Raw genomic sequence first — 72089 nt, forward strand, 5'->3', positions numbered from 1 at the left:
CAGATCTTTAATTTGGGAGATCATATCTCGTTTTTTAAATTTATTTCAGATGTTTGTGGTCATTGAGATTTACATGATTAGCTGATGTTTTTATAAGTCATTTGATGTCAAAGTATTATTTTAATTCACTTAATATACGTGTTTTTTAAGTTTTCTCCTAAAAACAGGAAGTCAAATGTTGATGAAAAAAATCAAAATAAGTCTGTCTCATTTTAGTTAAATGTTATAGCACCCTATTCACTAAGTCCTGTTTTGTCAACGTTTGTAATTAACTTTTACAGAAACATCTATGTCACAATGAATTCTTGGCAAATCACAATATAAAATTCTGAATAAAATGTAATATAGTGATTCAAATGAACAAGGATAGATTGATTGATTGATATAGATATTTTTTAATTGACTGGTCATTTTGTATTTCAAGAGTAAGATCCCTTGCTTCATTATCAATACAATTTCTTCAACTACCTCCATTCAGGCTGTTTAGGCAAACAAAGTATCTTATTTCATTTTCATTGAAAATTACATTAAATTACTAAATACCTCATAATACATATCTGGGATAAATTACTAATTTTTTACTCTGATCATTTTCCCTGTAAAGACATTAGCAGGATTTGTTGCAAATTGATGCAGTTATTATTTGTTTAAACAGAAAGTCAGTTAGGGCCTTGCTACTCAAAATGTAGTTCAGTGACCAGAATCTTGACATTGGATGTTCAGAAATGTACAGAAAGAATATAGCATGTCCCCTATACCCAGCACTAAGAATTAACAAATGCTTATATTTGTTTCAAATAATATCTTAAAGAAATTAAGCATTACAAATATAGATGAAGTCTTTTTGAAACCCATGGTCCATTTAACCTCTGTCCTCTATATCCCATAGTGAAGTCTTTAATCACAATTCATTTTTTAAATTACATATATATATTTTTTTTCAACATGTAGTTCCATTTCTATATTTTAAATGTTTTACATATGATGTGATGCTGTATTTACAATTCTATGACTTTTTGTTTCATTCAACATTAGTTTTGAAAATAACCATTTCCATGTTTCTATATTATAAGCAATTTTTTCTTCTATGAATTATAAAGTTTTGCTCTTTAAATTTATGATTTAGTCCATCTAGATTTTTTTTATTTATTTAAAAACTTTTTTTAACATTTTTATTTATTATTGAGAGACAGAGAGAGACAGAGCATGAGCATGGGAGGGGCAGAGAGAGGGGGAGACACAGAATCTGATGCAGGTTCCAGGCTCTGAGCTGTCAGTACAGAGCCTGATGTGCACTCAAACCCACAAACTGTGAGATCATGACTTGAGCTGAAATCGGATGCTTAACCAACTGAGCCACTCAGGCACCCCTAGATTTTATTTATATAATGTGATATAGGAAAAAATGTGGTTTTAACCAGACATTATATTATTTTTAAAAATCTTGTCTTAGTCTTTGAAATTTTCGTGGCTATCACCTTATTTTTTTTCTGTTTTGAAGACTTAAATCATACAGAAAGTTTATAAAGACTCATGAAAACTCCCTTCATTGAAATTAATTTTGATATGTAGATTGGAATAAAACTAATATGCCATCAATCTTATTCATGAACATAGTGCATCTCTTAAAGTATTTTTTTAATGCTCCTTAGAAAAAGTTTGTATTTTTGTCCATTATATTTCTTGTACAACTTTTGTAGATATAATCTTAGATAACTTTTATGAATAAGTTAATTTACCTTATTACATTTTGTAAGGGTTTATGAAAAATAATACGTTTGTATATATATATATATATATATATATATACATAAACCTGTGTACATGTGTGCAGAGACACTTTGTGTGGGTGTGTGCATTCATGTCTGTGCCCAGAAAACTTACTAAAGTCTCTTCATTGTGTATGTATGTACAATTTTGTCCTCTGCAAGTAATAAACAGCTCCTCTGGTCTTTTCCCATTCTTATGCTTTTTTTTTTTTTAATATTATTGAATTGAGTAGGGCCTCCAGTGGTTAAGTAACAGCAGATCACCTTGTATTTTAACAATGTCAGTGAGGATAAAAGGCTCATACATTAACATGCTCTGTATTTTTTTTAAATAGGACATATTTTTACTTGTAAGACATACCTACTTCTTGTAAAACATATTTCTCTACTATCTTTAGTTTGCTGAAGGTTATTTTTTAAAGGTATAAATAGTTGTTGAATTCTGTGTTTTTCCTATATGTTCTAAGTTCATATTTTTTCCATCTAATTTGTTATTTGGGTAAGAATATCAATTGGTGTACTTATACTAAAATATCATATTCTTGAGATAAACTTTTTTTTTTAATTTTGAGAGAGAGAGAGAGCATGTGAACAAGCTGGAGAGGAGCAGAGAGAGAGGGAGAGAGAGAGAGAATCTCAAGAAGATTCCACACTGTCAGCACAGAGCCTGATGTACCCAATCCCATGAACTGTAAGATCATGACCTGAGCTGAAATTAACAGTCAGATACTTTTTTTTAAGTTCATTTATTTATTTTGAGAGAGACATGCAAGTGCGGAAGAGGCAGAAAAAGAGGGAGAGAGAGAATTCTAAGTTGGCTCCATGCTGCCAAGACAGAACCCCACAGAGGGCTTGAACTCATCAAACAATGAGATCATGACCTGAGGGGAACTAAGAATTGGATGCTTTCCCTACTGATTCACTGAGGTGCCCAAGACAAACTCTTTATTTTGATGCACTTGTTGAAATCATTGGATTTATTATGATGCATTTTGTCAGCGTTAACGGAGGAGGCTGCTTTTATTTAGATGTTAATCATATGATGCAACAATGTAATTGACCTATAATTTTTATCTCATTTTATTGTTCTTATTTAGTTTTGGTATTGATAATATAGTAGCTTCATAAAACAAACATGGTAGTTTTCCCTACTTTTTCCATTTTTAACATAGTCTGTATATGGATCATAAGATTTATACGGTGAGATATAACTCACTTAAAACAATATCTGAACCCTACATAAAAGATTTTATTTTGAATGTGACTAGTGGGCAGTGGACAACATATTCCATGCTGAAGTGAATTCTGCAATCTATGGAAAAGGAAAAAAAAACCAACAACATTAAGCCTGGGAAGGACCACCATCAAGATCAAAGCTAATACAAATCTATACTCAAATTTCCAGAAATGACCCATTCACAATGTGTTTTTAGTATATTTATTAAATGAATGTTTCTGTGTCTATTTTTGAAAACATTCATATTCATATTTACATAGTATGAACACCCATAAATTTGGGAGGTATAGGTTTAAAAAAACTGATAAAATGATGCCTGTGAATGGCACGGCACAGATGTAAGCAGAAGAGGCATGATTTCAATACATTTTGAGAAATAACCGGAGCCTTCCGTTGAGCACGTATGTAGTGATCACTTCATCACTTTACAATGTAGTCTTCACTTAGCACACATAAAGAAAAATTGATTTGTGTCTTTAAATACATTTATCTCTTGAAGGAGAAAAATACTCAAAATTGGAAAATCTGGGGTATAGCATAGATGAATACTTCAAAACTGTTTGATTGTGTTTGTCCATGTCCAAACTTATAAAATAGGATCTGATTAGGCATTTGATTTCCCTAAGACTTGACATTTGGGAAGGTTTGCCTGGGGTAACAACTATTTCCTACACTGTGGAAAAATACCTACATGGCAATGAATAAGTTATTCTCTCATGAAAAAAGTAATCTGTTGTGGGTTTAGATCATGGTAAATGCTGACCAATGCTGCGTCACTAATTGAGCTAAAAAAAAAAAACCTGTAGTTTCAATTAGGTTATCAATTCTGATTTATTGGTAATGGCTGCCTGTGTTGATGAGTATTTTGAGGTCAGGCTCATCACAGGAGTGCAATGATTTATTAGCAATGTAAGAGCAACATGGGAAAGACGGATTGGCAGTACTAACATCACAGATCTGCCCTTCTTACTGCACTCATTTTTTAACCACTGAGGCAGAGTATAAAAGCAGCCTAATTCAAAATAGTTATATTTGCTTGTCTTTCTCTAATGATAATTATACTATAGCTGTCTATTAATCAAGTGCAGTTGAACAAGAGTGAATTTCTAGGTACACCATGAACAAAGATACTACGGTAATATAGAATCCGTTGTCTCCCCACTGCAGAAAATCCATGGATAGTCACAAATGTAGTGGTAGTCGCCGGTAGGGAAAATAAACTAAGGCTAACACTGTGATAACTAGCTTAACTTAGATAGTTTAGCGGAACTACCCTGTCTTAACTCTCTATTTTGAACAACGTATTTTGTGTATGTAATTTTTTTCTTTTTTAAAACTACTCTTCAAAAACAATAGTATTTTACCCCCTTTCATTCAAGGAAACTGAGGTTCAGAAATATTCACTAATTTGTCAAATGTCTAAAATATGAAGATTGTTTAACTTAAACTGATGTGTTACAATGTTTACCTAAGTCACAGAACTAGTAGACATTACAGTCATAATTTAAACCCTCTCAAAATGCTTCCATAGTCCTCTCATTCCAGAATAATATAATCTCATCACATAGTTTTCTAGAAACCCCTCTGCTTTCTTTGTTAACATTCTAATATGTAAGATAATGTAATGATTTTATTCACATATTTATTATAAAGATCGTATATTCACAGAGATCATTAATACAGAGAGATCACTAAAAGGACCATTTTCTTTTCTTTTAAAATTTTTTTTAACATTTATTTGTTTTTGCGAGACAGATCATGAGCAGAGGAGGGGCAGAGAGAGAAGGACACACAGAATCAGAAGCAGGTTCCAGGCTCTGAGCTGCCAGCACAGACCCCGACACGGGGCTTGAACCCATGAGCTGTGATATCATGACCTGAGCTGAAGTCGGACGCTCAACCGACTGAGCCACCCAGGCGTCCCTAAAAGGACCATTTTCTTACCATGGAGTTTTCAAGGAGAAAATGTATGCATTTGTGTGTGTGTGTGTATTAAAATGTATATTATATAATGTTAATATATAAATAATGTTATATGAATTCATTTAATTATCTATTAGGAGGGGCGCCTGGGTGGCTCAGCGGTTAAGCGTCTGACTTCGGCTCAGGTCATGATCTCCCAGTTTGTGAGTTAAGCCCGGGAGCAGGCTCTGTGCTGACAGCTCAGAGCCTGGAACCTGCTTCTGATTCTGTCTCATCTCTCTCTGCCCTTTGCCTGCTCACTCTCTGTCTCCCAAAAATAAATAAACATTAAAAAATTTAATTATCTATTTGGAGATTTGGGGTCATCTAAAATGGCAAAGTAAGAGATTAGAAAATGTAATCGCTCCACTTTTCTTCAGATCACTTGTAAACTGAAAGCAACTCAGGAATAGGTACTAATTCATCATTTTACCCAGTGTTTAGAAGGCATTATGCACTCAGAAAACATTTTTGATGAATAAATGAAGAATACCAAGGGTTATCAATAAATTAGTGGTGATGGGACTTAATCTCCAAGGGTACTGAAAATGCTAAATGAGTGATTGTAAAACACCTACATCGTGCCTGGAATATGCGTCTATTTTCAGGACCAACTCCTACTTGAATAAAAGAAGGTGCAGTTTAAACAAGCTAACAGGTGGTCTAGATGGATGGATGCAGAGCACAGACAGTATTCTAGACAATGTGGTTCTAGAAAGCATTGTTAACTAGACTGAATTGTTTATTTACAGTTTCAGGGATTGACACTTGGGATAATGATTTTATTTATTTTATTTTATTTTAAGTTTATTTATTTTGAGAGAGTGCACAGGATGGGGGGGAGAGAGAGAGAGAGAGAGAGAGAGAGAGAGAGAGAGAGAGAGACAGAGAGACAGAGACAGAGACAGAGAGAGAATCCCGGGCAATCTCTTCACTATTAGCATGGAGCCCAATGTGGGGCTTGAACTCACAAACTGAAAGATCATGACCTGAGCCGAAACCAAGATTCAGACTATTAACCAGCGGAGCCACCCAGGCACCCCAGCATAATAACTTTAAAAGCAACAATGTTTAGAAATTTAAAAAGCATAATATTTAAAAAGCATATTGCAGTGTGTGTTCTTAAGCAGATAAGAACCCCATGGAGCTAGACGAAGAGCTACTGAATTATTCCTGTTGATCTGCGGCCATCTGGTAATGAGGATTCAGAACTAGTCTTCTCTCCATTAAATAGTAGTGCGTTACCGTTACGTTCATCTTCCTTTCCTCCACACCACCCACTCATGATAGAATAATCCCTTTTCTCTCAGCTAGAATACACAAAATGTTTTTTTCGGAACGATGATTTAGAAAAGTTTTAAGAAGGGGCTTGTCCTCTTCTCAGATCTACCATTTCCACCTAAAATAATAGTTTGTCAAGTTGCAGGATATGTGAGCCTCGTGCAGAGTGTAATCTGAAGCTGAGCATCACACTCTCAGGTCAATAATTCTTTTCCTTGACAGAGCTCCAGACGCTGCGCAGTTTGCTTTTCAAATGTTCAAATCGCCTTTCCAATGAAGATTTCTAAGTGCCCTCTGAGTATGAGCAAGTGGGCACATAAGGAAGGAAAGAAGAGTGAGAAAATAGGGGGAAAGGAAAAGAAATTATATAGAGAAAGAAAGCAAGTATTCCAAGTGACCGAAGCATGATGAAGAGCCTAATGATTTTGTTTTTAGAGTCGTGAGTGCTTCTGAAAGCAGAGCCGAAAGTACTGAGGCAGCTGGTGACCCTTTTCAGACGCAGACTTCATACTCAGCTGTGCTGTCTTCCTCCACACCGCTCTGGTGGTCTCCCCTCCAGCTTCTTCCCAGTTGTTACAATATCAAATTTCCCACATCTGGACACAAGCTAGGAATCTATGTTTGCAAAGCCTTTTGTTCAGGGGAACGTTTCCAGCGAAACAGAAAATAAATAGATGTATCTGTTTCTGTATGTGGTACAAACCTGACAATTGAAGAGTGCAATTTCTGTGCAGCAGTTTAAAAGTGGGCTTTTCATGTAAACCCAAGTCACTCCCTTCATTATTTGAGGTCAGTTCAATCTTACAAACTCCGCTTTACTTTAGGAATCGCAGGTATTGGTGAGGTTTATACAAATTAACTCTGATGAGATTGGAAAAACACTACTGGTTTTTGTATAACCATTTTTTGCTATAACTTTCACCCTCTGACTTAAAACATATGCTCCTTCTGAAAATATTCATTAACCTTTCACATGATGTATAACTAGCTTTATCACAGTGGATTAAAAAAAAAACCCACTTAGAGTTTTGAAAGAGAGACCCAGTGGGAAATACACAAATGGTAAACTCTACCGAAGGACACAAAAAGGCCCATAAAACATCAGAAGGGTTATAGAGGTCTATGGATTTTAATTGCTGTGTGCCATTGGGCCTTTACAAAGCAATCAAGCAGGCAATCTCCAAAGACAGTCCTGCCATAATACATTTAACAATAGAGTTCTCACCCCATCGGCAGACTAGGGTTTATGAAGGTCCCAATAGCAATTAATGACCTTGTATGCTGAGAGGAAGGGGGGGGAAGGGAAAGAGAGAGAGTTAAATTGACTCTTTTTGATATATAAGTATAGAAATGATAATTTTAAGAGAAGGGAAGTTAAAAGTAAAAGTTAGAGTTAAGGAATGTAATGACATTCATAAGTGTACTTTACTTTCTTTCTTTTACCTAATTTCCCCAAAGGTAAAGAGAATTAGTGAAAAGAAGGATGGTCACCAAAATGACTTATTACTTAAACTGCACTTTAATTGTGTTCATTTTCTGGTGAGGGAGAGGGAAATTGATGGATTTATTTGTTGTTGATCATAATACAATCAATCAATTATTTGAATATGGTATGATGATAATCATAACCATTTAAGACACTCTGAATATTCAATTTTTATTGATGTCACCTAATATCAATATTTATGCTTCATTCTATATCTGCTCTGCATCACTCACTACACCTTATTTTATTTAACCCTATGATTAAATATTACTCTCTTTAACTGATACAGTTACACAGGTATAGAGATGGCTCAAGATGAGACTTCTAAGTGACCACATTGGGGTTTAATCCTAGGTATTTTGAAACCACGACTCAGCATCTTTCTACCATATCTAGAACAGTCTTTCATGTGCCTCTGGAGCCAGTAATGCACAGCTGTGTTACAGGAAGTCTGCTTTGCAACAAGGTTCTTCAACTCTGGCCTACGCTTCTAGATTAGAGTGTTTGGATGTGATTAGATATCCTCTTCCTGTCTGCCTTGAAATGCCTACTAAGCAAGACTTGGGAACCACACAAATTGGCAGAGACTGTAAGCACTATAAAATACTTCTGCCTAGGAGGAGGGCACTTGTGGGGAAGAGCACTGGGTGTTATATGGAAACCAATTTGACAACAAACTATTTAAAAAACATAAATAAAATAAAATACTTCTGCCTAATATCCAGTGCCTTGTCCTGACTAGATCTACTGGCCTCCAGGGAACAAAGTGGCCTTCTCATTTAATCCCCATTATCTGCAGCCTTTTTTTCACACTGGCGTGTTGGCACAGTCCCCCAGGTCAAATTTCTGTTGGCTGCCTCACCCAATGGGAGCTGGGAGAGAGCAGGTCTGGAATATAGAAGTTTGAAACAAAAACGAAGAAAACAAAAATTTCTTGTGAATTGCATTCATAGCTTCTTAGAATGTTCCCCTCTCCTGTGCTTTTGTAGATTATCTCTGTACACATCTAATGTTGAATTTGGAGTTCAGTCTTTCATCTCTCACCACAGATCCTGGCTTAATGGGAAATAATATCTATCTCATTTTGTCCCAGACACTTTTCTTAGTAGATATCATTTAAATCTCGCTGTGCCTTTCAACATACCTTATAGCAGCTGAAGGACAGCAGTCTATGATAGGTATTATGCCAGGACAAACTTCCCCTAAAACTTACCAAGAGAAACATGTTTCTTAAAGGAAATTGTCATCACATAAAACATTGTTCACCTTATTTTATATGTGTGTAATTGATATGTTAGTACCACAGGATGGCTCTCACACCAAGAAGAAGAAACTCTGATGATAGCAATAATTATAGCTCTCTTTATTTTAAGCTGCCGAGGAATGAAGCTCTTTGCAAAGTGTTTTACATATTTATTTTTACTTAACCAATGTTTAATTAGAACTTTACAGTCTCCAAAGATAATTTCACAAAAACAATCAATCTCATAACTTGGATTTTTAATGTAAATGGCTTTATCCACCCAATTTTAATTTATGCCTGAAATTGAACCAACAATGTATGGTATAGTTTGATATAAATAAAACAATGTCTCTTTGATTCCTTTATCTGGAAACTTGAACATTTTCCAAAAGGTTATCTCATTTTGAGTAAAAGTTAGTCCTTAAAATAACCCCAGAGAAGGTACAGGGTCTGTGTCAGTTGTCTCTCGGGTCTCTTCTCCTGTGAACCTCTAGCTTCCACCCCAGCCACACAGGCTTCCGTTTATCCTAGAACAGGCAATGATTTCACTAACTCGAAGCCTGTGATTTCCTACTGCCTTCTTTCTGGATGATTCTTCTCTCTGATACCTTTCTGGATCTCTCCCTCAATGTCAGGACTTGCAGATGGGTCACCTTCTCAGTGAGGCTTTTTTGGTGTTGTTGTTTTGATATTCCTCTCAATGCCTGCCCCAATCCCACACTTCCTACCTATCTTTATTGATTTATCTTTCTTTTTAGCTAATTTATTATTCCCTGCCATATACTTTACTAATATAATTTTTCCCAGCTTTATTGAGATGTAATTGACCTAACATGTAACTTTAACATCTATAGTGTGATGATTTGGTGTATATGTGTGTGTGTGTGTGTGTATGTGTGTATATGTATATATATATATATATATATGTATGTGTATATGTATATGGTGAAACGATTATCATAATAATAAGGTTAGTTAATACGATATTTTTCCTTTTTCTTTTCTCTCCTTTCTTTTTCTTTTTGCAGTGAGAACGTATAAAATCTACTCACCTAGCAACTTCGATGTACACAACACAATATTGTTAACTCTACATGATATCGGCAACTTTATGTTATCCCATATCACCGACTTTCTTTCTGTTCTAACTGGAAGTTTGTACTCTTTGACCAACATCCTCTCATCTCTTTATTTTGTAGCCCCTGGCAACCACCAATCTACTCTTTGTTTCAGTGAGTTTGGCTTTTTAAAATTCCACATGAAAGTGAGATCATGCAGTATTTGTCTTTGTCTGATAAATTTCACTGACCATCATGTCCTCAGGGTTCATCCATGTTGATAAAGATGGTAGGATTTTCTTCTTATTTATGGCTGGGTGTAATATATATTTTGTATGTGTTTCTTTTTTCTTTATCTGTTCATACATCAGTGGGAACGTAGGTTGTTTACATGTTTTGACTAGTGTGAATAATGCTGTAGTGGAATGAAGATACCTCTTTAGTGATTTCATTTCCTCTGAACATATACTCAGAATTGGGATTTCTGGATCATATGGTGGTTCTCTTAAAGTTTTTGAGGAACCTCCAGGTTTGTTTCCATAGTGACTTTATCAATTTCTATTCCTACCGCCAGTGCACAAAGATTGCCTTTTCTCTACATCCCTGTCAACCCTTGTTATCTCTTGTGAGTTTATTGTTTGTTTTGGTTGGGCTTTTGTTTATTTTTTATTATTATAATTGCTCTAACAGGTGTGAGGTGATACGTCATGGTAGTTTTTACTTGCATTTCTCTGATGAATAGTTGAGCACCTTTTCATACACCTTCTGGCCATTCGGATGCCTTCTTTGGAAAAATGCCTCTTTATTTTTTAGTTGTATTGTTTTTTTGTTTTTGTTTGTATGGGGTTTTTTTTGCTATTAATTTTTATAAGCTCCTTTTATATTTTGGAAATTAAACTCTTATCGGATATGTGGTTTTAAAATACTTTCTCCTATTCTGTACATTGTCTTTTTATTTTGCTGATTGTTTCTTTTGCTACATAGAAGCTCTTATTAGTTTAATGTGGTCCTATTTATATATTTGACTTTTAAGTTTTCTTGTAGGATTTTTATGGTTTCAGGTCTTACATTTATGCCTTTAATCCACTTAGAGTTAATTTTTAGTGACTGGTTTAAGAATGAGGTCCAATTTCATTATTTTTTGTCCAGGTTATCCAGTTATTCCAGTACTATTTATTGAAGAGACTATCCTTTCCCCATTGAGTATTCTTTGCTCCTTTGTCAAATATTAGTTGACTATATACAGATGGGTTTATTTCTGGGCTCTTGATTTTGTTCCGTTAAATACATCATCTGTGTGTCTGTTTTAATGTCAATACCATATTGTTTCAACTACAAAAGCTTTGTAATATAGTTTGAAATCAGCAAGTATAGTGCCTCCAACTTTTTGCTTCTTTTTTACTTCTTAAAATTTAATTTAAATTCTAGTTAGCTAATATACAGTACAATACTGGCTTCAGGGGCAGAATCCAGTGATTCATCGCTTCATACAACACCCAGTATTCGTCACAAGTTCCCTCCTTAATGGTCATCACCCATGTAGCCCATCCCCCACCTACCTCTCTCCATTAACTCTCAGTTTGTTCTTTATCATTAAGAGTCTCTTATAGTTTGTTTCCCTCCCTCTTCTCCACCCTCCCCATATGTTTATTTGTTTTGTTTCTTAAATTCCACATGCATGAAATCACATATTTGTCTTTCTCTGATTTACTTAGCTTAGCATAATACACTCTGGCCCCATCCATGTTGTTGCAAATGGCAAAACTTTATTCTTTTTGATGCCTGAATAATAGTCCATTGTGTATATATAACACATCATTGTTGTCTACTCATCAGTCAATGGTCATTTGGACTCTTCCCATAGCTTGGCTATTGTTGATATGTTACTATAAATGCTGGGGCTCATGTGCATTTTTGAAGATAGATAGACAGATATTAAATATAATTTATTATCAAGTTAGCTAACATGCAGTGTAAACAATGTGCTCTTGGCCTTGGGAGTAGATTCCTATGATTCATCACTTCCATACAGCACCCAGTGCTCATTCCTACAAGTGTCCTCCTCGAGGCCCATTACCCATATTCCCCTTTTGCTTCTTTATTTACCGGTCTTTTACATCACCGGTTATGTTTTTCTCAAATTTTATTTTATTATATTTTGTTTCCTTTATTTATTTTTCAGGCAAGCTAGTTTATTATTAATGTATAGAAACAAACTGATGTTTTTTGTGTTGGTTTTGTATCCTGTAACTTTATTTATTTTGTTTTATTAGTTGTAACAGTGGTTGGTGGAGTCTTTGGGGCTGAGGTATAGACATACAATAAAAGAAAATCATATATGTATGTGATTATATCATCTTTAGAGACAATTTACATCTTCTTTTCCAATTTGAATGTCTTTTTATTTCTTGTTCTTACTTAATTTCTCTAGCTAAGCCATCTAGTACTGTGTTGAATAATGATGATGAGAGTGGACACCCTCTTCTTGTTTCTGATCTGAGCACGAAAGCTATCAACCTTTCATTGTTAACTATAACATTTGACATATATGACTTTTCATATACAGATATTATTATGTTGATGTGCATTTCTTCTATGCCCAGTTTGTTGAGTTTTTTTTGTCATGAAAGTATGTTGAATTTTGTCAGATGTTTTCTGCATCATTTGAAATAGTCATGATTTTTATCTTTCATTCATAAAAAGTATATCACACTGTTTAAAATTTATGTATGTTGAACCATTTTTTGATAACAAGGTTAATATTCCTCTCAATCATGGTAGAAGGGTCCTTTTGATGTGCTGCTGATATTTTGTTAAGAAATTTTGTGTTTTAGGGGTGCCTGGGTGATTCATTTTGTTAAATATCTGACTATTGATTTCAGTTCAGGTCATAATTTCAAGGCTCATGAGTTCAAGCCCTGCATCGGGCTTCACACTGACAGTGCAGAACCTACATGGGATTCTCTCTCTGTCTCTCTGTCCCTCCCCTGCTCTCTCTCTGTCTCAAAATATATAAGTAAACATTTAAAAAGGGAAAGAAGTTTTTTGTTTATTTTTATCAGGAATACTGGCCAGAGTTTCTGTGTAGTGTCCTTTGCTATCAGGGTAATGCTGACTTCATAAAATGAGTTTGAGGGTACTTCCTCCTCTTAAAGTTTTGGAAGAGTTTGACAGTGATTGATGTTATTTTTATATTTTTTTGAATGGTCAACAGAATTCACCAGTGAAACCATGTGATCATGGGCTTTTCTTTGTTGAGAGGTTTCTGATTATGGATTCAGTCTCCTTAGTCATTTCTAATGTTTCATTTGTTTAATTAATGTTTCTCTATACATCAGCTCTTTGAAGAACAGGATTTGGGGTCACTTATTTTACTACTGTATTCCCTAAGCCTAGAAAAATGTATGGCATTTAGCAGGAACTATGCAAATCATGGTCAAGTGAATGAATGAAGGGCATGGTTCAGTGTAGGATTTGTCTTTAAAGAAGCAGCTTTTCACTGTCAGAAATCAATTCTCTAGAAGCCTATAAAGATTCCATTTACTCCATTTCACCACTTTCCACTAACTTCTAATTCTCACTCACACCTCCTGCCTAATCTTTTTGTTACAAGTGCCTTCCAATCACAAAATTCTTGTCCCTAGTCTATTGCTCCTTGTCCTTCCATCCTTTCTCTTTGTTCTTCTACCCTTCACCTTTACAGACTCAGGGGAAAAAAATCAATCTGGCAGTGGTCAGACTGTCTTATATGGTTGGGACCTGGATGAAGGAAATCAAAATCCTTTCTAGCAATGAAAGGAGAGAAAAGATTAGGCAATATTTAAATAATAAAAACTTACATCCTTTCAAAAGTTGTCAATGCTTTAGCATCCAGTTCTTGATTTTTGGCTCACAGTTCTTGGGATTGAACATCAGGCTTTGTGCTGCAGTGCCGAGCCTGTTTGGGATTCTCTCTCTCTCCCTCTGTTCCTCCCTTGCTTGTGCTCTCTCTCTCTCTCAACATAAACAAACAAACCAATAAATAAATAAATAAATAATAAATAACTTCAAAATCAATGCCAGAAGGGAACTTCCACCTTGCCACAATTGTCAGCACTGTCTGCAGTTGCTTAGCCATTTTAAAAATGTATGTGTTCATCCAATGATCAGCTCAGTAGGCTTGTTTTCATTAGTATTATCACAGAAGTTAATTTTTAACAGGAATTTGGATTCATCGGTATGGAATAAATTGCCTCCAAATGTATTAAATTATGACAGCATTGAAATGAACTATCTGTGTGGATGAAGAGCAGTAGATTAGAGTTTCAAAATACACATTTATAAATGAAGCTAATACCTGACACTGATGAAAACAGGTCACGTTCACATTTTCTGTAAAGCGTTCTGAGCCTAACAAGAGAACATGGCTACAGGTGAAGCTACGTTTTACTTTGTTACCAGGATACATGAAACCAACGTTTTTGCCAATCAAGTATCCAGCAATGAAATGAGGACAGCAAAGTGTACACATTGCTCAGTGTAAATCATTGAATTCAAACTAACTCTGCACTTAGGAAAAGAGGAAGTGCAGTCAAAACCTTGGTATGTGCTGTTACAAGATAAATTGAGGACTATTAAAATTTTTAGGAGTTTATGTGAGCATTTTTTTTAATAAGCACCAAACCAAAATGTCTTAGGATCCCTCCCCCAGCAAGAGCCAGGGGAAAGACTTACATAAAGTTAGAAAGGGAAGAAAGGTTATTGTGTGATTGGCTATAGCTTAAACCCTAGTTGGCTCTCTGATTAGGTGTCTTTAGTGTTTTGATTTGTAAATGACCTTGAGGCATTTAGAGGCTTAGTTTTTTGTTTGCTTACTTAGGCCGCCATAACATTAGAACTGCCTCAGACTAATGACCTACTTGTTTAATAAGTTTAACACTGCTATTAAATTTTACTGAAGTATGATATACTACACTATCCACACACTAAAATATGCTATAAAGTTTGACCACAATCTTAAACATACTGAAGAAATAATAAAGTTAAGCATGCACTATGAGCACTGGGTTATCATGTGACTGTGCCAGAAACAACAGTCAAAATTTTTTCAGAAGACTCTGTACAGACTCCCAAGGTATGCTATAACTTATTATAATTATTTAATTATACAATAATAAATTATATAATTTTCCCAAAGGGGGAAATACTTTTATTAAATTTCTGTTCATTTTTAAGCAACAATAATAATAGTAAAAATGGGATTTTTAAAAAATAAATAAGCAATTCAAAAATGGATCCTCTTCCTGATTCTCCTGATCACTAATTCTTTGCAATTAGTAAATGTTGAAGTGCTCCATGGCTCAATCCTTCAAACTTTCTGTCTCTTTTATACTTATTCTTTATGCAATCTCATTGAGTCCTACAGAACTAATTATTTCTGTATTATTCAGGATGAGCTAGGTTTGCTACAATAACAAATACCTCACATATTTCAAGAGTCTAAAATCGCCAGGTTGATTTCTCATTCATCCTATGGCATTGTGAGTCAGGTCAAAGCTATGCTACATGATATTCTCATTTTGGGGACCCAGATAGATGGAACAGCCCCACCTCTGGAGAACTATCAGTAGACAGGGGCAGAAAAATAAGAATTCATAAGGCCCTCATACTGAAGTTCAGTCATTTAGCCAAGACTAGCTTCCTCTCAAAGCAATTTTCAATACCCCAACGAACCACAAGGGAACTAAGAAATGCAGTGTTACCATGTACCTGGAAAGCAGAGAATTGGAAATATTTGGTACTGCATAATCTGCTTCTTTCTGATGCTCACATAATTTCATTCTTTAGAGGAAGTCTGATACTAAGTGCCACAGTCATATATCCAACTATTAAACCCACATTCTAATTTGAAAGCTTGAGAGCATCTCAGATGTAACATACCCAAAGAATGATGGATTCCTCATGTCTATAAGCTCTCCTACCCCCAGCTGCCTTATCTTAGCAAATCGTTTGCCATCATTTACCTATTAATTCAGTCTCTTAATAAAACAGTCTCTTGAAATTGCTTTCAACTCTTCTCTTTCTAATAAATCACAAAGTCAATCTGCCATCAAACTCCTTCATCTCAGCCTTTGCAATATGCAAACCCAACCATTTTTCACTATACCCTCTTCTAAACCACTGTTTTCTCGTGCTCTGGCCACCTTATGGTCTTTCAGTTGGACTTCCTGATTTTACTAGAAATTATTATCCATAAAGTGCTGAAATGATAGTTTTAAATCATAAAGTAGATTATTTCATACCTTGTTTATATGACTCCAGTGGCTTTCAATCACATTTATATTAAATTTAAATGTCTTACCATGTTCTATCAGGTCTTACATAATCTGTTGAATATTAAAAATTTATTCCCCACCTAGTGGCTAGACTGATCCTTTTAAGGTATATTTCTTTATTTTTTTAAGTTTATTTATTTTGAGAGAGAGAGGGAGCACAAGTGGGGAAGGGACAGAGAGAGAGAGGAGGAGAGAGAATGTCCCAAGCAGTTTCCACACTGTCAGCACAGAGCCCGATGTGGGGTTTGAACTTATGAACCATGAGATCATGACCTGAGCAGAAATCAAGAGTAGGACGCTTCACTGACTGAGCCACCCAGGTGCCCCAAAGGTATATTTCTTATCATGACTGACAGAGCATTCAGACTGTTTCCCATTTCACTTAGATAAAATCCAGAGTTGCTACCGTGTCCTTAAATGTCCTTATCATCTTGGCCCTGGCTCTCTCTACCACCCTCTTCCTCACTAACTTCTTCATTGTTTTTTTTCCCAAACTCCTCACCAACACCTTTTCCTTTGCTATTCCTTTGGCCCAGAGGTCTCTTATCTGATCATCTGCTTGGTGTGATGGTGATGTTCTGTTTTACTGTAGTTACTACTGAAACATTACCTACCACAGAAACCTTCCTTCCCTAACTGCTGTCTAAAATAGCATTTCTCTCTTCCTCCACAACACTCCATCCCCTTAACTTGCTTCATTTTTCAAATTCCAAAACCATGTTTTTTTAAGGAAAATTTAAGGCAACATTAGAGATCATGAGGAAAATAAAAGAATAGTTCTCTTACAAAAATAAGGTTAAAAATTAAATGCCATTTTGATTAAAAGGGTAGAGGATGCCTTGTCCTTTCTTTTATGCTTTATTAAGGGCATCTCTGAGGCTGCCAAGAATTCTTGGGCCTGTGATTTGGGTTTTTCTTTAATATAATTTCTTTCCCCTCTTTTCTTTACCAGAAAACTTGTGAAAAGATCAGTCTTTCCTTGTTGTCTCAATGATCTCCTCTCATTTAATCCACTATGTCTATGTGTTTGCCTCACTCCCTGTTCTGCTCACATCACTGTGGTGAAAGTCGATGCCCATTGAATGAATAATTAAATGGGATTGGAAATGTTGTAAAGTTCCTCTTTAACAAACACTTTTCCAAAAGGACAGGAACTTTTTTTTCTAATCAAATACAAGAGAAGAAGAAAACAAATTTTAATCACAGCTACAGTGGTTTCCTCACAGACTTAAAGAGATATTTCCAGAAAAATCCAATTTGATTTGCATTCAAATTTCTTTTCCCTCAAGCTTAGACTGCATAAACTTCAGTTTGGATTAATGTGATCTCCTTTACATAAAAGGCTTCTTCTTTTACATAACACTTCAAAATTATCATGCTATTAATAACCTCAAAATATGTTGATGAGGGTATGATGAGCACAAGAAACATTATATACAATTTGCAATAGATCTACATAGAGATTTTTGTAAATGAGACAGTGCGAACTTTGAAGACAACCATAAAAGTGGCGAGGCATCAAGGAGAGTACTTCAAAGTCTTGAAATTAAAGTTATCATCAGGTTCAGTAATTTCTAAGATTATTTAACCATTCTGAATAATCACAGTATGACAGAACCAAATAGAAAAGATTTGAGCAACTAAGAAGTCATGGGCTGAAGTCATATGCTAAAGGTGCCTAAATTCCTTACTTTCAACTAAGCTGTTAACCAATAGGATATAATTGGTTGATTGGTACAGGTAGAATTTACGGATTACTGAAAACACACGAATTTTTAGTCTATCAAGAGGCAAGTATTAGGCAAGCATTGAAAACATAGTAATTAAAAGCATAGTCACCCGTTTCATTGGGTGTGTGGGTGTGTAGATAACAGAGTATGTGCATGAAGCACAATGAGAAAAATCTGCATTGTCCTAAAAAAAATACTTAGTATATAATATTTGTAAGCTTGGTTTGCATGTTATTTAATTTATTTATTTTAAAGTGTATTTATTTTGAGAGAAGGAGAGAGCTGGGAGGGGGTGGTAAGAGGGAGAAAAAGAGAGAGAGAACCCCAAGCAAGCTTGGCACTGTCAGCACGGACCCCGAGGTGGGGCTCATGGGAGATCATGACCTAAGTCAAAATCAAGAGTTGGGTGCTTAACAGACTGAGCCACCCAGGCACCCCTGGCATGTTATTTTAATTGAGGAAATTAGCAACCAGAAAATTAGTAACAGTAACCTTGATGGTGATAGAAACAGCTAACCTTCGTACCTCATACGTGACTTTGTAGAATGTTTTGACATAAAAAAATGTTAATGTGGGCGGCCTGGGTAGCTCGGTTAAGTTAAGCGTTTGACTTCAGCCCAGGTCATGATCCCACACTTTGTGAGTTTGAGCCTGGATCCTGATTCAGATTCTGTGTCTCCCTCTCTTTCTGCCCCTCCCCTGCTCACTCTCTGTCCCTCCATAATAAATAAACCTTAAAATTTTTTAATAATCTCTTAAAAATGTTAATGTACTTATGAAAACTCTATAAGTGAATTTAATTCCAAATTTTTCAAATACAAAACCCAGCTTTAATGCCATATCTGCTATAGTATGGAGTTTACTTTTCTGTTGTGTGTTATTGACAGTATGCCTCTATTAGGCTATTCTGCATAGTGTTTGATAATGAAGGTTTGGGAGGCAAACTGCGTGAGATTTTTGCTCTAGCTCTACCACTTACTTGATATTTGACGTTGAGTCAATTACATGGGCACTCTGTGCTTCTCCTTTTTATATACAGGAGAAAACAATAGACCTTATCTCAAGAGGTTACAAGGAATAAATGAATCAACATTCTATAAAGCACATGAAAAAAGCAATATTTGGGACCTAAGAAGTATATATAAATGTTATCTATTATTATTACTTTCATTATTAATAATTTTGAAGCGGTTAGGTACCACAAAACATTCTTTGGTATTTTATTAATTCTTGTACTGTCAGAAATGTTCATTAGCTATCTCATTCAAACATGACTACTTTTATGTCCAGACTTGATTTTTTTACATCATTATAAATCCATGACTTAGATTCAGATTTTAGGGGCAGGTATGGACATCTAATGTTAGGTTCTAGATCATGAGCTTATCTTGACGTAAATACATTCCTATATTTTATATAATATTTATTTACAAAGGTAATTTGTTCCCCTATTTTTGGCTCTTTTGATCAAATTCAAGTGAAAATTAAAAAAGTCCACCTCATCTGCCTAGGTCAAAGCCATTTGTTTTCACTCTTTCTTTTTTTTCCTCTTTCCTCATAATTAAAGTCACATGGAGTATTTATAAAGTTCTGAAACCCTGATTGTTTTCATTATACCAAGGAACATTATTTCTTCATATAATAGAATTTTAACATATATGTTGTTCCCTTTCAACTTTTAGAATTATTCTTCATGGACAAAACTGCACCTTAGCCTATAAAATATATATACATATTAAATAAAACAGAAAGACCTTTAATGGATGTTAAAATAAACATGAATATATAAAAGAGATTTCACATTTGAGGCCATGTTTTAGTCTTCACATATCATTGTAGTTTAAAAAAATTTTTTTTTTACATTTATTTTTGAGAGACAGAGAAAGTCACAGTATGAACAGGGGAGGGACAGAGAGAGAATGAGACACTGAATCCAAAGCAGGCTCCAGGCTCTGAGCTAGCAGTCAGCACAGAGCCTGACACAGGGCTCGAACCCACGAATCATGAGATAATGACCTGAGCCAAAGTCAGATGCTCAACAGACTGGGCCACCCAGGTGCCCCTCATTGTATTTTTAAGATGTGACTAAAAAGTAAAATAGGAAAGTATCTCCCTTTCACAGGTGAAAAACAAGTCCGCAGACATAGAATGAATCAAACAGCTCACTTAAAGATTTGGCCAAAGCTAGAACTAATAGTTAAGGCTCCAAATTCCCAGTTCTCTGGTCTTTTCCACAAAGTCATTAAATATTATAATTAGTGTCCCATTCTAATGTTAGCGTATTTGGTGAAAACCAAATACAGAAGAAATAATCTTTGAAATCTAAGTGATGTATAAAGTATAGGACAGTGTGCATGAATTTGTGTGCACAACCCTATAGATCTTTCAGTTTGTTAGAACTTTAACTGAAGCAGTCTATTAGAGTAGATGAGATAGCAGAGTGAATTGTGAGACTAGCCAGTCTGTTGTCAGACTGACTGGCAGAAAAATCGGTGAAAAACAAAACATTGTATAATACTTTGGTGAAGTATTATATTGAAGCTATATTAAAAAAAAAAAAACCTGTAGGATGGAAATTAGGAGAAAATTCCAGAAAAGAGCACCAGGGGAGGCTGGGTTGGGAGTCCATAACATTTGGAATGGGGTACCTACTTAGCAAAGGGTCTTCAGTGAGATTACTCAAAAAAGTTCAATGTACTTTGCAGTCTGAGGGGCACAGGGGAGTGATGTTTGTCTCATGCTGAGCAGTCTCAATGGTCAGAGACTAGCTGACCAATTCAAGCCAAAGAACAAGTGGCTGCATTGGGTTTCACCAGCACCTTCAGCTTTTGTTTGTTTAGAGTACATTAGTGTTTCCTGTGTACCAGGAGTGGAATAGAAAAGATAGAGGATTGGTGACCGAGTTGTATTATGTCCTGTCCCATAGGTTATACTCGTTTTGCAACAGATGTCAGAGCCTCACGTTCCTAGCAGCTTGGAATGGGAAATGGCGTTCTTGAGCTTGGTCCATGGCATGTTTCTCAGACCATAAATTTCATCAGACATTAATAGAAAAAAGTTCTATGTAAAAAAGTCCATGTAAAAGAAAAGTAGGGTGCCTGGACAGCTCAGTCGGTTAAGCATCCAACTTCAGTTTAGGTCATGATCTCATGGTTCATGGGTTCAAGCCCTGCATCAGGCTCTAGGCCGACAGCTCAGAACCTGGAGCCTGTGTCTCCCTCTCTCTCTGCCTTTTCCTCACTTTTTCTCTCTCTTTCTCCCTCTCTCTTTCTCTCTCTCAAAAATAAAAAAGACATTTAAAAAATGTTTTAAAAAGTTCTATGATCATAAAACTTTGGAAAAATATAGTTACTAACCTCCTTTCAAACTATTGATAATGCATATTAGTACATTATAGATTCTGAAAAGTCTTGTAGTAAACAATTTAACTTTGTTTAACCCATCATTACAAATGATTGTTTTGAATATAGACTTTTCTATATACCTATAAATATCATTCTTACATATAATGACTGGGGCCAGAATTTACTACCCTTAAGAATGCCTTTTTGATGTATTGTTTTGGACGGGTTATTTTTAAAAAAGCAGACACAAGAGAAGCTCTAACAGTTAGGTAGAAGGTGCCCTTTTGTAAGAGACATTGACAGGTGTAAGAGAGATCTCCATTTGTAAGGGCGTCCTCCCTTTGTACCAGGAAGAAGAGAGTGACTAAATTTCTAGAAACTCTTAACAATGGAGAGGCCACCTACCTAAATCTGTGTAACAAACATACCTTTGTTCACTGTTGCCTAGGAACCTCTCGTAACTGGCTCTCCTCCCCCCAAAATCTTTTGTCTTTAGCTGAATATGATATTTAATGAACTGAGGCATTAAGAAGTTAAGATGGTGTTGGCTTGAACCGTTTTGAGGAGTTACTCAGTTTTCCTGGGTATCTCACATGTATATACGAGGTATACATGTTCTTAACCTTCTGTTTGTTTGCCTCCTGTTAATCTCTTTTTATTATTATTATTACAAGTGGGTCTCAACCACGAACCCCAAAGAGTAGAGGGAAAATACGTTTTCTCCTCTACTTAATAACATGTGTGTATACATTATTATATATTAATGCTTAATAAATATTTTACATATACAGCAAAACCTTGGTTTGGGAGCATAATTCATTCCTGAAACATGCTTGTAATCCAAAGCTCTTACATTTCAAAGCAAATTTCCCCATAGAAAATAATGGAAACTCAGATGATTTGTTCCACAAACCAAAAATATCCATATAAAAATGATTACATGAATTACATAAAAAATGAATACAATACAAAATAATAAAGAAAAGAAAAATAAACAAATCAACCTGCACTTACCTTTGAAAACCTCCGTGGCCGGTGTGAGGGAGACAAGAGAGAGGAGGGTGATTGTGTAGGATGACTTTCACAATCACTAACAGAATCACTGCTATCTGTTGGCTCAGTGGAATCTTTTTCTGCATTGGGGCCATTGTGTACACTCGCATGAATGTTGACTACAGTACACTATTAATAAACTCTTGTCATATACTGTATTTAATGAACTGGCAATATAGCAACAGACAAAAGGGTCTATATCTGCAGGCAGCCTGACCTAGAATGAAGTAAAGCATTCCTAAGCTTACTCTTGTATGGAAAAGCAAAGGACTGTCCATAGGTGCTTTGAAGTGACAAAAAATACACTTGTGCCAGTTGTGGGTACCTTCCAAGATTATGAAAAATCACTGATTTCTGCCAAACACCATGGTCTGAGACAGAGCATCCGTGCATGAGAGATGATCACCCACAAGCTCATACATAGCAAGAGAAAGAGAGAGAGATAGAGAGAGAGAGAGAAGAACCATTGGCTTAGTTGTGATCACGTGACGTTCCACATCACGTAGTACTCATATTGCAAGACATCGCTTGTTTATCTGTTAAAAACTTATTAGAAATATTTGCTTGTCTTGCGGAACACTTGCAGAACAAGTTCCTCTCAATCCAAGGTTTTACTCTATATACTTACATATTATTTATGGATACTTATATATTACATACATATATTCCATAAATACATTACGTATGCACATGCGCACATATAATGTATATATTTGTTGGAACACAGATTGAGAAACCCTGCTCAATCTTCTCTTCCACATCTCCAAATCAACATGTTTGTGAAAGAAAAACTCTTTGCAAAAGTCATTTCATAAGGTGTTAGTCACAACCAGCCTGACTCCACTACTGAAATCTCAGTAGATAAACCTCTAAAAGTTTTTTTTTTCTTTCATATCACAGTCTGATGCAGATTAGGTGGCTCTCATCAGTGGCTGTCTTCCATATCCTAGGAATCTTAGTTGCTTCCATTTTTCCATCTTGTACTTTCACCATTTCACACTTCTTTTCTTCAAAGAACAGAGAGAGGGAAATGTGGACACCATACCTGTTCTTCCCCCCCAATACCAACAAGTGGAATTATCACATTACTATCTCTTACATTCCCATTAGCAAGAACTCCCTGATAAGGTTCCAACCCAGTGGCAGGGGAGGCTGGAAATTGTTAATGTTCTTCATACCCTAGGGGGGAAAAATGCTGGAATGGACAAATCGCTTTTGTCTGGAACACATCGCATGCATTTCCTTAACAATGGGGAAAAAAGAGGTAACACAAAGGGTTTCTCATATGTACATAATGGCCTTCCGTAGCCACTTTTGATATTTCCATTCACACTTCAGATACATTCATTTATTCAGCTGATAAGTATTTATTGATCATCTGCTATGTGGTGGACAAGATGCAGGGATGCATTGGTAAACATGAAAGACAAAACTCTGCCTTCATCAGTTATAGAAACAAGCCATGAATAAGAAGTTTTCCTTTTCTGAACAGTTGTTACTTGCATCTGCAAAGCAGTGTTCGAGGCTAGCTACTACCTATCTGTCCTTGAGGTCACAAATAGCTTATTGACTTTGATTTAGATCATAGACCAAAAGAAAGACCATTAGAATTTAAAGGAATGTGTAATAAATGGCTACATTTATCTTAAAATCCCTTAGTATGCTTAATAGCATTGTTGCTTTTTTCTCTTTTTAAAAATTTCAAACAAACAAAAATTTCAAACAAATAGAAAAAATCAGGGTGATATGATTGATACATATATCCAAGAATGGTTTAGATTTATTAATCATTTTATAATATTTGTTTTTTTATAAAATACTCTCTGGGCATACCAAAAATTAGAAATTGGTTTATATAATTCCTGTCATTTTTTATGTTGCTTTTACACTTGTTTGTATTTGCAAAGGACAGCTAATTGCTTTGTAAAATTTAAAGATATGCTTAAATTAGACATTTCACAAAGATAAAAATTATTCTCTCTCTAGTATATGTTAGGAGTCAATAAGTATTTGCTGGTTGAATTAAGAAACATACATAGTTTGCTACAACTTATTTTTACATAGCAAAATCTTTTTTACTGGATTGTATACCAAATGTTTAAAGAAGCACACAATAATGGGAACTGCAATAGGCAGAATTCTAAAGATTTCCATCCATGTTTCCCATCTTCTGGTCATACACTAAAATACTAGTAATCTTGTCACTGTGGAGGGGACTTTACAAAAGCTGATTAATGTTGCCAATTTTTAAATAGGACATCATTGTAGATTATCTGGGTGGGCCCAATCTAATCATATGAACCCTAAAAAGCAGAGAAATTTCTGTAGCCTGAGTCACAGAACTGCAGAGAAGAAGGTGAGGCAGGAGGGATGAGATAGAAGAAATGGGAGAGATTCCAAATGAGGGGAAGACTCAGTCTGCCACTGTGGGCTTTGAAGATGCAAGGGACCACAGACCAGGGAAAGCAGGTAGCCCTTGGAAGCTGAGAACAAAACCTAACCAACAGCCAGCAAGTAAATTGAGACCTCGATCCTACCACCACCTGGGGCTAAATTTTGTTAACAACCTGAGTAAGTCTGGAAACAAGAGTGTCCCTTATGTCTCAGAAAACCATGCAGTGTGACCTTCACCTTGGTTTTAGCTTTATTAGAGTCTATGCAGAGAAACAACTGAGTCATGCTGTGCATGGACTTCTGACCCATGGAAACAGTGAGATAATAAACGGGTATTGTTTTAAGTCACTAATTTTGTTATAATTTGTTACTAAAGCAATAGAAAAATAATGCAGGTTCAGTTAATTACTACACAGCAAATACATTAGTATAGCCACCATCCAGGTCAAGAAATGAAACCTACCCAATAACGAACCACTCCCGAAATATAACCACAATTTTCACTTTTAACAACATTGTTTCACCTAGTGTTGAACTTTATATTAATGAAATCAGAAGCACATTATATGTTGGATCTGGCTTCTTTCACTCAGAACTATATGTACATGAGGTGACCATAACCACATGTGTATTTCTAGTTTGTCATTTTTATTGTTATATGACATTTCACAGCATGAATATACTTGACTATTTGCACCTCACAGAGATAGTCTCAAAATTTACTCTGCTTTTCGTTTTTCTTCCCATACCTTCAAATACATTGAATTTATGTAGCTCATTTTAAATAATAGGAGTTCTTGGTGCAAACATCAATGATTTCAGGACAAGTAGAAGAAAAACTAGGATAACATCTTCATATAGAGCCTACTGACAATTTGTGTCCGTTTTGAAGAACATGAGATCTCACACGAGATTTTACTCCCCTGTTTATTTGAGTAAAACATTATTTCCTAAACATCATCTGCACCCCAAATTCCATTCTGGGATGTTTTAGGGAAAAAAGGCAAGGGAATGATTGAATGGGCACCTCAGATATTAGAAAGAAACAAAGAAAGAAAACCATGTTATAAGGGAAGTAGACTTGAAAGATATTATTATCTTGTGAAAAATGAAAAGCATGCATAGATTTTATTAGATTCACTTAAGGATCCTTAACAAAGCATAGAATAATAATAAGAGGAATATTAAATGGCTACATGTTAAAAACCTGTAAGATGAAATAATAAACCATTGGGGAGAAGGTATAGAAAAGTCTCCTGATAGAAGAGTGTTACCTTGGATTTTGAAGATCTGGAAACTGAAAAGGATTCTAGATACAGAAATGCTAACACATCAATTTAGTGTATTTTTGAGAGTTTATTTTTTTCCCCAAGAAATGTAAAGACAGGTCTTCAGAAAGATGTAAAAACAAGAAAGAGAGAAGCCTATAGAGAAGAAACCGTTAAAGGAATAGCATTTCATTTATTATATATTTTATCATTATATTTATTAGTATTGTATATAGAAATATAATTCAATTACAAGTCAGACAGCCAACATTGGTATTGCATTTTTCTTCCTTAAGTCTAGTACCTACAATGGAAATAATTCTTTGAGCTGTAAACCACCCTTTTTCCCTACAAACCTCCAAATATGGAGATTTTTTTTTTCAGTTTGTTTGGAGGTGAAAAATGGTTTCATAGACATTCAGAGCCAGATAATTCTTTGTTTGGGGAATTTGTCTTGTGCATTTTGGGTTATTTAGCAGTATTTCAGGTTTTATACTCATTAGATTTCAGTACTACTCCCCACCTTGAGTTCCATGTACTCTGGGGAACAGAATTACCCTTGTTTGAGAACCACTGGCCTGAACTACCATAAAAAAATGTGGAGATCACCAGAGACTCTTAGAATCCATTCTTCAAGTCCCTATCACTACAGTGAATCTGTGAGCCTATAAAATTTAAGAATTATCAAGGGCTATAGTAGTCTAATAGGTGGTTGTACAGAAAAAAACCTCAAAACACACACTGAAGTGTGTGTATGTGAGTGTGTGTGTGTGTGTGTGTGTGGTGTAGAATGTTTGACTTGAAAACTTATTTTCATCAAAGGATTCACTTGAAAGAATCTGTCCCGAGTGTGGGGTGGTCTAGCCACTCAGACACCCTGTGTGAAATTACCAAACATCTATTACCAGCTGCCAGTGGGGGGGACTGATTTTGGTGACCATATCTACTCTACAATTTGAAAGGAAAGTAAGCAGCGATTCAGTGTTCAATCCAAGGGGCCAGATCACTGCCTACTGTTTCCTCTTGGAGTGATTCCAGGTAATATTTGCACATTTTAACGATTTTGGATTTGACTAACTTAAATAATTGAAGGCTAGAGCCAACAGTGCAAAAATATTTTCCCAAAATGAACAATGCAAGCCTGTCATCTATTTAAGAAGGAACGTTTGTAGTTACAGCGCACGTCCTCTTTCGTTGTTATGTAACAGGCTTATTCTCTGAATTGTGCTAAAGATTTAACGCCACAGTTTCACATGCATAATATCAGACACCAGGGATTCCTTGTTCCTTCTCAACCCAAAAATGTATGAAATAAGACAAGGTGCATCTATTGTGTTATTTTCCCGCATGCCATTCTTCACTGACACGAGTAAACAGAGCCCTAAATGAATTGCAGCCATTAATTTCTTTATGAAGGAATAATACTGTAAAGAGATCTGCATAGTTTTGTCATCGGAGATTTCTATTTTTGTTATATGTTCACATGCATGCTCTCAAAATCCCTCATTTGGAAATGCTCATAAAAGAAGTATCAAATCTATCTCTACATCAAGAATGAAATATGTAAAACCAGACTGGTTCCTTCTCTTTCTTTCATACACTGATTTAAACATTATTTTTCGAGTGTCTACATATGCCTCTGAAATCCTGTGCAACTGTTCAAATGTTGAAAGTAAATGAAATAATCATTCTTGGTAAAGAAAAAAAAAAGTAAAACAACCTTTACTCCAAACGTGATGCATTATATTGACATAATAAATGTGGACATTAATTAAAGAGCAGCAGAATCCAGCAGAGAAGTTTGCCCTCCATCTGCTTGACTTGAGGTAATAACAATGTTCCGTTAACCCAAACTGACAGATTTTCTAGGGTTTGACTTCATCTCGAAAGCCGCTGCTCCTGGTATGAATAACCATATGTGTGACATCATCCATGCCATGCCACAGGGAGTGAAATTAACTGCTTGTTTATTTCATGTTGTTTTTGTTTTTCAATCTACCTTCCTCTTGAGCTCTATCATAAGTAACTCTTCACGCTTTCGCTAGTTTGCCACCAGTACAAAGTGCCAGGCCCCATCACTCATATTTGCCGAAAGGACATTACATAAATTCACGTCGTATCTTCACTGAGAAAAGAACTAGTCGGGCAGAGGTGGAATATGGCATTGTGATCAATAGGGTGATTATCCAAGCCAGATATGAAAGCATAAGCATGTTAAACCCATCACGTATTCTGTAAGAAAAGAACGTACAGAATTTTCTAAATAATAAATTAGTGGGATGAGGGACCTTGTCCCAGAACGGAAACTTAAATCTTTGAAATTGTTCATATCCAGTATGGATTAGTTAACCAGGGGAACTGTTTTCTTCTTCCATCTCATTACAGATCAAACATCAAAAGCCCTCCACTAGAAGCAGGCACCCAGGAGGCATTTTGCTTTGTCACAATACAGTATTCACGGGCTTCCTGATAGGAGCGCTGGCTCTCTTGGTAGCCTTAAAGAACAACAGTGTGGTTATTTGTTGTGCTTCCTCCTCTCCTCCCCTGGAATTGTTGCTTCACTGTAATAAGTAACATTCCTTCCAATTATCTAAGTTCCTCAAGTCCACAGAGCTGACCCCATGACTTTAGAACAGACTCACTGTTTAGAGTCATTAATCCGAGATTATAAACATGGAGGGAGATTCATGAGAAAGGGATGAACTCATGGTTCCTGAAGAAAGACAATAGCATGCAGTGTTTCCTCAGGGGCTCTGTGTGTGTGTGTGTGTGTGTGTGTGTGTGTGTGTGTGTGTGTTGATTTTAAATCCTTCTTCTTTCCTGACAGGATTTTCGCCCTCGTCTGTTGGACTGTCCTTATCTTTGGGGTGTTGTGGATTGTGGAGGTCTGCAATACCTATTACGGCTGGTGTATCGAAATGGCTTCGTTTTCCCCTGAATCTTTGCCTGGACAGCAGATTCCAGAAGGCAGCAGACATCCTGATGGAGCAGGGTAAATTGTAAGCCGATCAGTCTTGCCAGCTTTCATCCACAAGCCAGTGCCAGAATTCACTTGCAAATTGCTTACCTTTCTTGTAAACCTGTCTACTGCTTTTTAAAATTGGAAATGGCAACAGTGTGCCATTGGTGGCTCCGTAGTGAGTCAGAACCACTGAGATACGTTTATGTGAATTTAAGACATTTTACTTTTGATTCTAGAGACCATCTTAAAGGTTTTGATGTTCTCTGGTCTTTCTTCTTGGATTCTACGAAGGAGTTTGTTTTGGGTTTTTTTAATCTCTGGAGGAAAAGAAGAAACTGCATAAAATAGACACCTAATTCTATATGGTTCTATTCATAAGCTAATGTAGTAACTAGAAATCTTGAACTCTTTTTTATGTGTGTGCAAACTTGATATGTATCCAAGTCTTTCATCTTCACCAGAGATCTGATTAAATCTTCTGAGATCTTTTTGGAGGCTGAAGAGAAATAATGTTCTGAATCTGCATCATTTTGATACTACATTACATAGGAAATTAAAACATTCTTTTTGTTGCTGGAATTGGCTTCAGAACAGACAGCGTGATTCCCCCCTGGTCTGGAGCTCTGATGTCAATGTGAGCTAAAATATCCCCCCATCCATCCCCAATCTCTGCCTGCCTTTGCGGCTTCCTTATAAAGATTATACATACACTTAGCAAATGAAGAAAGGAATTAGTGATGCTCTCTCATTTCCTGTCTTCCCACAGATGGTGATAAATTCAAATTCAGACTCCATTAAACCTGAGTAGAGAAACCCAGCAGGTGGCTGTACTAATGGAAAATCCTGGCTTTGGAATAATGGGAATTACACCCGACAGCTCTTCTACACCACAAAAAAGATGATGTATCCTTATTGACAGTGTCGCATTGGAGTCCAGAAGGCTGATCTGATAGTTCATTCCTGGCACAACGGAAACTAAAAGCCCCCTGGGTGTTTTCTTGGGCACACCACTGTAATTTTTGTCATATGAACTTTCTACTACAATTCATTTTACAATCTCATCTAAGTTGAAGAGAGCAAGAGGAATCAGAGGGAAGAGAAAGAAAGAGGGGACCTTTATTTTGCCTACAGCCATACTTTTATTCTTTTTTCTTGGTTTAAAGGACAAATAAAGGTTGACATACAACAGTATTTCCAGCCAATTCAGTATTTTTAGTGCTGACACACTTGGCCCAAGTTCTTTCAAAGATCCTAGACAAGCCCATCTAAGGGAGCTTCTGTTTAAAAGAAGCATAGATCGCCCTGGAGGTGAAATGCCTGTGTCCCACTAGAATTCTTACAGGAACCCTTCACTTATATGTATTTTTCCCTCCTTTTCTCTTAGCGCCACCCTCCTCTTTAAACTCCAACATGTTGTTTACAAAAGAGAGGGGGGGAAAAGCAAGATTTGGTCACACCGATCTGAAAAAGCATCTGCGTATTCAAATATTTAGAACCTCATATTTTCAAGAAGCCTCCAAGTCTCTGAAAATATAACAAGGAGTTATCAAAATATTACATTATATTCACCATCTGGCAACAGTTTAAAAATATTATATTAAGATTAATAATCATACTTTGCACTTACTCAATATAGCATGTTTCCTCTCAAGAACTGTTAGTACTTTACAAAACTGAACTGAGTCATCGACATCCCCCCCCCCCCCGACCTCCTGTAAACACTGTTCAGGATAAAAAACAAAAAACAATTTGGGAGGAAATTCAGAAGACAGGTAAAGGTTAGAGATGGACTGGAGAGGCTCACTTTTATTCTAGGCAGAATTTTGCTTGTTCATTCAATTTCACTCATGTTTCATTTTGCCACTTGTTGAGTGGGAGCTTAGTTTTACCCAGATAAAGAGCTTGGCCAGCTACTTTTCATTGCCCACTAGGTCAAAGCTTAGAAATTGGCCTGTAGCTGGAAAACAGACCTATTATCCTAGAAACTCACAGCTCAAGAAGAGGGATCTTATAGGGCGCTTGAGTGGCTCAGTCAGTTAAGCATCTGACTTTGGCTCAGGTCATGATCTCACATTTGGAAGTCTTGGGCCATGATCTCATGTTTCATGAGTTTGAGCCCCACATCAGGTTCTCTCCATCAGCACAGAGCCCACTTTGGATCCTCTGTACTCCTCTCTCTCTGCCCCTCCTCTGTTCATGCTCGCTCTCTCTCTCTCCCTTCTCTCTCTCTCTCTCTCAAAAATAAATAAACATTTAAAAAAAAGAAGAGGATCTTAGGACCTTGGGAAGAGGGAATAAGACCAGATGAGGCCATAACAGAGAGAGATTTGGTAATAATGGATTTACTACTATTTTCTTAACAAAGAGGAAATGGAAATTGATATCAGTATTTCTCTGTAACAAACATGTGTGTTTGTGCATGTAAATATATACCTTTTAACACATGCCTATGTATACAGTTCTCATTACATGTGAATTTCATCATCTCTACTTAGCTTGTCTTTGTTATGATGAATTAAGTAACTGACCAGATATTTGTTATATGTGGATGTCCCCAGCTGGAAGGCCAGCCGTGACTCCTGTCACACTGAAGAAGGGGCAGGTGACAGCCAGAGAGCATCCCGCTGTGGATGTTACTGCAGGAACAATTATTTGTATCCCAGCATGCTAGTAAAATAAAATGCCAAATCAGAAGAGGTATGAAATATTGCTATCTTCAAATGGTTTTGTCCTGTGAAAGCACAAACCCTAATGTGCAGATTGGCAACAATTCACGGAAATCTCCTGTGAAGTCATGATGGAAATGTAAGACTGTTAATTGAATCCCCTGCTCATATTTTGGAGTCTACAACTGTTGTCCACAGACATAAATTGCTGGGGAAAATGACATGAAGAACCTAAAATACCTGGTCATATGGAAATAGTATCAATTCGCATTTAAACAGTTGTAGTGATTTTGTTGACTGCTTAGCCTGGGCTGGGCTCTGTTCATTATACTACGTAAGACTTGCAATTGCCTTGTAATACTCTCATTTTACAGAAGAATAAACAGAGGTTCTTACAACTTAGGTCATTTAACCTAGGTCACTTTGCTTGAGGGGGATATGGTAGAGTTTGAATTCAGGCCTCAGTGGCTCTGAAAGCATGGAAATCTCAGCTGTTTGAGGCAGTGGTTCTCCAGCAACATCAGCATCACCTGAAAACTTGTTAGAAATGCTAGTTGTCAGGCCCCAACCCAGACGTATTCAAAAACTCTGGGTCTGGGTCTAGAAATCTGTGTTTTTAAAAGTCTTCCAGGATATTCTGATGTGCACTAATGTTTAAGAACCATGGCTGTGTGCTGATAAGGAGAAAAGAAAACCTTTGTACACTGATAGTGGGAATGTAAATTGGTACAGCAATTTTGGAAAACAGTACAGAGGCTCCTCAAAAATTTAAAAATAGAACTGCCAGATGGTGCAGTAATCCAACTTCTGGGTATATATCGAAAGGAAATGAAATCAGTATCTCATAAAGATATCTGCACTCCCTTGTTCACTGCAGCATTATTAGCAACAAACAAGATGTACGCACAAACTTAAAACATGTTCTTTGGTGGAAGAATGAATAAAAAAGAAGGGATACAGAGATAAGAATATTATCAACCATGACCAAGAAGGAATCCTGCCATTTGCAACAATGTGCATGAAGCTAGGAGTCACTAGGCTGAGTGAAATAAGGTAGATGGGAAAAGGCAAATACTGTAGGAACTCATTTATACACAGAGTATGGATAAAGAAACAGTTGAACTCATAGAAACAGAAAGCAAATAATGGTTACGAGGGGTGGGGTTGAGGACATGGGAAGATACTAATCCAAGGATGCAAGCTTTCTGTTCTAAGATTAATACATTCTGAGTATGAGATATATAACTGGGTGACTATAGGTAGCGCTATTATATATACTTGACATTTGCTAGGGGTAGATCTTAAGGGTTCTCACCACATGCACATACACAGAAAAATAGGTAGCTATGAGAGGCGATGTGATATTTATCCCAATAGTGGTGATTATTTCACAAAGTACATGTGTATCAATGTGTCACATTGTATACCTTAAATACATACAATTTTCTCCATTGTACCTCACTAAAACTGGAGCAAAATATATATTTTAAAATTAAAAATATAAAAGAACCACAATTATGTACCAGCCTATATTTCTATTTGAAGAAATACAAAGTGAAGTCTGTGGAGATAACAGTCTTCTACCAAAAAGTGGAATTAGCAAAGTAATAGATCCACCCATCCGTCCATCCATCCATAAAATAATAATGTATACATTTAGTGAAAACTCTGCAGTATATGGTCCATCAGGAAAGGAAAATAGCACCAACATAAAATTAAGAAAGCATGATGATGGAGCATCTGGATGCTCAGTCGGCTGAGCATCGGACCCTTGATTTCAGGTTGGGTCATGATCCCAGGGACATGGATAAAGCCCTGTTTTGGGCTCTGCTCTGAGTGTGGAGCCTACTTAAGAATCTCTCTCTCTTTCCACCCCTGTCCTTCTTCCTCACTTGTGCTCTCTTGCTCTCGCTCTCTTGCTCTCTCTCTCATGTGTGCTCTTTCTAAAATTAAAAAAAAATAAAATAAAGAAAAAGAAAGGATGCATCATGTATCTCAGGCTGGAGTAAAGTACCAGTAAAGAGAAACGATGGAGAGTCATTAAACAATTCAAGGGTAAGGAAACTGTTGATTCCTATTCATATAAAAATTTAAGTAAATTTAAAGTGACCCTGTGTCAATTTGCTTAAGAATGGTAATTAGGAAAATATGTAACTGGGCAAAAATGAAATGTGTTAAGGATTTTGTGACTTTTCTATCATAATTACCTCTTTTAAGGAAAACTTTAACTTAGAATCCCACTGGGTGGCTCAGTCAGTGAAGCGTCTGGCTTCAGCTCAGGTCATGATCTCATGGTCTGTGGGTTCAGGCCCCACATTGAGCTCTATGCTGACAGCTCAGAGCCAGAAGCCTGCTTCAGATTCTGTGTCTCCCTCTTTCTCTGCCCCTCCCTTGCTCATGCTCTCTCTCTCTCTCTCTCTCTCTCTCTCTCTCTCTCTCTCTAATATAAATAAACATTTAAAAAGATTGGACATCTGAGAGCAGGGGATCCCTTATAATTGTCATATGGCCCAAGACAACTTGTTTACATCTGGGATTCTGTCACCAGAAAATCCATGCAGTCTGCATCACAGAAACAAATAGAGAAGATTAACAGGAATAAAGTGACCTAGGGTAGATTTAGGGCAGGGCAATAGAGCAGAAACCAAAGTTATATAGCAGCAAAACCTGTGAACCATCAAAGTCAAGACAAGCAGGTAAGAGGGGAGAAAGGAGCAAACAGTAAATGGAAGCCGAGGAACTAGAGACGGGACTGATGGGGCAATGATCAAACTGGCAGGCCTGTGAATTGCTACAAATACTTGGTGACCCTCCGGTTCTAGCCTGGCCCAGGGCCCCAGCAGTAAATACCCTTTTTTGCCGAAGCTTGAGAGTGCCTCTCTTTTCTTGCAACCAAAATCAATACGAAATCCAGATAGAGGGCTTATTTCTGAGACACCAATATTCAGACTCCAAATCTATGATTTCTTCAAACAATTTGTTCACTATTTTTAGAGAAGAGTGATTGTCTATTTTTTAACATTGTTTTATTGTGGGGTTTCTATTCAGTATTTGTTTTATTCTGGCTTGGGGTTCAAGGATACTGTAGCTTCACAGGTTAGGGATTAGGAAGGAGTTGGTGCTAAATAAGGCACGCATTCACATCTTTGGTCAGTCTCTTCCCTTTGGATTCACCCCTGTTCTTCTCAGAGTCTGATCACTCAGACCAAAGCCTCACCGGCTGGCAGGCTGGTAGGCTGACCTCAGGACCTCTTCAGGGCCCCAAAGTTTTCTGGGCTGAGACTTACCCCACTAGCTTCATTCATCAGTGTTCCTAGTGTTCACTGAAATATTTAATTTTTGATTTTTACCCAATTATACCCCTTGCTTTCTTCACTGTTACAGTGTTATTCACTTATGCTCTTTCATACTTTTATTTCACCAGTGCCTCTGGGAAGCAAGGCAGAAAATGGTGGGTCTTCTGGACTACAATTGGAAAAACTGGGAATTCAATTCTAGTAAAGGAGAAGCAGCGACGGTGCACTGAATTTCCAAGTCGGCTTTAATCAGAGGAGGTAAGAGTAAGCCAAACTGATTTTGCAACTTCCTGTGTATATGTAACCACTTAAAATTATAATAATGATTGTTATAAATCTTAATTTGGGAGGAGGCAGAAAATATCTATTTTCCAATATTGTCAATATCAATCTCTCTTTACTCTCTTGAACTTTAACCAAACAGATGTTTGAGAAAGCCCATAACTCTCATAAAAGTCAAAAGAAACATAACATATTTTAATTTACCCAAATTATTCATCAAGACCAGTTAATGAGTCACAAAATCATTTAAGTGGTGGCAATCAACACTTGAAAAGACTAAACAAGATAAAATAGACTAGAGGGGAATAGAAAATAATATGTCAGTTTATCATATAAAAATACTCTTTTATGAAACTTTTATTTCTAGTTAACACTTCAGGATGTGCACCCATGCACACACATGCATGTAGATATGAGTTTGTGTGTGTCTTCCAAACTTTTTGAATTGTATTGCAAAACATTGCGTTAAAAACATGAAATGTGCATTTCTTTTTTAAAATTTTTTAACATTTATTTATTATTGAGAAACAGAGAAAGATGGAGCATGAACAGGGGAGAGGCAGAGAGAAGGGGAGACACAGAATTTGAAGCAGGCTCCAGGCTTTGAGCTGTCAGTACAAAACCCAGTGTGGTGATCGAACTCATGAACCACGAAATCATGACCTGAACTGATTCCTTACTATGGATTATGGCTCTGACAGAAAGTTTAAGACATGTCTTTGGTCTCTACAGTAGGCAGGGAGGAAGAAAGAAAGAAATCAAGTATTTACTGGTCAACCACTATGGGTCCAACATGGTTCTCAACATACATTATCTTGTTAACAACTCCAAATCTACATATGAATTAACTATTTTTATCCTAGTGTGGAAACCTGAAGACCATAGAAAACACATGAACTGATCCTAAGAATGCAAATAAGTAGCAGTTTATAGACTTAAACTGAATATGTATTGATAACAAAACCTGATATTTTTATTATAATTTTCCATTATATATATTTTTAATTTTAATGTTTTATTTATTTTTGAGAGAGAGAGATAGAGACAGCATGAGCAAGGGAGGGTCAGAGAGAGAGAGAGACACAGAATCCGAAGCAGGCTCCAGGTTCTGAACTGTCAGCTCAGAGCCCGATGCAGGGCTCGAACCCACAAACTGTGAGATCATGACCTGAGCCAAAGTCCATTATATTTTTTTCTGCCTCTATTAAATAGGCCATATTTTTACCCAAAAAAGAATCAAAAATTTAAAAACATTCAAATTATGGAGTAATGTATAGTAGCTCACTATTAAATAGCAAGGTGGTTTTTTGTTGGCTAGTTTGTTTTTTTATCACAATGAAGTAATCCTAGAATACGTAAGTCTGACTAAAGAATATGAAAGAAACCATGTATATCGATATATCCTTGGTTTATTTTCCAAAATTCATTAAAATATTTTAAGTATATTATGTTTTTAAATAAGCCTGAATGTGACCTTACTTTTTATGAGCTCTCCTCTGCATTACATGGCTCTATTCATGCATTATTCATCTTAAAAAACTTTTGTTTCATATCTTATCCCCAAATCCATAGGAAACCACCAAAATACTTAAGGCTTAGCATGACAATACTAAATCTATATTTTATAAAATTAATTTTATAGTATTGTGGATAATGCAGTGGGAAAAAGGAAAACAGGGTATGGTAGACTAGTTAGGAAGTTGTATGAATTCGAGATACATGATGATGTAGACTTAGTGGAAATGGTGATGTACAACTGAAGATGAATCCTAGAGATTTTGATTTTAAACTTAGAGAAATCAGCATGGGGATCCCAAACCTTCAACAATACGGGTAAGAATAACAAAGGAAGAAGCTAATGGAAATTTTCAGCAGGATATTAAGAAAGGTGAAATTCTCACTAATAAGGGTTGTCCAGAGAAACAGAACCAATAGAATGGATGGAGGGATGGAAAAAGAGAGAGAGAGATTTTAAGGAATTGGATCATGTCATTGTAGAAGCTGACAAGTCCAAAATATTCAAGTTAGACCAGCAGACTAGAGCCCCACGAAGTTGTTGATTTTGTAGTTAAAGTCTGGAGGCAGAGTCCGCTCTTCCTCAGGGGATTCTGATCTGTTTTCTCTTAAAATCTTTAACTCACTGGATGAGGATGCCCCTTACTATGGAGAGCAATGTGCTTGACTCAGTCTACTGACTTAAATGCTAATCTCATCTAAAAAATACCTTCACAGAGACATTCTCTCTGGCTTTTTAACAAATATTTGGGTACAGTGACATAACCACACTGATACATAAAGGTAACCATGACAAATTAGAAATGATATTTATTATTAGGCAAGTAGTAACATGCTTTGCACAGACCAAGCACTGAATAAGTGTAATCATAATTGTCGGGGGGTCAAAGAAGAGGATATACATACCCTACTGAAGAGATGATAGGAGGCTATCATTGAGACGGGAATGACAAGCACAGACTGATTTTCTCTATGTCCATTTCTCCTAAGCCTCTGTTCCACTGCCAACACTTTTCAGACTTATTTCAGTCCCCAATAAACCCCCAAACAAGCAAGAGTATTGTCACTATTTTTTCATGCTCTTCCTTCCTTCTTTTTTCAATAGGGCTCAGAATAAAATTGCTTTTTATGACAATGACCAGCATATAATGAGAATTAGAAAAGCCTTCATTCCCTATGATCTTCAAAATATATTTTGAAATTAATTCATTGAGATCAGAATAAGAATAACAACAGCTGACTGTTTTTTTATTTGGCTGTGTATATTTATAATTTTAAATTAATTTCTAAGGGGCACCTGGCTGACTCAGTCATTTGAGCATCTAACATCAGCTCAGATCACAATCTCACCATTGGTGAGTTTGAGTCCCTCATCTGGCTCACTACTGTCAGTTTAGAGCCCGCTTCAGATCCTCGGTCCACCACCCCCTTCCCTGCTTGTATTCTCTCTACCAAAACTAAATAAACCTTTAAAAAATAATTAATTAACTAATTTTTAAGAATTTATATGTCTCAGAGGCACCTGGTTGGCTCAGTTGGAAGACCATGCAACTCTTGATATCAGGGTTGTGAGTTTGAGCCCCATGTTGGGTGTGGAGATTACATAAAAAAAAATCATAACAAAAAGAATTCATGCGTCTTAAAAAACAAATGATGGGGCACGTGGGTGGCTCAGTTGGTTAAGCCTCCGACTTCAGCTCAGGTCATGATCTCATGTTCGTGGGTTCGAGCCCCACATCAGGCTCTGAGCTGGAGCCTGCTTCCATTTCTGTGTCTCCCTCTCTCTCTGCCCCTCCCCGCTCATGCTCTGTCTCTTTGTCTCAAAAATAAATAAAACATTAAAAAAAATTTTTTAAATGTCAAATTTTTATTTCAGATTTCAAATTTATGTTGAAGCTTACATTAACTTAGACTATTAAAATATGAGATGGGTATTTTGATCATGTACTATAATTGTGATTACTCCAGCTAAAGTCTTGAATTTTTGAACTTGTTAGAGAAGAACAATGTTTCTTACTAAATAAGGAATAGCATTCTTTGAAAAATTTAAACTTTCTTCTTAGATATATGAATAAGAGATTAATACATCTCAAGGTAACAAGCTCACTCAAACATATAGCTTAGGAATGTTTTAGAGTACATTAGATTACTTGGAGCATATTAGTATAAAGTTCTATTATAAAGCACTGTTTAAAAGAAAACAATGAGCTGAAGTCAGATGCTTAACCAACTGAGCCACCCAGATAGTCTGTTCAATTGCAAAAAAATTGGAGCTCTGTCCATACATTGAAATATACACAAAAATGAACTCAAAATGGATTATGGACATAAATTTCAAAGCTAAAAGTATAAATTTCTAGAAAAAAAAACATAGGAGAGACTTTTTGTGACCTTGGGCCAGGCCAAGGTTTTTTTTGATAAGACAATCTAGACTCACCAAAATTAAAAATTTGTACTCTTCTTGAAGACACTATTAAAAAAATTTTACAAGAAATTATACCTATGTGGACCAAATCCAAAACACTGCCAGCACCAAATGCGGCAAGGATGTGGAGCAATAGGAATTTTCATTCATTGCGATTGGGAATGCAATATTGTACAGCTACTTTGGAAAACAATTTGGCAATTTCTTACAGAATTAAACATAGTTTTGCCATCAATCTAGCAACTGTACTCCTTGATGTTTACCCAAAATATTTACCCAGCCTGGAAACTTCTGTCCACACAAAAACCCACACTGACATATTTATAGCAGCTTTATTCATAATTGCCAAGAAACTTGAAAGTAACCAACATGTCCTTCAGTAGGATAAATAATATTCCAGAAAATGGAATATTTTCCAGCACTAAATAGAAATGAGCTATCAAGCCATTAAAAGACATGCTAATACCTTAGATGAATATTAGTGAATGTAATAAGCCAATCCAAAAAGGTGACATTCCACATATGATTCCAACTGAATTGTGTTCTGGAAAAGGCAAAACTATGGAGAGAGTTAAAAAAAAATCAGTTGTTACCAAGACTTTCCAGTGGAGGAATGAACAAATAGAGCACAGAGGATTTGTAACTCAATGAAAATACTCTGTATGACTCTACAGTGATGGCTACATGTCATTACACCTTCCTCTGAACCTATAGAAAGTACCACACTAAGAGTGAATCCAGTGTCAACCATGGACTTTGGGCAATTATGATGTGACTGTTCACAGTTGTAACAAATGTACCTTCTGGTGAGAGATGGCAATAACAGAAGAAGCTATATGTTTGGGGGCAGGGAGTATATGTAAGATCTCTATACCTTCCTTTTGACTTTGCCGTTACAAGTGCTTTAAAATATTCTTTAGAAAAGTAAGTGGTAAAAAATACAGACAGAATATGTGGAAAACATATATTTGATATAGTACTTGTAAAATTACATTAATAAGAAAACAAATAGCCCATTAAAAAAAAAAAAGCCATAACATTGGGATGACTTAGTAGGGCAAACATCCAACTTCAGCTCAGGTCATGATCTCGCTGGTCAGAGTTTGAGCCTTATGTTGGGTTCTGTGCTGTCAGCTCAGAGCCCGGAGCCTGCTTCAGATTCTGTCTCCTTCTCTCTCTCTGCCTCTCCCCTTCTCTCTCTCTCTCTCTCTCTCAAAAATAAATAAACATCAGTAATTTTTTTTAAAAAGCCAAAAGATTTGAGAAGATATTTCAACAAAGACAAGAGCCAAATGACAAAGCAGGCACATGAAAAGACGCTTAATGTCACTATTCTTAGGGGCATACAAATTGCAACAACGGGATTCCCTACACATCTGTTAAAATGGCTGATGAGGACGCGGAACAACTGGAAGTCTCCTACATTGCCTATGAGAATGCAAAATACTACAGTCACTTTGGAAAACAGACTGGCAGTTTCTGATAAAAATGAAACACAATAGACCTCTTTACAACTCAACAATCTTAACCCCTACGTATTCATGCAAGAGAAAAGAAAATACATGTCCACACAAATACCTGTACATAAAGGGTTATAGTAACTTTATTCATAACTCTTAAAAACTAGATACAATCCAAATGTGCCTGTAGTGAAGGAATAAACAAACGGAAGTACCCTGTACAATGAAAGACTGCCCATCAGTTTATCAGTGAGAAAGAATTAACATGCAAAAAGGAAGATGAATCTCCAAGTATTATGCTAGGTGAAAGAAGTCCACACAAAAATCCACATACTGTATGATTCCATTTTTTATGACATTTTACCAAATACAATCTTATAGGGACATAGATCAGTAGAAGCTGGGATCTAAGGTTAGGGGAAGCCGATTGATTATCAAAAATAATGAGGGGGTGCCTGAGTGGCTCTGTGGGTTGAGCATCTGACTCTTCATCTGGGCTCACATTATGATCCCAGTGTCCTGGGATCCAGCCCTATGTGCAGCTCCACACGGAGCGTCGAGCCTGCTTAAGATTCTCCCTCTCTGTCTCTTTTTCTTTCTCTCCAATTAAAAAAAAAAAAAAACAGAATCACGAGGGTAAACATTTTAGGGTGGGGGAAGTATTTTATATATTGACTATGGTTGTGATTACACAGTATGTTTATCAAAACTCAACGAACTGTGTCTTTTAATGCATTTAAATTATACCTCAATAAATCTGATGTTTAAGAAACCATAGGTTTTGATTTAGAAAGAGCTAGATTGCTATCTTGTTACAGAAGATATTGCTCTGTAACTTTGGAGAAGTTTCTTAATTTTGAAATGTTAGCGTATCTCTCTTCGTATTGGAAGTTACAGTAGTCCGAGCAAGATGTTTGGCACAGAGCCTCCTCGTAAGTTATTTAGTTATTACAAAGAGGATGTGGATGATCATTATTCCAGCCAGTGAGCAGAGGGGGAAATGGCGGTAAGAGAGAGGTGATGGGTACAAATGTGACTCTAGGATAAACAGGAAGAACCCGTGCACCCTGCCACTTTCCAAGCCAAGTAAATTCTTACAGCTTACAGAAAGTAATTTAAAAAGTTTCATTGCCAACACAGGAAAAATATAAACTATAAATATATGTGTGTGTATCATATACAGTTTGTTAATTGGAGTGTGAATGCAATAGAAAGAGAGTATGAGTAATAGGTGGCTTAAGCCAAATTTAGTTTAGTCATGTCCTTGTTCTGCCAATATACCTCAAGCTTAAATGGTACCACTGAAGCTGTTGCAGATTTGAATTGCTCTGCAGCATTAGCCTCGTGCCAACTGGGCTGAAATCTGGTGGTAGGACCTTCCTGCCACCAGATAGGCGGTATCTTTTCTGCTTTATTTATTTACGGCATCACTTAGGCCATGCATAGCTTTATAAGTGCTTATAAAGCTCAACTCTCAATTTGTGAAGCAGATTTATGCTGGGAAATTAGCAGCTTACAGTATGAAATACATTTTTATATAGGGAAGGTGGTTGGAGATCGTGTGGTTAATTAAACAGTCAAGCTAATTGATCATGGCACGGAACTGCAAACACGAGAGGCTTAACCACTTTTTGTGACTTTTTGTTTCACATTTGACCCTGTGATTAGATGAATCTACCTCCCTGATCGCACCTAAATAATAGTGAGAGCATATCTTCTCCCTTTCCCAGGAAATAAATTCTGCTCACTGATAACCTGTTCAAGAAACACATTTGGGATAGAGACCTAGATTCTCTGGGTCTTCGAAATTCATGTTTGCTGTTTGTTTTTTATTATACTTTGCCACCTCACTTTAATGTATCTCTCCCCTTTGCGAGCTGGGAAGTGCATGTTTGAAGGGTAATTATAAGTGTTTTTAAAAATTCCCGGGGCGTGAATGTTTAAACACTACTTGTGTGTACTGCATATGCATATATAAATATGTGTTTATAAATTAGCATTTGATGACAATGAATTAACAGCCGAGGACCTGTGGAATGCCCACTCTTGTCCATAAATCATAAACAACTTGACCTAAGGCTAGGCAGTGGTTGGTTTGAAATTTCATGTAAAGACCAACCGTTCATTACAAATCCATCAAAAGTGAACTCACCCAGTTCTGAGATTCAGATGAAATCCAATAAAGAGACATCATTCAAAGTATAAAAATAACCTAGCCATTCTTCTTTTAGGTAGTTTTAATTATGAAAGCAACATAAGTACACTGTAGAGGAAACAGTTTACCCAAAATTCTGTTCTCCTAAGTAAACCGTTATTGTTCTATAGCCTTCTTACTATCAGTGGGACTTTCGCAGACTGTGTCTCTTAAAAAACAAGACATACCTGTGTTTCTAAAGAAGTTGGGAAACTCTGACCTAAGGCCCACATTCAGCCCTCTGCCTGTTTTTATACAAACTGCGAGATAAGAATGGTTTTTATGATTTTAAATCGTCGAAAATCAAAAGAAGAAATAATATTCCATAAACTGTGAAAATTATATAAAGTTCGAATTTCAGTGTTGACAAATACATTTTTCTTGAAATACAGCCATGCCAATTTCTTTATGTAATTTCTGTGGCTTTTTTTCTTTTTTAAAAATATATTATTTACTTATTTTGAGAGAGAAAATGTGCAGGGGAAGGGCAGAGGGAGAGGGAGAGAGAGAAAAGACCATGCAAGCTCCATGCTGCCAATGCAGAGCCTGACTTGGGTCTTGAACTCACAAACCATGACCTGAGCTGAAATCAAGAGTTGGTTACCCAACCAACCGAATCCCCTTTTACCCCCATCTGTGGCTGCTTTTTACCTTCACAGCACTGGAACTAGGTTAAGTCACGTGAGGCACTCACCTTGGGTATGGAATTTATGGTGGTGACCAGAAACTTGGTAATTAAGGTACATAATATCTTAATGCCATATTTTAAAACTTAACGCCAAAAAATTCATGATACACAAAATATCAAAATTTTATAAAAAGCCGCATCAGTCCTGCAACAGCAGAATTAAGTTGTCACGCTCAGGACTATGTTGTGCAAAACCGAAAATATCAACTGTCTGAGCTTTACCAAAAGAGTGTGTCAACTCCTTTTCTGTGGCATTTAAGTCCTACTACTGTTGCCATGTTTCTGCCAATGTATTCTTCTTTAGTGTAAGACCCAGACAGATCAAAAACACTCGTGACAAAGACACTCCTTGCCAAGGCTCTTTGCCAGTCAGAAGAAAGGAAATAATCCAAATGAAATGTGTTTGATGAACAATATGGTAGGCATGAACTCTTGTCATTTGGACTATGGTGTTCTTAAAATAAAGAGGAGGGAGCAAGGAGGAAAAGGTTGTGCCACATGACCCAGACAAAATTCTGTGTGACAGGCTGACTCTCACCTAATTCCAAATAAGATGCAGAGGTGGGGGGAGGGAGTGCCAAGAATAAACCTTTAAAGACAACCATTCGTCCAGATGTTACCAAATACTGATTGCTTAAGACAAAAAAAAGTGCTTGTTATTTCATGTTTGGTACCAGGTTATTCTCCACCATAATTTCACTCTGAGGAAGTTTAGGATACCATCTACCAAACCCTAGATATTACTTAAATTCTGAACAAGAGAGGGCCAGACTCTGCCAAGGATCAGGCTACGCTTTTCATTTTCAAGAGCTAGTTGTCTGATAATGGAGGCTAAGACGTCAAGGCAAACGCCAAGTATTAGAGATGAAATGGCCATGTAATGAGACTAACTAACAGAGGAAAGTCTCAAAACCGGACTTCCACAGTTTATTTTTTAAATTCTTACTTGTTTCTCTGTACTCCATTTTTTCCACTTATGGGTTTTTATAAGCATTTGTTTCTCTCTATTGAAGCTAATTTTTTTAAATGTTTATTTTTGAGAGAGACAGAGAGATGGAATGTGAGCGGGGGATGGGCAGGGGACAGAGAGAGAGACACACAGAATCCGAAGCAGGCTCCAGGCTCTGAGCTGTCAGCACAGAGCCCAACGCGGGGCTCGAACCCGGCACCCCAAGCAATCTGTTTCTTAACACTGTTAAGCCAAATGATAGTTTTTCATACTTACCCAAAGCAACCTTGAATACTAATCTGCCAGAAGTCTTTTATTACTGCTGAGAGTCTTGAAAAAATTCTTCATGAGGACACATGAGGAATTTCCTGCACCTTCTGAGTCCTTCTGCTTTTCAAAGATTTTGCCCCACAACAAGGATACATGTGTTTATTACCTGTACAAAGCTACATTTTACTGGTTCTTATAAAACTTGTCCTAAGAACATCTGAGGCCTTAATGTTTGTTCTTAATAAATATATCAAGCTTAAAAATTACATTTCCAAATACTCATTTTTAAATATTTGAAGAGAATATGTTTTGTGTTGTATAATATCATTTTGGAGAAAAATATAAATCTTTTAAATATACAGGAACCTTAAACATTTTAAAAATATCCTTTTAAGGGGCACCTGGGTAGCTCAGTCAGTTGAGCGTCCAGCTTTGGCTCAGGTCATGATCTCACGGTTCATGGGTTCGAGCCCCACAACGGGCTCTGTGCTGACAGCTCAGAGCCTGGAGCCTGCTTCCGATTCTGTGTCTCCCTCTCTCTCTTACCCTCCCCTGCTCATGTGCTCCCTCCCTCTCTCTCTCTCTCTCTCTCTCCCTCAAAACTAAATAAACACATTAAAAAAAATTTTAATATCCTTTTTAACAAAGATGTTTGATTACACAGGCTTACAACAAATTAAGAAAGGGAGATTTTTTTGAAGACTATTATATAGTCACTGTATAATTAGTTGCTCATGATACTTTATATCTGCAACTTATGGTTAACATGGGTGATTTGACATTTATTTGTGTTGTTTTCAGATTTGTCAGATATTCTGAGTGGTGAGACTTATAGACACTTTCAGTTCTGATCCATCAACTCAATTACCTTACTTGGTTATATCATCTAACATCTTTTTTTTTTAATGTTTTATTTATTTTTGATACAGAGAGAGACAGAGCATGAGAGGGGGAGGGGCAGAGAGAGAAGGAGACACAGAACCGGAAGAGGCTCCAGGCTCTGAGCGAGCTGTCAGCACAGAGCCTGATGCGGGGCTCGAACCCACGAACATGAGATCTGACCTGAGCCGAAGTTGGAGGCCTAACCGACTGAGCCACCCAGGCGCCCCTCATCTAACATCTTATTAGAACTTCTACCATTGTGATCTGTCGCCAGGAACTCATCCTTTCTGGAAACAAAATACTTAACAAATCCCAGATTTGAAAAATTATAAGGATTAGAAAAATGTCATGTTTAACATTTTAAAGGTACTCAGATATATGGCATATACCATAAAAAGAGCGTGATCTCTCCGTTAGGGAGAGGATCACTAAGTGCCCCATGTCTGGCTCACCATCTTGCTGCATATATGCAGTGAGTGGCATATAGTACCCATTCAATGATATTCCTTGAATAAATAAATCCAATAGACTGAACAAACACTGATAAAACCATGGTAACACCTGGTATCATTGTGGACCTTGACAAGGTCTCATGGAGCATTTTACAAAAGTCATCATTTTCTTAATGTCCATTTTTGAGAGAGAGAGACAGAACACGAGCTGGGGAGGGACAGAGAGAGAGGGAGACACAGATTCCGAAGCAGGCTCCAGGCTCTGAGCAGTCAGCACAGAGCCTGACATGGGACTCAAACTCAAGGCCACAAGATCATGACCTGAGATGAAGTTGGTCACTTAACTGCTTAACTAACTGGGCCACTTAGGTGCCCCTTAACCAGTTTTTATGAAAACTAGTGTCTATGTTAGAAATGTATAGGTAGATAGATAGATAGATAGATAGATAGATGAAATAGAGAAGGTATACAATAACTCTAAGTAAACTTAAGTCAATACCTAAAAAAAAGAAGTTTTTTCGAAAGGCTTCATGTCTAAGGGTGGGCTGTTTCTAACAATGTCGGTCTTTTTTATTCCAATGACAGTTTGGATTCAGAGTATAGTTTACAGTGAAATCCCTTAAGGATGAAATAAATGTTTATTGTATTTAGGGCCATCACTCTGCTTGGTTGCTAGTGAAATGTAGGCTCTGTTCTGTGATTATATTAAGGAATTGAATGGTTTCCATGAGAAATATCTACTCTATCTTAAGTCATAATCTAAAAGTGTTCCCCTTAGCCATTCCTAAAACCAAGGGATTGACCAAGAAATGACATCTATTGAATATTGAAGGAAGAACAATATACAAAGTCCTTGAGAATCTTTTTCTTTTTAAAGTTTATTTACTTTTGAGAAAGAGAGACAGAGACAGAGAGACAGAGAGAGAGAGGGAGACACAGAATCAGAGGCAGGTTCCAGGCTCCAAGCTGTCATTGCAGAGGCCAATGCAGGGCCTAAACCCAAGGACCATGAAATCATGACCTGAGCAGTCAGATGCTCAACTGACTGGGCCACCCAGGCACCCCAAAATAATGAATATATCACTCTTCTAATTTTTCTTCCTAAGGCAAGAATTCTGTAACTTTTTAAAAATTTTTTGTTCTTGTTTGTTTGTTTTTGAGAATCTTGAATAGATTTAATGCTACCTAAGCCATTGAGAATATTTACTCCTTGGTCAAAAACATGACAAACACCTGGAAATACAAAAAAGAATTCATTTTAAAGAATCCAAAAGATCGGTTGTTATGAAGTACTTGAAGTGATGACAAATAAGAACTAAAAGGAAACATTTACCTGGGAGTCTGAATATGTGAATTTTATCTCAGCTGTGCTAGTAACTGGCTGTGCGACCCTGGACAAGTCACTTAAACTTGCTGGCCCTTAGTTTCTCTTTTTTCATCTCTTAAATGAAAGATATCACAGAGGGATTTGATGATTCTAAACCCTGAGTCTGAATCCTGGTGGATTCTATAGAAAAGAGGCAAGGCAAGAGAGTGTGGAAGAGGCGCCTGAATTCTGTTTGTCATGAAAGAAGTTGGCCATCAAAAGTTGGGATGCAAGAAAGGCTCAGGGTCCACATGTCACACACTGTTTCCTGCTCCAAGTAGAGCTGCCTTCTCTCACACAATTTGCCAGCTCAATTCTTTTGGTTTTCTGATTCTTATCCACAGGACACTGCAATCGCTTGCTAGTTTGTGTGTATTTGCTCAGAGTAATCATATTACATCTGCTGACTTAGAGTGTGGTCCTAGGATGCGGCAGCATTTCAGCTGCAGGAAAGAAAAGGATCAATCTGAACATTCTTGAGAAAGATTGCAAAACTGCTTTTAGTTCACATAGTGTATTTCTCGTGTGAGATTTCTTTTAATGGGAAAAAGCGATTTTTAAAAGGAGAAACTCGGATATTTCCTAAAGCAACATTCAAAGCAATTAAATGGAGCTTTTCAAGCAACACGATCTTTTTCACTCCCTCAATCTCCTCTTTAGCCTTAAGTAAAAACCAAAAGAGACCTTTGAAAAATGATGATTTTTTTACATTTAATATGTGATCTTTTCATGTTTCTGTTGTTGTATGCTTTTGAGCTGTCTAACAACTATAGATATGTACCCAGAAGACGGCAGACTTGTCTTATATCCTGTGAAGAGGTGACTACCTGAAGTGTGACAATGAAAGAAAACATAAGAATTCTATGAAAGGTTTGACTACAGAGAATATGGGGCCAAGACCTTCATCTAACCCTGGATACACATTATTCTTAATAATGCATACTGGTATCTCTTTCGCTCTCTCTTTTTTTTTTTTTTTGGCCAACTTTAAGTAGTGAGCTTACGGAAATTGACAATATTTTACAGAAACAGAATTTTTTTTTAAAAAAAGCATAGTTCTGTTTCCTGTATCATTCACAGTTCTTTAATTTGAGACATATCACTTTTATCTCGTTTTGCTTTAACACCAGATTTGGTTTAATTAAATTTATGTCAAATGAACACATGAAACGAAAGGAAAATCAGAAAGCCTGCAGTTGCCCATTAGTGAGTCAGTGACTGCAGTGAAAGGCTTTTGAAGCCTGGCTTACTGCCAGGAAAGCTTGCAATGATGCTCGGAGACACCCATGATGCTTTGAAGGGAAGGACTTAGCTGACCTGAGCCTGCTCAGTGGAATCAGTCAAAATCCTCATGGGTTGAATGTAAAATCTATAATAAATCTTCTGTCTTCAACCATTTACCTGTCAAAGGAAAAGAGTAGGGGGTGTAAAGCCAGAATCCATATAGAAAATTAATTGTTCTAGACTTTTATTATTATTATTATTATTATTATTGATTGGGTGGTTTTGTTCATCTGTTTTGAAAGCAACATGCCAAGCCTTTTGAAAGTAGTGCCATCCTGTCAATCTCTAGAGATCCTCTATCAAAACAGTATTTAACTTAGGCTCTTCTAATTGAAATAATTGCCAACTAGTCAAACAATATATGGTGTTAGAGAATATAAAAAGCATAACCTTGAAGAACTCCTATTTAGAGCTTTGCAAATGTGTCACTGTTAAAACACCTAAGTTTAAAAATAAGTGAAGCCCCAAATGTTTTGACACTCCTCTTAAAATGCAAAATAAACTATCACATCTCAATTGCTTCGGATACCACATATCCTTTGTGATTTTCTACTTGAATACATATAATCCATTCAGCCTCAGCATCCCCATGCAAAAATATAGGGAATGACTCCACCGATCAAATGCAATGTTTTTTTAAATTTGGTCTTTGTATTTAGATGTTTATCTGAAGGGGTGTATATCACTATGATTATTCTTTTTGCTTATTGCGATCTGATTCAGAGGTTCATTTGTATTTTATCTTTTCATATTTTGGACATTAAAGTATTTATGCTAACTTTCAGTAACAAAACAAATAAATCATTATTCAGCAGTGGGGTAAACTAAACATTAGCAAAATATGCCGTAGAGCAGCAACCTTGGCGAACATCTAGAAATATCAAAGGGACTAAGAAAGGCAAGAACAGGCTCTTAGCATCTTTTTATTTCTCTAGTCCTGTTTGAAAATAATTGAAACAAAGAAAAGTCTAAGTGTTTCCGAAGTCAAAGCAGTATTATCTGAGGTGCCTTCACCATCAGACAATCTCAGGAACCATCAATGTACTTATTTAATTTCGAATTTCCTCAGTTTTGCTGATCTTCCATAGTTGCACTGTCCACTTTTTGAGGTCTTGCTTTTTTTTTTTTTTTTCTGTTTCATTGGTAACTGAAAATAAAAGTAAAGCAAACCAAGGGTAAGAATTCCAAGGGTTGCATTTACTCCATCTGAACAAGTTTCCACTTACAAATCCAGTGTGTTTTGGTATGTTATGAAGTGAAACGCTTAGTGAAACCACACTAAGACTTGCCTTTGGGAGGATGCAATTTTGAGAAGAAAAAGGATTTCTGTCTAGAGCTGAATATGAGACATCATTTCCTGGTCAATAGCAAAGTCCTTAATTTTGTGGAATTTGTGAAATATGTTGAGCTGGATTCTGCCACTTGCCTCTAGTTGGATATTAGTAGTCTTTCATTTTCATGAGATCAAATGAGATATAAAAATATTCAGTATTTTCAAATTCCATAGGATATAGTACAATCCTAGTAATATAAGAAAAAAGATGGCTTTAATTTGCATTCACATTACCTGTGATGAGGTTAAAAATGTAAGTTTATATTCAGATAATTCAGTTCTTAAAACTCATGCCTTTCTCTGTTCTCAGCATACACTTAGCATCTAAAATGTTTTATAACATCAACTTATACTTCTCCAAATAACTTGTATTGTCATTAAAAAGGGAAGAATTTCATGTTTATGAAATTATCCTCAGTTATTCAATATTAATTCAAACTTTTACCACCCTATGTATTTTTCTTAATGAAAAACTTGTCAGTCCCTTCAATGATTTTGTTTAGGGAAAGAAAAATTATCTGTTACAAATTGCACATGATCACGGTAAGTGAAAAGGATCTTAAAAGGCTCTAAGAACTATTTAAAAATAAAAGTTTTAAGAAATTGACTGTATCTGTGAACATGGTACTAGCCTTGTTTGCTTTTTTTTTTTATTATGTTAAGGTATTATTAGATGTCTGCTTTTTTTATTCATGAAGACTTTTTCGAAGAGTTACAAGGAGAAAAACAAGCATGCATTCAAAACTATCTTAGAGATGGCTCAGAAATATTTCTTCCCTCCTGCAAAATATTTGTTCAATACATTTTTAAAACCAGAATACATAATGACCACAGTATTCAGACAAATTTTTACCTTTTTTCCTAAATTTTGAATTATTCTAGTTATCGTGTAGTAGTCTAGCTTCCTTCGCCAACCCCAGCCCCCTTCACCTCTGGGACTACTGATCTAGCCTCTTTATTCCACATTTTAAAACCAAATTGCCAGAAGTGTCTGAAAGGCTGTACTTCAGAAAAAAAAAAAAGGCACTTCAGGGCCAAGCTTTTGCTAACACACCAAGCATTAAGAGATGAATCAAGGGCGTATAACAGAAAGCCGAGAGCACCTTTCACTCTGGAATCAAAGGCACGCCACAAGGAGTCAACATTTTGCCTGAAGTTGCTCTCTCTGGCTCTCCCGTTGCCTGTAATGAAGTAGCTAAAAGGACATTTGGGACAATCCTGGGCCAAGCAGAGCTGTCTCAGATCCACCTAAAGAATCATAGCCAAGAGAGGGGGAAAAAAAAAGATTCTAAGAAATATCTCAATCCGATTGTCTGTATTTGTCCACAGAGAGTAAAATGTGTGAAGGCAGGGGCCACGGTACTGGCAGTAGGATTTCAGATTCAGTCAGTTGCTCCTGAATCGTCTCCAATACATTGCCACCCACTTGGACTCTGCCTTCATTCCAATCCAGTTGATGTGAATTTAGGAGCTGGTGTTTCGTTAGGATGCAAATGCCCAAGTTGTGTGTTTTCTGACTTCCTCAGTTATTCAAAGTGGAAATGTTGGGATGGAATGATGAGAAAGGAAAAGAGGAACAAGCCATTCCAAAATGATCCAAGAAGACATTTTACCCACGTGTGACTCCTATCAACGGTAAGACTCTCTGACAGGAAGGTATTCCTACAGACACTTTTCTAGCTCAAAGTAAGGATCAATACAGAAGTCCTGATATTCTGATACTGTCAGTGCCCAGCAAAGTAACTTCATAACACTGCTGAAGGAAAATTGCTTACAGATGCTGTTTATTCATTTATGTTCACACAACAATGCAAATAGATCAATAAATGAATATGAAGCATTTGGAGCATTGAGGAAGCCAAACTTTATTACACCATTTGTTTTGTCCCAAAACCCATTGCAACCCTAGTTGTAGACAGATGCTAAATTGCAGAGACAGCTCGAAATTCCCAGCACCTTTTCACTATTCTTTTTTAAGAATTAAAAGCATAGGTCTGTTTTAATATTACCTCTAAATAAGTGAATAAATACATATTTTCTTTTTTAGTTAAATAGTTTCTCTCTTTGGTACCATTGAGAATAGATGGTGAAAGGCAAAAAACAAAATGTATTTAAACATACTGTTAAGAGACATGATTACCCCCATACAAAATACAAATACTGAAGTGAAATAAGGTGTCTTATTTATACAAATCCAACTTAAAACTAAAAAGAAAGTGTTCGACCTCAACTTGAAGACGGTATATTTTTTCATTACTGTATCTGTCCACACGAGAGCCCACATCACTTTTATTTTTTAGAACAATAACTTATTTTCTCTGTTGTCAACATTGGTACATAAAATGCTTGGAGCATATTTTAGAAATCACAGAGTTTCGTCTTTGAGTGCTGTCCTCATAGATTCCCCCGGTCTAACAATATCGTCACAGAATATTCAGATATTCACAGCAAAGGGACACGCAAGTTTGAAGGTTCCAGTCAAACTGATTATACAAAGTGATAACACCAGGGCCGTCCCCACAGAAAAGCTGACAAGTCAAAAGGGGAGGTAATGTGCATTTTCACAGGCAAATGCTAGAGTCAGGGGAAGACAGCTTCATCATTCCTGTGATCAGAGCCATCTATGGAAAGCAAGGACTTTCTTTTAGACCGTTTCCTTTGCCCAGAACCAAATTTGAAAGAAACAATAAGAGAAAATGTGCCCAACGCACATCTAAAATATTAATTAACACACCTCCGAAAGATGAGCACTTACGTTTCAATTACAAGGGCACAGTGAATTCATGAACTTGGTTCACCATTCCCCTTTGCACAGGGATGGGGTTCAAAAAAGGCAGCGATGAAGTCACTTACAGTTTGCAATTCAGCTGTCATGTGGAAGTCTGCCGTACGTGTGAGCAAAATATACAGTGAAGACTATGTGGCTCAATGTTATACAGCAAAATCGAACTTTGCAACGGCTTATGCATAATTAACTATCTGGGACTAGCCTGCTCTGGTGTACCACTTTATGGAGCAATAAAAAATTAAACTAAAAATACAGACTCCTAGGTAACTGTGGTCACAGTAAAACTCTGTCTTCCTTTGCAGGCTTATTATTTCCTGAAGCTGTGGCTGACAGCTTCTATGAACACACATTTTTGCATATATTTTGTTTATGTGCAAGCCTTGGCATTTCAGCCGTCTCCTGCTGAGGCCCCTTCCCACCATATGCTTCTGTTTTTCTTCATTAGGTGATGTGATCCCTTTTGACTGCTGCATGCACGTGAAAGGACAGTGGGCCGGGTGGGGGGAGAAGAGACCCGGCTTTAAGAGAGCGCACGTCAGTTGGCCCTCAGCTGTTTGGAGCTGATTGCCTCTGACAAGTGTTGTAGCTACTCGTCCTAATGGATGTCTCTCCTGTAGCAGAGAAGAGGTGAAAAGGATGTAATTTCCAGTGAAAGAAAGCAACGTGAACTATTATTTAATTACTCCCTAATATAAAACTCCCTGGGAGTCCCTGTTGATTTATAGTTCTAGCTTCCCCTTTCTTTATTAATGAACAATCTAGTCTTTTAATGCAGTGCTCTTAAGTAACACCTGTTATTGATAGAGACTTTCCCAAACGGAACAAGGCAAATAATCCACTTTAATGCTCTAATCATATATGCTTCTCAAGTGTTTTATTTTCTTAAATATAGAACCTGCTCTTTCACCCTGTTGGAAAACAACAACAACAACAACAACAAAAACTTGCATTAGTGTTATGCAGTTTTTTGTTTTGTTTTCTTTCCCAGTGGTTGAGAAGATTTGGTATGCACAATTTTTTTTTCTTATTTCTCTGATTACTGAACTTTTCAACACTCTGGCTTCCTAGAATCTATTAAAATCCTCATCTCCCGCGCTCCCTCCTTCAGTCCTCACACCAACAGGGTGCTGAGTTAAGGAGACATAGTTTTTGCTTTGTTTTTTAACCGCATGCAATTTCTGAATATGCTGAAATTGATGTCCGTCAACAATGCATCTTCTGCACAGAATTCATTGCCCTACCAGAGAACTGCGACTTCAGAATCTGAAAGGAAGTAGGAATGCAAATCTGTTATTTATTATTAAATGACAGGCTATTTTGCAATCCAGTTGTTTCTATTCATTTCTTTCCTTGGGGAAACAGTACAGGCAAAAATGTGGTCATAGGATGTTTGGGGTTGAATCCTGGTTACGTAACATATTAAAATGGCATGGCCATTGAGAAGATTTAGGTAGTAGTTAGATTCTGTAAACACATTAAGTATGTAATAATAAGATCATATTCTTTTTCTTCAATATATAGTTTGTAAGAATATTGGTGAAGTTTCTTACATTTTCTTTTCTTTCTTTTTTTTTTCTTTTTGCTTCTACTTCTATTTGCCTTACCCAGTTTTCTTGAATTTTTCTTTCAGTATCTAGATATACAGTAGCTTATACTAATCGAGATCCAGTATTTCACAAAAGACTACATATTAACTTCAAGAAAACACATTGTGTTTGTGCCAAAATCTCATATGGAGAATAAAATTTTCTGTGTTATACAGTCCATATGTTTAGTTCAATCATTTTTAGCTCATATTAATTTTTAAGTATTCGTCTTCATTTTGCTATGTCCATATGTAGCCGGGTGAAACTTTGAAAATTGTAGTTTCTTTTTAAATGTTGCCAATTCACTGATTTGGATATTATCAGAAAACTATCCATATAATAATGCTACGCTCTGTTGCTTTTTCTATTCTTTATTTTTGCGTTCCTGAAAAATAATCACATCTGCCTAATTTAAATATATGTAAGATACAAACAGATCTTGACAAATGATAATAATACAGTTTTATGATCAGAGCTTATATAAAGGGGTTTTTCAAAGCTAAATCTCTGACCTTCATTACAGACTCTAATACTGTCCTTTGCAGACATGTAAAGAAATACATTTTTATCCAATGGCTGTCATCAGTGTAGACCTCTGATTTGTATAGAAAGCGTGTTAATGCATGTAGATGCTACTGCCTATTCACTTTAGAATATTGTATTACTTTGACGCAGAGCATGAGTAGAGTATGGGTGTATAATTGTTATAAGCGATCTATTTCTTTCTGATTTACTCGTGTTACTATAAATCAAATATTGATCATCTTGGGGAAGAAAGGCTACTTACGTGGCAGTTTCTAAAATGAAATGGTAGTTATGCCAAATTGAACAATTTGTTCTCTTCATGCCGATTGAACATTTTGATTCCTGTTATAAAATTTGATAGTTTGACACCAACTGTTAAAAATAGGGGAAAAATCCACCAAATTTTATGAAGGTAAAATTTTATTTTCCACTGCACTGTACAGTAAGGGAATGTTCTTTCTCTTTGTTATAATTCCTATTAGAGTGTCTGAATTACTCAAATAACAGCACATGGATGTTTCCTTTTCTTGGGTAGCCCCTCAAGAAAGGATGAAAAAAAATTAAAACTTGAATTCTAATGTTTTCAGTGTAAAACCAAAGAAGCTTTATCTAGTTCCTGTTAATAAAACCCTTAATACTCTTTTCTCTTTTGTTTCTAAATATTTGTAGGGGGTGAAACGAAAACAAGATTATTAGAAACGTAGCTGTTTCCTTGTCTCATTTGACAGAAAAGGCTGGGAGGTTTCATGCAGTAGGGCAGAACAGAGCAAAACCTGCTGATTGTATTCAAGGTCTAAACTCCAGCAAGAATGCAGCTATTACAAAATATTCTTAAAATTGGGTTTTTTCCCCAAGATAATTATCTTAATGTTCATTAACCCGGCTTGGGGAGCATGAGAAAGACTATTTAAAGGTGCTGCATTTGTGATACAATGGATCATCTTCTCCTTTAAGAATTTTTTATATGATTTATGGCATTTTACATGTTTAAAAGAAGCGTGAATAATGAAAGTTTTCTGTGAGGATAAATCCAAAACTATCTAAATCTTACACCTTTACTCATGCGGAAGAAAGTTTAGTGCTCAGTTTTGGAAGTAAGAGGTTTCTCTTGGATTAATGGAAATGTTAATATTCCTTTGGCCTCTACATTTTTTATTAATGAAAGAAACACACACACACACACACACACACACACACACACACCAAAAATTATAGCAACTGAATTTTAACAGGCTGCTATTGACCCTGAAGGCAAACTCCTTAGTTTTAAAAACTAATATGATTCTAATAAGGAAATTTTTATAGAAGAGCTTCAAAACCTCTTATAAAATATTTTAAAAAGTTGTTTCTTCTCTCATTCTTATAAACAACAGTAAAATATTTAGCACATAAAATTTTAGGAAAGCAGTGACTTGAACAAGACTTTGAGACTAGGGAATCTCAAAGCTAATCATCTTTTACTCAGCTCACTAAAATCCTTGACATTATTTTAATTTCTTAAAGCAAGTTCACATTTCTTCATGACCACGGTGTCAAATATCCAAAGACTCACCTGAATTCAAACACCTAGCACATTTCTATCAAAGAACCTTCCTGAAACTCAAACATACCTCCCCATCATCTCTGTAAAGAGACTTATAAACCAAAAGCATTTGAACTTCATGAATAGGAAATGAACATTTGAAAAAGCAAAAATATATTTCTACCAAGAAGCCAAATGGATTTTGAGTAGCAAAACCTTAGGTCTCCAAGTGTCTATTTCAATTTAAGCTAATAACCAGAAGGAATACTGCTGTTCAGAAATTCTGGCGGCAGTTTCTTCCAGTTACACAGCATGCGTTCAGTGTTCTCAGTGTTCGTGGGTGGAGAGGTGGTGGTCATTTGAAGAGAAGAGACTCCGACTTGAAAATATACCTACTTTGCAAATCAACAATTAAGGTTCTGTCTCCCCCTTTTCAGAGAGCGACCCTCATTATGCAACGGCTCTGGAAACCCTGAGCGCTGAAAGACGCAATCCCAAATTCGAAGGAAAACCGTTGAGATTTACAAACTACTTTTCTTAATCGCCGAAAGTACAGGGGGTGGTATTCTTGCTTCATTTGTGGGTCCACTCCCAACTCCAAACAGATCTGAACCCATTACAACGCATGGCAGTTGGTCGATAGTGTGGAAAAACCTCATTTACTGACTGGCCAGACAGTTTTAAAACCTTCAGATTTTTCTAAGTCTAGGTTATTAACTGTCTGACTGTAATCACATCTTCACCATAGGGAGCTTCAAAAGCTTTTCATTTGCATTGAATCAGTTGCCTTCCTCCCTGTCTTTTTTTCCCCCTGGAAATAAGCTTAAATAATTCAACAAACTACACACATGGCTAGTGATTATTGAACCATTCTGAAACACTCGAGGCAAATGGACCATTATGTGGTGGGAATTAAAACTTTCTTCCCAGTCGCTGGGAGGGTATGTATTCATATGTACAAATCTATGTCTCTGCAGCACTTCTTCCATTCTTCACGTCGCCTTAAAATAATGTGAAAAGCACCCGCGTTTGCGCCATAAATTTTATTCCCCAAAGCTAGTTTCAGCAGTTATTCGGTCAGATAAAGAGCCTTCAGGTGTGCATGTATATTTAATATTTCTTTGCCCAAGTGTGGAGACTAGGTTACTTTAAGAAAAATACAGGGGCACCTGGGTGGCTCAGTAGGTTAAGCATCCGACTTCAGCTCCGGTCATGATCTCACAGTCCATGAGTTCAAGCCCCGCATGTGCTGACAGTGCAGAGCCTGGAGCCTGCTTCGGATTCTGTCTCCCTCTCTGTCTGCCCTTCCTCTGCTCCCTCTCTCTCTCTCTCTCTCTCTCTCTCTCTCTCTCTCTCTCAAAAAAAAAAAAAGAAAAAAAATTTTAAAACAAAATACAGCACTTTTCATAGCCACAGTGCAGATGAATAAGAATAAGTAAATTATATTATTTTAGTCATTCAAAATGTTCACGATACTTAGATCACAATGTGACTAAGGACGTTTGGCAACTTGACTTAGGCTTGATTATAAATATTTCTATTTTGTTAGGTCTCTGGGTAAAAGGATTTAGGAATATTTTGCATTTACAGCCACAGAAACTTTTGACATATCCCAAACCTGGACAAATATTTTGTAATTCATCTTACCATCTGTTTCTGTGGATGTTTGATGAATGAAGATAAAAATTCTGGGACTTGTTGGCCTACAGTAGAAACTAGGATTTTATGGTAGATTTTAAAGGAGAAAAAAATTAACTTCGAAAGACATAAATAATTTTTATTGATCTAGTGCTTTTATTTCTCTAAGCAGATAGCAATAAGAAACAAAGAGTAAAAGGCAGAAAAGTCACATGTTTTCATAACAACAATAAATCTTCAATGTAAAATATCAGAACATTGAGTAATGGTCTCTGACTGCAGAGTGGAAAATTTATTGGGAATGAAGTTATTTTTTTTCTTTAAACATTAACTTTGAAGTCTTAAGGAATGAGTCCTACTTCATTGCATAAGACTAATTGAAATAATTTTTGTAGTAAGCACCAGCTATCAGATATGGTATGTGTCCTTAATACTCACCAACTTTAAGAATATGCCTACACTAACAATTTCATATACATATGAGTTGTGACTATATTGTGATTATATATGTGTGTGTATAAATAATTTTTGTGACTTGTTTTCATATTTCTATAGCTTTGTATCCTCTGTCCAGTAGTGGATAGCTTTGTCTAACTTATGACACGTTTGTCTAAATTATGTTCATGAAAGTGTATGGGTGCAACAAAAAGTCTCATCTGTAAAATGAGTAATTACTGACACCATGTGTTGTCCTGTTTCTTGTATCTTTGATCCCTTAGCTGTCTTCTCCCTAAGTTTCTCACAGACTGAGCCTAATTCATAACTCACTCTTAACAAACACTTGCTGTAGAATGAACCCAACTACTTGATTCCTTCTAGGCTCAGATAACATGAAAGCAGTTCACAGCAATGCAGAATTTTATTTTATTTTATTGTGCATTTTGCTGACTAGAGTAAGTTGATTTGAATATAGGTGTTTTGATCATATATTTGTGCTATTAGGTCACTGCTACTTTATCCCTGAGATGGCTAATTCTTCCCAGCAATTATCCCAACGGCTGGAGCATCCTAAGTACTCTGACATTCCTATCTCTGCTCAAGAAAGAGAATCATGTATGTTTTTGAGAGGTGCTGGTGGTAAGAAGTAAAGCATAGACAGCTTTGAGAATCTGATTTTATTTACGTATTCTTTCCCAAAACATTTCAGATAGACTTTTCAGAGTCCATAGACCCACTGAAATCAACCCATGAAACCCAAATTAAGAGTAGTACCTAATTTAGCAAACAAATAAATAAATACTAAAAAAAGAGCACCTAATATAAGGGGACCTGTGCACCCGGGAGCACTGATTTAAGACAAGTAATGTGACACTATCAACTGGAATCGACAAGATCAGGAATGTGCAAACTATGAGCCTCAGGCCAAATCTAAATGCCATTTGTTTTTATAAATAAAGTTTTATTAGAACAAACCCAGCCTATTCACTTACATATTTTATCTGGCTGTTTTTTGCTACAGTAACATTGCTGAATAGTTGCAACAGAGGACATATGGCTGAAGTCTACAATAATTATTATATGACCCTTTACAGAAAACGATTTGCCAAACACTGGACTAAATGTGTAGTCTAAACAGTGAATTTTTTTGTGTTTCACAAGAAGCTAAGACTCAAATTTAATATTAATATAAACAGCTGTATGAAAATGCAAGTGATTTTGACTTTATGAAAGTAAAAAAAATAAAAATAGTAAGGATAATAGCATAAAGGCATCTGTCTACCAGGGACATCTAAAGATATCATAGGGGTGCCTCGGTGGCTCAGTCAGTTAAGAGTCTGGCTTCAGCTCAGGTCATTATATCACGGTTAGTGGGTTCAAACCCCGGATTAGACTCTGTGCTGACAGCTAGCTCAGAGCCTGGAGCTTGCTTCAGATTCTGTACCTCTCTCTCTCTCTCTCTCTCTGAACTTTCTTTGCTCACGCTCTCTCTGTCTCTCAAAAATAAATAAAACACATTTAAAAAACCCCCCAAAATTTAAAGTTATCATACAGTTCTGGGTATCACGTTTCGGTAGAGTTAACAAACTGCTGTGTTGTTTTGGTTTTCCCTGGGAGTGAGACCAAGATGATGAGAACATAGAAAGCAATAAATTTAAAAGAAGCGGTTAAGAAAACAAGGATGGTTACCCTGGAAAAGCAGGTTCTCGGGTACTCTAGTGACCCTTTAGAAGGCGGACGTACTTTGTTACGCCACCCCAGGGGCAGGGGGATGGTGATAAACCGGCTCTTGGAACTAAAAATAGCCCCGGTTTGTATGTTTGCCAGTTTTTGTGGTGCAAATATTCCCACCGTGGCTGATTTCAGCCAATAGGAAGTCCCCGAATGCAGAGCATGCACACAATTGGCTTTCCCGACACATGAAGGGAAGCTCCAGCACAGCGCTGCACAAGGCAAAAGTAAGGCCTAGGGCTTAACACTACGGGGAGCCAACACGGCTCACCATAAGAAATTTGGGATTGAACTGTGCTTCCTCAAGAGACTGTAAATTCCTTTTCTGAGGAAGTGTTTAACAGAGGCTATGCATATACCATATGAGTGTACCAAGTAACTAAAAAGCATAGAAGAAGAACGTGGGATGCCTGGATGGCTCAGTCAGTTGAGCAGCCGACTCTTGATGTCAGCTCAGGTCATGCGATCTCCTAGTCATGAGATAGAGCCCTACTTGGGTCTCTGCACTGAGCATAGAGCCTGCTTGGGATTCTCTCTCTCCCTCTTTCTCTGCCCCTTCCCCACTAGTGTGTGTGCTCTCTCTCTAAAATAAATAAATAAACATTTTTAAAAATGTGTTTTTTTTAATCCCATGCAATTGTTTGATTCTGTGACATTTGAAACTTTGTTAAATGTGCTATTAGGCACTTCTGCCATTTTGCCTCTGAGATAAAGTTTCAAGCGTTACAATTTCATGGGAGTAAGGCATTTATCTGTTGAGGTCAAACCTTATATAAAAGGCTTCTTTTTATTTTTTTCATGTTTATTTGTTTTTGAGAGAAAGTGAGAGAGAGAGACAAAATGCAAACTGGGGAGGGTCAGAGAGAGAGGGAGACACAGAATCTGAAGCAGGTTCCAGGCTCTGAGCTGTCAGCACAGAGCCCGACGCCGGGTTCGTAGTCATCCACCGTGAGATCATGACCTGAGTCAAAGTCGGACACTTAACCGATTAAGCCACCCAGTTGCCCCTATATAAAAGGCCTCTTGGGGTTCCTGGGTGGCTTAGTCAGTTAAGCATCAGGCTTCAGCTCAGGTCATGATCTCACGGTTCGTGGGTTCGAGCCCCGCATCGGGCTCTGTGCTGACAGCTAGCTCAGAGCCTGGAGCCTGCTTCAGATTCTGTGTCTCCCTCTCTCTCTGACCCTCCCCTGTTTGCACTGTCTCTGTCTCTCAAAAATAAATATAAAACATTAAAAAAAATGTTAAAGGCCTCTTAAGCATAGATATATTCAAACTTGCCCAAACATATAAGTTTAACATATATCTTTGTATAAACTTCTCATTTTATCTCAGGCTGACTCTCCTTCAAGATATTGAAACTGCATTTATTTCCTTTTGTTGTAAGCAACTTTTTGATATGAAAGGTGCTCTTTGTAACATCCAGGAAGATAATTGGAAGTGGTATCATATACTTGCTTGCCTGCAGCTTCCTCAGGGAAGGCATTTCAGGAAAATTCCCCAAACATCCCTGAAAACGCCTAGATAGATCATTGATCCACAGAATCAACGTTCTTAGGCGACTGAAGAAAAGAAGTCTTAAGATCACTTTTCTCGCAAAAATCAAATTCTACAAGATAGAAAATAAACCAACATAATACTTGCTTCTCACCACCTTGAGATATTAAAAGTGAGATCAGGTCTTGGCTGACTTTGTTGGTTAACTACCCCACAGCTAATTCCTACACTTGTGTTTTTATTTGGGTAGCCTTGTATGTTAGGAGAATTTGGATTCCTCCACGGACTTAGTGGGGAAATGTTAGTGACAGTCTCCTTATTAATGATTATTTGAAGAGTAGGTATATATTATAATCCAAGCCAACAAGCAATGGGAGAATATTGTTCTTGGTATTCAGCGAAAGAAACAAAAAAGACCTTTTCTTTTCAGGTGTTCAGAACTATGAGATTCCTTGGGTGATGACTGTAAGTAGGCAATGCAAGAAACATTTCCAAGATGGAAGAGCATAGGATAGGAAGAGACCAGATGCTGTATGATGCTGTTTAAATCACTGGTTTAATCATGGGGCACCTGGGTGATTCAACTTAAGCATCCGACTTCAGGTCATGGTCTTGTGGCTTGTGAGTTCGAGGCCCGTGTCAGGCTCTGTGCTGGCAGCTCAGAGCCTGGAGCCTGCTTTGGATACTGACACTCTATCTCTTTCTGTCTCTCTGTCTCTCTCTCAAAAAAAGAAAAATCCCCGGTTTAATCATTTCTAGACATGTTACTTCTAAACTTCTTTTTGTGTAAAATAAAAAGGAATATTACATGAGGATATTTACAAACAAACAAAAGCTTTTCCAAAAGAAAAGCACATAAGAAACATCAGAAAAAGTTCTGCAGGTAGGAGTATCATACCAACTGAAAGTTTTGATCTCAACAAGAAATGAAGATATCAGGATTTATACAGTAAGAGTAAGTACATGAATTTTTTTATTGTTTTTAATTTCTGTAAAAGATAACTATCTTTAAAGAAAATCAAAATTATGGGTGTATAATTTGCTTTCTAGCATATAGAGAAATAATATCTGACAATAAAAGCAATGGATAGAAGAGAAGCACTGTAAGTATACTATTGTAGAATTCTTCTACTACGTGTGAAGAGGTTTGGTATTATTTGATGATTAGCCTTCATAAGTGAAAGATTGTAAACATTTAAGAAACTAGTAAAAACTTAAAAAGATGTTTACCTAATAAGCCAATTATGGAATCATTTAAAAATGGTCAAGAAACCCAAAAGTAAAAGATAAAGAAGAAAAAGGAAACCAAAAAAATAGACAAATAGAAAGCAACTAGCAAAATGGTAGCCTTAAATCCAGCTATATCAATAATTGAATTAAACATAATCATATCAATAACTTCATTAAACACACATAATCTAAATATCTCCAAATTAAAAGACAGAGATTGACAAATCTGTAAAATAGCAAGATTCATCTATGTATGTCTACAATAAAATTACTTTAACTATAAAGACTCAGATTAAAAGTAAAAAGATAAAAAGAAGATACACCATAAAAATTCTAATCAAAAATAAACTGGGCTGGCTGGGTTAATATTAGAGAAACTAGACATTGAAATAAGCAGTATTATCAATGATAAAGAGAAACATTATATGATAAGAGATCAATCAATCAAGAATTTATAATAATCCAAAATGTGTATATATCTAATAATAAGTATCTAATTTTGAATTCAACATGTCCTAAGAACAACCCTGTTTGGGACATAGCTCTTTGTTTCAGAAATATATTTTATTCCCCCAAGAATTAATCATATTCTACACATCCACTGACCTAAACAAATACCTCACTTTTATTTGGTGAAATATATTTCTAAAGTAGGAAATAATATGAGTAAATATTAAGAGTATTTCCCCCCCCTGGTGCTTTGGCATTCTGACAGCTTTGAGAGCAGAAGACATTCAGAATTAGATCATTCAGAATGCTTGGGTTTGGAGATGGGTTGAATTTGCCTCTTAGAATACTGAATCTGAAAACTTAGGCAGAATTAAGAAAACTCAATCTGCAAAATATGTGAATTAGGGGCTCCGTCTTATTCAACAAAACAAATCTCTGGTAGGCACTAGATTTAGTGGGATTTCTCTCCCTTATGCATTCCTTCTCCTATTCAAATTAATATTCTAATTTTAGCTTGGGATATTGCTTATACAGTTTGATAAAGAAGAGTTAATCAGATTAAAAGTTGAGTCAACCTGATTACTCACTTTTTTAAAAACTAAAACAGATTTGCATTGGTCTCTGTCAGTTTCTACCATTTTATTTTCACTACTATCTTTGTTCAGTTCAATTTTATTATATTTCCAACTTTTAATCCTAAGAGGCTTCTCCTCTCTTCACTGCATGTCAGAGCACAGATCTTTTTAAAAGCCCACATTTAGAACAACTTCTCTGCAAATATTTTCATGTGCCTACAAACAGTTTCCTTTCCATGATTATAAAAGTTTAAACAATTTTTCTAAGTTGTTTACAATCGAAACCATGTTTTTCACAGAAAGGACAATTTCCAAATATCACCCCTTAACATCTTTAGTTATGCATCAAAACTATAAATTATAAATAAAAAAATGTGATTAATTCCTTTAGAAATAATACGGTATTTTTTTTCTTCAAAACGAAATGTAGATGTCAGGTGAAGAACTTTCGTTCATTTAGTTGGTCAGTTAATATATATTGATTGTGTTTGTGCTATCTCCAAACACAGGGATATACAGGGGTGTAAAGACTCTCATTGGTCCCTACCCTAAGAAGCTTCCCACAGGGGACAGAAGTATTCACTTCAAACACAGAGAAACTTCAGTTTTGAAAAGTGCTCTGATAAAGATATGCCAAGAGTCACTAAAGGAAGAGTTAGCCAGAAGAAGGATACTTGACCTAAGATTAGAAGAATAAGTTAGAATACCTAAATGAGAAGGAAGGGGGAAAGGGCCAGCCTGAGGCATCAGGGTATATAAAACCCTGTGGTGGTAAGGAACATTGCAAATCAAAGGAGCAAGAGAAGGTCATTTTGATTGAAATGCAAAGTGAAGAAAATCTGGAGGAAAATATAACAGAGAGGTGGATAAAGCCTGTAGTTCCTATAAAAATTCATTTATTTTTTTCACATCAACAACAATGGGAAGCAAATGTGGAGTTTAATTTAGGCAAAAAAAAAAAAAAAAAAAAAAAGATCTAAGCTGTAATTGAGAAAATTCCTCCAGTGTTAGAGAATGGAATGGAGATGGGTCAGGATTCATTTTGTTATGACTTGTCAATTGTGGTAAACAGAATTCTGTGATGGCCCCCGAAGTCCTCACTTTCCTATGAATATGCTCTGAATAGTAAATAACACTTATGAATATAATAGGACTTAACTGTCATGAATGGGTTATGTTACCCGACATAGGTGAAGGGATTTTACAGAGGTAATTAAGGTCTGTAATCAGTTGACTTTGAGATCAACAAAGGAGAGATGATCCTGAGCATGACCTAAAGATTCAAGGAAGATTCAAGGAAGGAAAGATTATCCTGCCTGCTGTGAAGAAACAGACGTCCATATTTTGAATTGCCAGTGGAGGTAGCTAGTTGGCAAGAACTTGACTGTAGGCTCCAGGGACCACCGGTGTTCCCTGACCAATAGCTAGTGAGATAATGGAGTCCTTATCCCTATGGTCACAAGGAACTGAATTCTGCCAGCAACTTGAATAAGGTTGGAATAAGACCCCGAGCTCCAGATGAGACCACAGCTTTGCCAAAACTTTACAGGCATCTTGTGAGACACAGAACAAGAGAGTCCTGTCTGAACTCCTCATCTACAGAAATTATAAGATAAAAATAAATGCATGTTGTTTAAGATGCTAATTCTGTGGTAATTTGTTACCAGCATAGAGAGCTAATACACTATCAGTAGACCAGCTGAAAGATGATGATACATTGGTCTAAGGTAATGGTGGCAGAATTAGGGAGAATTAGACATATTTGAGAGATTAAAGAAATAGAATCATTAGTACTTGATATATATATTGGATATAAAGTATGAAAGATGAGTGTTAAGGACGGTACCAAACCTTCTAGTTCGATCAGCTGGATCCATGAGGATACTGATCACTGAGATAAAGAACACCAGTCTGTGTCTCCCTCTCTCTACCTGTCCCCTGCTTGTGTTCTGCTCTCTCTGTCTCTCAAAAATAAGTAAATGTTAAAAATATTAATGAGAAAAAAAAAGAATTCATGTTGAAATTAAATAAGCCTGTTTTGAGATTCCATTAGGCAACTTTAAGTTGTTCCCTGTGAGCTCTGAGAAAGGGAACAGTGGGGTTCATTCTAAGATAAAGTTTTGGAGATGACTAGGATAAAAGAAAAGTAGATGAAAGGCCTTATAGGAATGCAGAGGAAAAGTAAAGAAATAAGGCAATAAAGTGGGGGGGAGGCTAAGTCATTTAAAGGAAAGCAAATAAACATAAATGAGGCTAAGTCATTTAAAGGAAAGCAAATAAACATAAGTCAATATAATTAGATAAATAAATACCCCAAAATGTATTTAATATGTAGTTCATTAAGTTTTGAGTTTTTGAGTTTTGCCATCTACACTAATTACTTTAATAGGGAATCCACAGAAAAGTAGTAATGTCATATATAAAGGAAATATTTTATAAAAATTATTTTTTGTATCCCTTTCCTCTTGAAAATTAAAAAGAAAAAAAACCAAGGCAGTCTGATATTAGGTAAAATTCAAATTGGAAGCCTTACATGTAAGCTATAGTTTTTGTTTGTTTATATATAAAAACAACTTTAGTGAACTTGGCACCTAGATGATACCTAGTAGTGGTCAACGAATTATTCTCCTAAGTATGACTATTGGAGTTTGAACGCATCTACTAGCAGTGTGGGGTGACCTCAGTCAAGTTACATAGCTGAATTTCGATTTCACCATCTCTAAAGTGGGGATATCAGCACACCGCTAATGGGGTTTTATGATGAATAAAAGACAATGTAGTTAGCATAGAACTTGAAAAGTACTAACCATGAAACAAAACTATGTGTTGTTAAATTGAACTTGCTTTAATTATACAAGGTTCATGTGTTTTGAATGACTAGTCTAAAATATAATAAAAATTTTTAAATGGCTGGAGTTCCAATAAGAATTGGCACAGTGGTAATAGGTAGCGGTATATGTAGTAGGTGGTCAATAAATCTTTAGGGAATAAATAAAGAGGAGAATACTGTGCTGATTGTTATTATATGAAAACAACTGGTTAATGTTTCTGCAATTACCACATCGCATTAAATTATGTGGCACTATTAAAAAATACAACATGATTCAGGTATTATTTAAATATGATTATGTGGGAAACTAAAACAAAACAAAGTAAAACAGAATCAGTTCTTTCCTTTAATAATTGGCCAGTAAGAAATTGCTCCCTTCTCATGTTGCGTACAGAATAATTAGAGTGTTAAGCAATTTGAGTTTGTCAGACAGTGTGATTGGGTAAATCAGAACAATAATTCATAGGGCACAAGGGCTACCAAATTAGTTATTCAGCAAATGCACCTTTTATAGCACCCATGGGGTCTGATTTCTCATTTTTTATTTATTTTCTGTGTGCACCTGTTTAGCTGTTAGATTTCTTCCCTCCCCTGTTACAGCCTCTTGCTCCATTTCCCATTTCTTGAGGACTGCACACACAGCAATATTGTAAATTAAAGAAATGCAAAGGAGAAGGGGAAGAAAAGAGTTCTCAAGAGAGGGAAAGGTAAAAGTCACCAGAGACTATGTATAGAGAGTGATTTAATATGCTACATTCCTATAAAAATAATCTCTTCAGAAGAGATACCACTTTTTTTAAGACTGTTTTGGAAATTTTACTTTGACTTTTTATTTTAAGGTAAAAAATAAGCACGTGTTTAACTTTGAGCAAGATGTGTAACAGTCTATTTAATTTTCTTCCAGAGATCATGTAATAACTTTTCCTGTGTCGAACGCGATTAGTCATATCCACTTGTTTGCTAACACATGACATTTGCATTGTAAAATTAGGTTTTAGTACGCAATTGGCTCTTATTTTTTTCTCCTGGTAACATCAGCAAAGGATAGTGATAAGAAATTATCTTGACCTGATTCATCCAGAATAAACTTGCTATAATACCATCCTATTGATCTAGAATAACCTCAGCCCAAGAAATACTCTTGCCAAGAAATGAAATCAGATAGACTACTGGTCAACCAGACCCAACTAAGGCTCTAGGTGAAAAATATAAATTCTAGAAATACTGATCAGGGTAAATAGCCTGCAGTTTCTTCAAGTTTTTATTTATCTCAAGCCACATTCTATACTTACTAATTTATAACTCAGAAGTTAAGTTTTCTTCCTTCTTCCATTTTGTGTGTGTGTGTGTGTGTGTGTGTATTTGTGTTGTTGTTGTTGTTGTTTTTCCTGAGCACAATGGAAAATTAGCTTTAATTAACATTCTATATGAAGGTCTTAGAGTATTGCTGAAGTAAAAAAAAATAAGTAAATAAGCAAACAACACAGTATCAAAAAGTTTCCCCTATCAGCATAGAGTATTAAGACATTTAAGACTGAATAAATTGTAATTAGAAAATAACCATTTGGATAACTATCTAAAATGACATCAGTTTTTCCTTCATTTAGTTCTTGATTTTGATTTGATTTGACATCAGGTTTATCTAGAATCAAATCTGTGTTTACACTTAAATAAGATTTTTTTTAAATGTTACTGAATCCTATACTCATCATAAGTTTTGTTATATTTTGCTTGCTTGATTGCCTTCTTTTTTTTTCTCTCTGTGTCTTTCTCTCTCTCTTTCCTTTATTTCTTTTTCTTTCCTTATTTCTTTCTTTCATTCTTTCTTTCTTTAATTCACTTATTGGTGTTTGTTTTAAAATCTATATTTGATTCCACTATGCATTCTTTGTGTTATCTTTATTAGAGGGAGAAAGGAATACAGCATTCTAAAAATGAGGCACATGCTTCATTTGATCCAACTTTGCAATTTTAGTGATTTTTTTGGTCATTTATTTTTTGAACAAATTATTTATTATATTTTATTGAAAACTAGCAACTCCTATCCATACTTTATTTACAAAATACTTGATCACTATGAATGTCAAGGTAAAATTATAGAACTTTGTGAGAATTTAACAACTCTCTAGAAAACCAAGGCTCCTAAAAAGTAATACTTGTGTCTGGTTCACCAAATAGTGAAAAATATTCCTCATTTAAAGATTTTAAAGGATTTGTTCAACACAGTTCTTGGCATTTGAAAAGTACTGAATTAATGTTTAAAGAACTTAGTAGATTTTAATGGAGGAACATTCTTGGATTGGTAAGGACCATAACTCTCAGTTTTCTCTCTATAGAGCTACATAGATTAGATTGATCATGTTATTATTTTTTTTCATGCATCAGTTTGTCATTACAAAATAGTGTTTAAAGTAATAGTAGGGGCTCCTGGGTGGCTCTGTCGGTTGAGCATTCTACTTCAGCTTAGGTCATGATCTCACAGTTAGTGGGTTTGAGCCCTGAATCAGGTTCTGTGCTGACAGCTCACAGCCTGGAGCCTACTTCTGATTCTGTGTGTCCCTGTCGCTCTGTCCCTCCACTGCTCATGATCTGTGTCTCAAAAATAAATGTGTTAAAAAAATTAAAGTAATAGTAGTAAGTAATCCATTAAATACATATGCACATGTATATTCTGGCACAATAAATGATACTTCTATCCTTTTCTGTAAGGAGAACATAGTTTTAAATCAAATCAGCTCTGAAACCTATTGACTAGTTTAAATCCCATGTCAGTAACTTAGTAGGTAATAGATACTAGGAAAGCCACCTGTCTTAGTTTATTCTGTGTAGTGCATAGTATAACAAAATACTACAGATTGGTTAGCTTATAAACAATGGAAATTCGTCACACTTCTGGAGCCTGGGAAGTCCTCAATCCAGACACTAGCATGGTGGCATTTCAGTGAGAGCCCTCTTCCTGGTTCATAGCCAGCACCTTATTTCTGTGTCCTTGCGTGGTTAAAAGGGCTAGGGAGCTCTGTGGGGTCTCTTTTACAAGAACATTCATCTCATTCATTAGGGCTCCACTTGTATACCCTAATCATCTCACAAATGTCCCACCTCAAATACCATCACATTGGACATTAAAATATCAACATATGAATTTTTAATATAATTTGTTATCAAATAGCCTTCTGTACAATACATATGAATTTGAGGGGGACACACATTCCACACTACAGTTTCTCCTTATGGAAACTGTACAGTAATACGCTTATCTCTCAGAGTCCTAGGAAGTCCATATGGAAAATCAAATATAGTGCCTATCCCATTGAAAATACTTAAATAGTGGTTGCAATTTTATAGTATTTTTATATCACATTGTGAAATAATGATCCAGTTATTCTTAATATTTGTTCATTCATTGAGTTTTGGAAGTTTTGCCTCCTTTCCTTCTCTTGGCAATTGAAAAAGAAGACGTCATTTTTCAGTGTAAGCTCAGAAATACATGAAAGTAGCTTCCTAACCATAAGCAACCCAGTAGCCTGAAACAATTCAGTCATGCTTCTGATGTGGCACCTAGATCTTTAAGACAAATAACGTTTTGAAGATAAACAGATTCTTGTTTGTGACGAAAACTTGTATCCAAAGTATCCTTGTTGTTGGATAGGGAAGCCAAAAGGAAATACCGAGTATAGCAGACAGTCAGTTTACGGAGCCATCAGCTTGAATAAATAGCATGTATAATGGTTAAGGGGCCAGACTGCAGGGATTAAAACGCTAGCTCCACTTCTAATTATTTACGTGACTATTTTTAGGGAAATGAAGCTCTGTACTTTAAAAGCCAATACCTTGAAAAAAAAAACCTGTATGTAGGTCAGTGGAGTTTGGTTCATAATTGTAAATAATAATAATAAAAAATGTGGTAATGTGGTAATGAACTGAAATACAAATATTGTAATATTCAATATTTCTAGAATATCACATACTTAAAGCCGATAGGTCTTGATAAACAACTATATTGAGCCTTTTGATTGTGAAAGATGTTTTGGACACACTTTGTAAAGGATAGATTTGTCTGATGATTTTAAATTTGAAGCCATGGAATAGACTTAAAAATATGATTTTTTTTCCCGATAAACCACAACACAGGCAAATTAGATTTTTCCCAATTTTTCCAAAATTTGTATCATTAATTTTACAATAGGACAAGATTTGATGCTATGTTTTTGCTCAAATACCAGTCAAGGTATTGCTTTTCTGTTTGCTTTGGCAGCCATTTGTAGTAATATGTGGTATCAGTATCCTGGAAAATTCCTCTGAGTTATCTTTGCTGACTTTTTTAAGTTAGTAAAGAAATATGGAAAAAGACTCGAATCATGAATTTTCATTTTTCACACACGGTACTCTTACACACATCATCGCCACTTAGGCCAAGCAATAATATTATGCATCACACCACTATGTATTTTGACTTATAGACTAATTACCAAAGAGGACAATGATTCATGCAAATATGATGTCAACCTTTTAAATATTAGCAGACAGAGCTTTATTGCTGAAATCTGAAATTTCCACTTGTTTTGCAGTCAAAATGAGAATGTTCCATGAAGACAAAATATCATAGCATTGGAAAACAAATCACCTTATCATTGAAAACAAATACCCACCCATCTGTAAAGATAAGAAATTCTTGCACATCACTTGCTTGATTTTGAGTTCTGTAACACATAGAGTTGCCTCTCAAAATTTTTTCAAGCTACATAATGATAGTAAAATATAGTAATAGCTTTGAAGTCTGAGAGTCTAGAACACATGGATTTAAAAAAATTTTTTTAAAAAGAACACATGGATTTATATGAAAGGATGGTTTATTATGTACATAAACTGCCAGCACTATGTAAATTGATTTTTATAAAGTAATCTGCAGTGTGGAAAATAAATAAAGCAGAACAATCAAACATTTGCAATAAACAAACCAAAACAAACAAATACAAAACAAAATAGCTTAGGTAAATTGAGCCCTTGCCCCAGAATCAGAAGATTAGGGTTCTGATCTCAGTTCGGATAAAAACCAGCTCACACCTGAAGCAGGGGACTGGATTGGGTCATCACTGTAGGTTTTCAAGGAATAGGAAGG

The sequence above is a fragment of the Suricata suricatta genome, chromosome 13 (assembly GCF_006229205.1).
Source record: "Suricata suricatta isolate VVHF042 chromosome 13, meerkat_22Aug2017_6uvM2_HiC, whole genome shotgun sequence".
NCBI classification, from domain to species: domain Eukaryota; kingdom Metazoa; phylum Chordata; class Mammalia; order Carnivora; family Herpestidae; genus Suricata; species Suricata suricatta.